The following is a 58,228-nucleotide window of genomic DNA, read 5'->3' as shown; positions in this document are numbered from 1 at the left end:
ATATATTTTTCTCTATTCGCCATTAATAAAAACTTCTTTTGAATGGTTCGACACTACAGATGTTGACGTTTATTTCAAATCTTCTACCAAAAACTTTTTGAGACAAAACTAAAAACTAGCTTTAAGTATAAACCGTATTTTTCCTCCTTATCCATGGATCGCATCACCGACCAAAGGTGACTCCCAGATCTTTTCCTACTCCACTAATAAACACCCTTCCCGTGGTGATTGTGGAGATGCAGAGGTATTCTCGGTCTCTAGAAGCAACAATCATTACACCCTAACATTCCTTCCCCATCCCAACTGACTGTAAGGACTTGGCCGGCGCCGTTATTGATCAATAATATTAGATCTGTTAAAATTGCACTCCGAGAGTAAGCGGAAACTCCCATCCTTTATTCATTTGGATCTCAGTGCAATTATTACCAGTTCCGATCAATCACGGAGTAGCAACCATTGACATGTACAGTCAGTCTATGCTATGCTATGCTATGCTATCGTTTTTATATTCTGGATATATGTAATAGGATAAGAATATTCAATAAGACAACAAAGTCAGTTGAATTAAATACAAGTACAAAAAATAAAGAGACAATTTTGAACCGTATCTTCTGGGTAAGCTATTTGAATATTTTGATTAAAACCTCCCGAAAATAAGTTAGCAAGTTAGCTGGAGTTCCAAAATATATTATTGAAGGAACTCCTATGAAACTCAGTAAAAAATCGTTCAGTAATTTTGATGATCATTCTAGGTTTGCAGTTTTGAGTTCTGTCCATTCCAATAAAACATCGGGAGTTGATCCTCAAGGTGGCTAACAATCCGCTGAAAACATTTATATTTTTTGTTGAATATTTATATCCAGAAATACCAAAAAAACATATGATATGAATTGAATTATGTTCAGTTCGTTATAAACATGAAGTACATCGATTTATAATTTCCAGAATTTTTCTTTCTTCCTCCTGACTTTCGAAATTTGAAATTATAAATGAAATACCAACATGTGGTAACGCTTTATACATATGTTGATGAACAGATATCTGAAATAAAGTCGTGTCCTGGACGCACAACATGACATATTTCAGATTAGGGTGCCGGTGCCATTAGTGGACTACCTAAGCTATAAAAATCATAACAAAATAACGAAAAGCCTTAGCAGAGATCTTTTGGCGTCAACAGAGAGATTTCAACCTCTACTATATGGGAAAAATAAAAGAGTGATAAAACTAATTTTTTAACATAAAATCGCTTGAGCCACTATTGGTACACGTGTTCCAGTAGTTGCGCTAGTGCTCCAGTAGTAGACGTTTGGGAATTATACAAGGAATTTTAAACAAAAAGGCAAATTTTTACACAGGTTTAACATTTTTCCCTTCTAACAGCAACTAATATCTTTCGAATGAAGCATTAAGAACATCTCTGGGACTTTTCTTCATTTTTATACATCCATTTAAAAAACTGCTTCCATCCGTTGATCCACTACTGGAACACGACGGCAACTATTGGTGCAAGGGAGCAAATTTTTTGCGTAAACTTAATTATTTATATGACTTTTTGATGAAATAAAAAGCTGAAATTTGGCAAATCGACTAAACTAGAGGCGATCTATCCACCAAAAATAGCACATGTCGTTTTTATCAAAAAATGTACGTTTTATTCCATAGTCCAATCTACTGGTACATAACAACCATTGGTACCGGCACCCTACATTACAGAATACCACTTTTAAGGTTTCACATATTATGATTGGCATTGCAGAATTTGTTCTAACCTCACTGGATTCTGAGCAGAATCGTGGAAGGATTTACCACAGTACGAAATAAAACAGTGAAGTGAAATCTTGTAGACACTTACTTACTAATACTTGATGGGCCACAATTCTTCTCCACTGGGCTCGGTCCTGGGCCAATCGCTTCAGGTTGCCCTGAACGTTAAGTGCCCTTAAGTCCTCCTCAACTGCAAAAAGCCATCGTGTGTGCGGCCTCGACCGGGTTCTCTGTTGAATATTATCTTTACTTGTCGATCTTCCGGCATACGGGCAAAGTGACCAGCCCAACGCAGCCTGCCGTGTTTTTTGCGCTTGACAATATCCACATCTTTATACACTTGGTACAACTCGTGATTCATGTGACACCGCCAGATGCCATTTTCTAATTTACCGCCGAGTATTGTTCGTAGCACTTTAAGTTCAAACACCCCGAAAGCTCTCCGGTCGACTTCCTTCAATGTCCATGATTAATGGCCACATAGGACAATCGGGAGGATAAGTGTCTTGTATAACGCGAGTTTTGTTTTCGTTTGCAGGCTATGGGACTTCAGCTGGTTGCGGAGCCCGTAGAAAGCCCGATTCGCAGCTGCAATACGTGTTTTCCCCTCGCGGGTATTATCATCATCGCACGTCACTAGTGCTCCATGATACACAAATTATTCAACCACTTCAAACTTTCCACCATCTAGCACCATTTCGCTACTACTAACACGTCCGGACCCACGTTGACCACCAGCTATCATGTACTTCGTTTTTGTGGTATTGATCGTGAGTCCAATCCTCGTTGTCTCCCTCTTGAAAGGCACGAACGCCTCTTGCACTGCCCGACGGTCAATCCCGATGAGATGGTATCGTTTCTCTGTACACCGGTCCTCCTGATAGCACCTTGGAGCGCTATGTAAAACAACAAGTTAAAAAGAGCGTCACCCTGTTTCAATCCATGTAAGGTTATGAACGATGACCAAATCTCGCCCACCACCCGCACACATGATTTAGATCCATCAAGCATTGCACAAATCAGTCTAATCAGCTTCGCCGGAAAGCCATGTTCTGACATAATTTGCCACATGTCTTCACTGAATCGTACGCTGCTTTGAAATCTGCAAACATATGATGAGCCTGCAAGCTGTATTTCATGCGGTCTCAATCTGTTGACGGAATTCCAGACATGATTTTGTAGGCTGAATTAAGGAGAGTTATCCTTCGGTAATAGGCGCCCTCTAGTCGATGCCCTTTCTTGTACAAAGAGCAAATGAGACTCTATACTGTTACTAAAACAACTATTTGGCAGTTGTTGAGTATACAAACGTCATATGTTTCCAATGTATGGTAACTTTTAAAAATGAAAATGAATAAACAAATCAAAATGTTCATTCGAAAACCCCAAAATGTTCATTCGAATACCCCTTTATTTTTGTCATTCGAATAGCTTTAACTAATTATACAATTCTGGTATCGCTGCGCAAGGATATTGCAATGAAACTGTAAAAATGGTATGTCTATTTTAATGATTAGGTAAATTTGACCGGCTATGACCGTATTGCCCCGTTTTTACATATTTCATGTAAGTTTTGTGCTTATGGAAAATTAGTTGACGCAGCAAACGTTGTTCTAGGGCTGTTCAAAATTTAAAAATGTTTGAAAACCCAGTCTTCCATATCTTTTTTACCATCCTTACCATAAATATTGCGTTCTACGAAATTTTCAGCTTTTCCGGTGGTGATTTAGAGGTGGCCCAAAGACAATGTAGATGTCTATAAGCACTTTTTGTGGATTTTTTTAAATGTTCCAAGCACGTTCTATAATAATTTGATTTTTTTTCAATGTTCCAAGCACGTAAGTACTGTAATGTGAGTACAAACTTGTCATTTCATTGTGAAAACGAATTCTCCAAGTCCTACGCACTAAGCCCATTTTATCGGAATCCGTGATTTTCACCGTAATCTCAACAGCTGAATAGTTCGGTAAAATAAAACATCGTAATTCCGTCGAAATTTTACGGATTCCGGTGATTTTTTACCGATTACTGAAAAAAAAAACGTGCTCCATTAATTCATTTTACCAACCTGTTCAGCTGTTGAGATTTTACAGGAATCCGTAAAATAATTTAAGTGTGTAATGAAAGAAGTTGCTGAAGAAACAACCCCATTTGGAGCTATTTTTTTAGGATATTTGCAGAAGTTTGCAGGGCTATAATCCCATATGGAGCTATATATTAGTAAACAAATTCATGAATATCTCTACACCCATCTGTTAGATTGAAGTGCTCTCTTTGGTTTGAACAATGAGTTTTTACCATGAAATGATAAGTTGGTATGATGGCCCATATTATCCCATATGACAAAATTGTCCCGCCTACCTGTACATTAATAGTAGTTAACGCAATAAGATGCAACTTTGAGATTACGACTAGCTTAAATCGTTTTCTTTTTAGCATTATGTTTCCACTTGATCAGAAGAGCCAGCTTGTCAGCATAGCGTTCTATAGGCATGTGCACTGCACAGTTATCAACTGGACCTTTCTTAACCTAGTGGCAATGTCCGCGGCTACAAAGCAAAACCGTGCTGAAAATGTGTATGGACCGTAATCTCTAGCAACAAAACCATGATGAAATGCAATTTCAAAAAATCATCGTTACGACATCTAAATAAAACACAACCCTCGTAATGTGGGTAAATCACCTTTTCGTGGTGCGTTACAAAATCTACCAATTTAAACCCTATTCTAATCTTGTTTGTCGGGCTAGGGTGATATGTTCTGGTAATTCAAGGATTCGGGGTACAAAATCCTTGCTACTGGCAACAGTTTCTTAAACTTTACCTAGCAGATTGTTAAAGAATCGGAGTTTCTCAGTCGCGATACTACACTCGAAGGCAGCATAACAATCATGAGTATTAACCCTCTAATACCCAACCCCGCCTTTAGACGGGGTTATGAAAACATAAGACCTCGTGAGCGGTTATTGGGCCACTAGGAATTTGTGTGTGTTCCAATAACCGCTCATGCGAAAAAATGAACAAAATTTTAAAGAAATGTTGATTTTAGTATACAGCCTTCTTTATTGCATTAGTAAATATGGTTTGACCACAAAAAAATCAGGATATATAACGAAATTTGAAATTATGCATTTTTCTAGTAAGTTCGTCACGAAATCTGTTTACCGTGAGCGGAAATAGGAACACTTACATGCAGTAACAAATGGAATTAAATATTTTTTTTATAAAAGTTTTTCAAATTCTTTTTAATTTTCCGCTGATTACCTATACTTGGAGCTACACTGTGACATAAAAATAGTAGGGGAACTGTGGGTAAAATGAACAGGGGGGGTAAAATGAACAGGTTTGTGTTTTACGGTAATTATCAAGGATGGAAAAAAAATCGTCTCTAGCGACAAACAACACGGTATTCGAACGGTCTAAGAGGGCCGTTGCTCTTGCAGCAGCATGATTTGAAAACCTCACCACGCGCGCATTGTGCCGACATAAGGAGCATCCGATGCAATGTTTGTCGTGGGACAAAGAGTTTATCGGATGTTGTTACAAGTAGCGATCAACTTGAATCATGGCGCATTCGCGCTATTATTTTTCGTTAAAACCATGCCCGAATGATTTTGGAATCAGAAACAATATATCCGAAGGGAAATCCATGGATAATAATGGAACAATCCTCAGAATAATAAAACTATGGCTCGCGAATACTTAATCGCTAGCCCACACGCAGAACGATGCATTATTCGCGGAGCGTAGTTTGTTGTGATATCTTAACGACAAAAGGTTAATCGTTGTTGCTATGATCGCACGATAAAGAACAATCGCGATGCATCGTGGATTTTGTCATGATCACTAGATTTCCATCCTTGGTAATTATGCTATAAATCTATGCAAAACATAGCACCATCCTTAATCTTCAGACGAAGGAACTATTTCGACAACTCAAGTGCGATCTTAAACTGTCAAAATTTGGAAAAGTAAACAAAAACAAAGTACGCCTCTCTGTTTTCTCATATGATGTAAATTTTCACTCGTGGAATTTAAGGTTTTTATGACTAGAATCATGAAAAATCTATTAAACTGCGTAGCACATCTTATCTTTAAAGTATTTATGATAGGTAGACGGAAATTGAAAGTATTTTTATCTTCTAAATTCTTAGAACAAATGATAGGAATATGTTGTTTCTTTGGGGGTAAAATGAACCACTCGAGATGGGGGTAATATGAACACCATGGCAGGACGAATACTACCGGATTTTATTTCAGATGTCAAGAGTTTTCCGGAGGAAATATAAAGACAGACATGAACAGCCATCCAAATGGTCACGGCTAAACATTCCATCGATGCCGGAATGTCTGTGAGATATGCATTAATCATGTACCAGAGGCCGAGAATCATGCCGCAATCCGTTCAATTTGAGTGGTGTTCATTTTACCCCCACTACATGTTCATTTTACCCCCAGCATGTGTTCATATTACCCCCATTGTATGTTCATTTTACCCCCAAGTATATGTTCATATTACCCCCGTTACATGTTCATTTTACCCACATGTTTGAAACATTGACTCTATGGAAAGAAATTTTCGAAATTATAATAATGTTGATAAAATTCTATTTCCCTCACAGTATTTCAACTTAATACATTGCATAAACATCCTTCTTCAATTCTGAGCAATTGAAAAAGAATCTGATAGCTTCATAAGCAAGAAAACATGAAAATTGCTTAGGGTGTTCATTTTACCCCCAGTTCCCCTATTGATCGACACAATAGTTATTTTATAATAAACATTTGGACACATAATTTTCCTTAAATAAGTGGAATCTGGTGCAGTGATGGTACTTAAATCGAAAATAAAAATTTGGGTATTAGAGGGTTAACTCAATAAAGGTTGTTGAGTACTGGTAATTCAAGGACTCACGTGAATGCTGGTTACTGTAAACGACTTCTCTAGCTTGATTCAGTTTTTTTACTAGTACAAAGCCCCTTTTTTCTAGTATTTTTCTGGGACTAAACTAAAAGCGAAACAAGGATGGGACTAGAGTTCCGTTGCATGGTCATGAAATCAATTATGAAGGGATCATCGACTCATGGAAATATCGAGTTATAGATCACAAACGTTTTGGAAAGCTGTTTGAGGGGACTATCATAGAACCAACAATAAAACGAACTGAAACAAACAAATCCTTAATTTCACGCAGAATAATTTCAATATGTTGAAACTAAGAATCCATTGATTAGAATCAATAAAACGTGTATGTATCAAATCAATCCATTCGCATATTAGTTTCTAACCCAGCATATTTTAAAACCAACAAAATTTCTAGTTGAATAAAAATATGATGCTCGATTTTCGTTTCAACAAAATACAATTTTTATTTCTACAAATGTGATTTGTAGAATTGACAATATTTTCTATTTACGGTCGCCATCATGATTTTGTGAGAAAAAGTGACGCGAACGAAATTAATACTGCTGAAAGTGAATCCGGCAAAAAATAGTCAGATTTTATTGGATTGCTGCAAATTTTATATTTTCCAGACACTGTAATATTTTAATTTGAGGTAAGTTAATACTTTCTTTCGACATTTCATTTATTTATCACACATTACATTTTCAGCCAATATAGGGTGCAGAGCTACTAGGCACTTCCATGATTCATTTTGGCATCGGGGTTTATTCTCGGCCGAATTGTCTGAAACTCTGCAAAAAGAAGCAATTCAATAGAACGCATATTGTGCCCAAATATGAGCTCAGTAGCTTTCAAAAAACCCACTGCCGAAGTGAATCAAAAGTGCCAAGAATAGGATCCGGCTCCCTATATAACGGAGAAATGGAAAATATATTTAAAGCGGCTGATAGAAAACTATCGCACAAGCAGAAGGTAATTATCAAAAATACATATTAACAAATGAATCAATTTGCATATTTGTTCCAGGATGTGCCATCCGGGTGATTCAGCCACAACAACAGCTGATGATATTCGATGTGAACTATAGAACCAAGGAACTACCCACGGATGTAATTTCTTCAACCGTAACACAAAATTCTACAACATCACAAATAGACAAATGAAGTGATTTGATAAACATGGTTAATAATCACATAAGAAGCTAATTTTGTAATAAACAAGAAAACATTAATAAAAAAGGCCTTTTGCATCATTGGTTAAGGGCAATTAAATTAAAAAAAATGGTTTATTGAATCAACAATTATTATTTTTTGTTTCTATATGACTCATTCAGTTACTTCAATAAAACGTTTTTATAGATCCAACAAACCGATATTATTGTTTCAAAAAATATATTTTTTGTATTTGACAGTTAGCTGCTTGGATGCATTTTTAGAAACAACAATATTTATTGTAGGAATAAATGAGCATATTTATTGAAACAATAAAAAATACTGGTAAGCCGTGAGTCTACAATAAAATTTGTTGAATCTATACAGAATTCTTTTGCATTTACAATATATTTCTCTGCGTGTTAAAATGAAGTTTTCTTGTCGTTGTTGCAACAATAAATCTGATTTAAATTGCTGTCAGAAAATTCAAAAATATTTCTGCTTTGTTTCAATGAAGATCATTGCTGCTTCAACGCAATTTGTTAAGTTACAACAAATTGAAAGTGTTTATCAAAAATAACAAAAATAATTATTGTTTTGAATAAGGTACCGCGGGGTAAGTGGGTAGATGGGGTAAGTGAAAACAATTGATATATTTTACTGAATATATGAATTAACGATTTAAATTCATGCGTAAACCTTTGAGGCCATTGAGAACATTACGATAGGTAAGAAATTTCTGAGATTTTTCAGCCATTACTGCATACTAGAGCGAAAAATTGTTAACCTGTAAACTGTTACTCCGTAACAAGTTGGCGGCGTACAATCTTATTTTAATATTTTCAGTGGAAAAAAGTTGCGGAAAATAATTTCCTGTACCACTTCTTAGTTGTCCTCTGTGACAGTTTCAAACTGCAATAAAAAAGTTTGAGAATTAATTCGACGTAGACTTAAAAATAACTAAATTTAAACACCGTAAATTTTCTTATCAGGTGAGGCAAGTGAAAAGTTTATCATTGAAGATTGAATTTGTGTTTTCTCTTTAAGTAGCCATAAGTAAACATGGTTCGCAATTATCATAGAAAAACATAACGTGCTGATAGTTCAAGAAACACTATACTCAAGCGTTAAAAGCTATTAGAAATCATGGAACTTCTCTAAAAGATGTTGCCAAACATTACAATATTAATATGTCTACTTCGGGCAGCCAATTAAAAGGAAGACGTTGACTGAAAAATTGCAATATTAGAGAACACACGGAAACGTCGTGGAATGTCTATGTAAAGCTAGTTCAAAACATAAAAATGGGGTATAGGTCTATCCACACAAAAAAGATTCTAAATACGTTATTGAAGGATTCCGTTCGATTTCTTCCGAAGAGTTATCCGACTTTCTCAAAAACAAATAACGATCGGTGGAAATTCTACAGAGCAGAAATGCAATTGCTGTCCTATAATGTAAGAACTAACATTGAAAAGTTGCAGTTATAATGTTGTCGAATCATTTCACCTAACATAACTGAAGAGAAGAAAATTCAAATGAAAAGAATAACATATTCTTTGTTGACATTTCATTTATATTATTGTTCATTGGGAAGCCTTAAAGTTAAAGCTAATAGAAATCGTGAATATAACTGTTTGTTTTTGAATTTATTGTTCAAAACGGTAAACTTTTCACTTGCCGCACTTTTGGGGCAAGTGAAAAGTAAGAAGACATTTTTCAAAAACTTTTTCTGTATTTTTTCTTCAATTTTTCATAAAAATCAATTTCAGCATGCTGCTTATATTTGGTGGGAGTCAAGCTAAAAAATATACACGACCTCATTTGTTTCAATTTAAAGTCTCTAGAATTTGAAGAATCTCAACTATGGGAATTCCATTACCCACTTGCCCCACGGTACCTTAGCTGTTAATTCTCTGCGTGTATGGAAAAATAAAAGTATAACACTGCCCATAACTGCATATACATATATGGCATTCGTCATTTTTGACAATTACGAGTTAATAAAGTGGAGAGTCATCAAATGATAAACACTTCCGATCAACTTACTGAAATCTGTGATTGTTTTAGAACATTCGAAAAAAAACTGGATCTCTAATCACATTGGTAATTGTAACCGCATAACAGTCACATTTAGATTATACATGAGCCTCCTAATGTAGTAGCAATGAATTTTTTTTTCTAATTTTTCAACCAATATGCGATATGAACTGTACAAAATTTCAGCCTCAAATAAGCACTTTTTAGTTCTTAATTTTTAGAAACTTTAGTTTCATCCCATACTGTAATAAAATGCACACTTAACCCGTATAGGCCTGAGTGAAAAATTCTAAAACCCTCACCGCTCAGCGAATTCTTAATGGATTCAAATGATTTTTTGTCAGTTCACTGGCGCACATATCTAATTTCTAGAAGTGGCCAGAGGAACTCGGTAATATTCCTGTGGCCGGAGTTATTCCGGTGGATTACTGGGTCAAGTCGGGTAAAAAAGGGCTATTTGTTGGGACATGCTAAGTTAGCTTTATTTATTTGCAATGACAATAATTTTAATTTGCATAAATCATTCAGATCTGAAAATGAAGTGACACCATTTAAAATATACCGGATGTGGCCATTCGGACGTAATGCCCGGAAGAACCGGCTATAGACTTGTTGGATACTAAACCGTTTCAGTTCCCGAAAAGTAGAAATCAAACATAATTTTGCACTAAAATGCATTCCCACAAGCTTGGCACAGATGTTCAGATACAAATTGGACACTTTATCATAAATTCGAGGCGTCCCAGAACGCGAAAATGATCATTTGTAGGAATAATCAAATGCAAAACTCATGGTTATCCAATTCAATCGTTTCTCAAAAGGTTTACACTGATGCAATTTTCTTAAAATTCCGTCATGTAGTGGCCACATTATAGCCAATTCCGGAAATTATGTGTGACTGCCAAATACGAATTATGTTTAAGTTTATATTTTTTGTAGATCAATAGAAGTAAAATGAGTTCTGTGCTGTGGTGCTGAGTAAATATTGCATGCAAAAATGGACTACAAACTTCTAAGCATTTGTATGAGAAGATAAAATTCAAGCTTTGAGCGCTATTTTCTCAATACCGTAATCCGGTGACAAATTGATCACTGGGCGAATTTGATCAGATCGGTACCAAAAAACATTTCCTCCCAAGGATGCTGAAAGTGTCGTTGGCACCACAGACATGGCATGTTTTCTAGTTTATACATGTCAAATGATGGTTTTGAACTACCGTGAAGGCCCCATACTCTGCGCACTTAAGGATTTTTAAATTTCAAACAGCTGTAATTAATTGAAAACAAAACACAATCCTCTGAAATTTTGGGAGCAAATACTTATTGATTTCATGTATAAGGAAAAAATATAAAAGCTTCACTAAGTAATGATTTTTATTGCAAATTTTTAATTTTTCTCAAGGGTGTCCGTGTTCCTAACTCTGCGCACTCATTTTTGCAATGCTCCTTATTCTGCGCATTCAGGTTCCTAACTCTGCGCACTCGATACATTATTTATAACAGTTGAATTGTTTTGCTAAAAGCATTACTAGCATTCAAACTCTGAATTAATCTTAATTTTCTTGCTTTATACGGCTTTACGTCCCCAGTGGAGCGTGGAATGTCTCTAACATAGAAGTTTATTAAGTGAAGTGAATTTTATCTTTAATTCAATCCATGATAATTACTGTTACTGAATGCCATTAAGTGGAACTCTCAAAATAATCGAAATCATCATATGATTTCCAAAACATGTAATTAACTTAGTTTTCTAAAATCCAAAGCAACATACAAAAAGGGTACAAACTACATCTTTTTTGCATTCTTTCTTGGCGTGTAAAGGAAAATTAGCTTTGACTGTTTATGAATTTTCACTAGAAAATATAAAAACCAAATTTTCTTTTATTCGGTTTGGGTCCGAGTTTGAATAAAATTAATAAGAACCTGGTTCTGATTTGTTATATGTGAAACCCGAACATTCCTACTAAATACGAAGAATAGTTTAAGCGAAAGGGTATATCCATGCTTAATGTATTGTTCATCACTCAATCGACAAGTATCGCCGCCCTGTATAAGCATGACGTTATTAATGAACGATTCATATTTCAGATCAATAACAGTACATTATTGGCGTTTCTATATAGCAAATACGATTAAACCTCGATGTTCCATTACTCGATATTGACTCATGAAACTATACAAAAAATCAAAATTATTCTATTGCATGGTTAGGGAGCATTCAAAAATTACGTCCATCGTTCAGGGAAGGAGGAGTCTACGAAAATGTGACAATGCATCCATTAGGTACTGTTAAAATCGCGACAGGGGATTGAAGGGACGGAGTGTAGAAATCCTTAAAATATGTTGGACGTCATTTTTTAATCTTCCCTTACTATGATGATCCCCTTAAACAATTTACCAAAACATTTCCATTCCATATCTCGATGGTGTCGACAAGTCGATGGTTCCCTTCAATATCGACCTCTGGAGGGTTGATTGTATGTTGAAAATAACGTTTTATAACTGCTGCGCATAGTAAGGGACATAGTTGAAAAATGGTTCCTTACTATGCGCACCTAAGAAGAATAAGAAAATGAAGAGAAAATAAGGTGCACTTTACCAGTGATGATTGCTCGATAAATAAACTAGTGCCTACATACTAAAAATCTGAAATATATTCTCTTTAACTTGATTCAAATGACTTAAGTGATGAGGTACTCCCTTAGCATATTTTTAAAGCTATTTTATTTTTTATTAAAGTAATAAACGAAAATTTGTCAAGAAAATTCTTCACGTACTTTTTTATTACTATTGTATCAATATATGGATAACAAATTTTAAACAAAAATTTAAATGATTTACCAGATTTTGGTGGATTTTGGTAAAAGTGCGCAGAGTTAGGAGCTGCGCAGAGTTAGGGGCCCTCACGGTATGTATTTCATTTGTAGTGGGTTAGGGTCAGTTTTGCATAGACATATTTACACTTTTTGAAGTTGTAAGAAACATGTTAACATTTAGTGTTTAAAATGTTGTGTAAGCATAAGTATGAACGACTGAACTCATCTTTGATATTATACAGCATAGCAAGTGTAGCTTTCAAGCCATAAAACCGTTTATACTCAAATAATGTGCTTGTGTCAAGGGAAATTTTGTACATTTAGGCGTATTAGGCAGATTTACAAAGTTAAATTTTGCAATACAATGAGCAAATACTCGAGTTGTAAGATTTTTGACATCATTTTTCAGATCCAGGAGATCCAAATTCAGTAGATAGGATTATAATTTATTCTTAAACCTGCGTTGTTATATGGTGATCAATTTCGTCCAGTGTGTCATTTAATTTTTTTTAATTTTAAAACTAGTTTTATGACATGTTAAATATTATTTAATGAAAAATCGATTACAACCTGATAAACTGATGAATGGAGTACTGATTTTGTCGAAAATTATGTGACAATATTTGAATTCCTATGGATATCACTACAAAAACATGGAAAATAGAGATTATTTTGCCCCCAGATTACGGTCTCTACTTTTTCCATATGGGACAGTTATGCTTTTATGGGTAGCATAGTAAAAGTAGATTTGCATGACTAACGATAGTCCCTTGAGCAGCGATTACATTAAATTTCGTTTTTTAAACATAACTGAATGATCCCTTCAATATCGTGTTGTATGGAGTTAGCTTGATTTTAAATAAATCTGTTTAACATACTTTTTATCATGCAGTTACGGATGCACGATTCCTTATGTTTGAATAGCCCATTTAGAACCCCTGATGCATCTTGTGTTCCGTTTAGGATCTCAGAGACATCTGGTAGCATTGCAGGCAACTGTTCGTTCGTTCCGATCTGACACCTTGACAACGAACGGTGTCTGCTCAGGCTGTCATCTGGCACTGCCTGCGTAAAAACTCAGCGATTGGGTGCTCAGTCTAGTTAGTTGTACGGTGGAACACTTAATTTTATTTTTTTTGCACAAATTGTGCCCTCTCGGCGAAAAAAGTCTATATCTCCCGGTTGCAGACCACTTCCGTCAGATTGTGAAGGTAGTGCTAGACCGGAAGCGAGTTGTTAATCCGGCGATCGAACGGTGTTCAGTGTCTAGTGTTTAGTTTTTTTTTCGGTACGCAAGGCGAGAGGAAAAAGTTCCACATCAAAATCTCTTCCACCAAGAAGATTCCTTCTCGAGAGGGGTTCATGTGTATGTGTGCACGTTGGTGAGGTGCTTTATGAGGAGATGTACGAGCGATATTATTCATGCTTGTAATGTGATTGTGCTTCGCCATCAAAACAGCAGGAAATAAACATTGTTCGTGGCCAAAAAGTGTATCGGCTGGTTACTCTGTTGAGTAAGAGTGGTAAGTGTGTATTGAGGTCTCAAACGAGAGGCTGTTGGGTAAAACCTCTGATTCTTCTTCATTGTAGATGTAGAGAGCTATGGCCAGCGCAGGGAACGAGAAGAATGATGCTTTCTGGGCACCGGAGCATGTCGTACATCCACCGCAGAATCAGCAGCAGTTTATTGCCCAGGATGGCACTATTCCAACTGCTTCCAATAGTTACTTCCACCCGAACGCACCCGGAGATCCTCATGGAATGAATTATGGTCATTCTCAACCGGGTGATAACTTTACCGTCTTGTCGGATGGTTTCGGCAACTACATCAAAGTCTACCACCAACCAACGGAAGATGTGCATTTAAACAACCCTGCTGGGAAGTATGAGTATGAACTGTTTTCGAGCAACAACAGCTACATGCGACCTGCTCCAGGGTTCGGGTTCTTGTTCCCTCAACAGCAGCAACAGCAACCGTCTGTTCCGAAAGCTACCAATGCTTCCCATATGCAGCAGAATGCACAACCTGAGGCACCCGGAACCAATACCAGTATGTTGATAAATCAATTGGTCGGAAACTGGGCTCCCACCATCTCTGGAACTTACTCTCCTTTTGGAGGTGGTGGCCCATCGTTGCTTGCTGAAGGGCTTCCACGATCTTCTGAAGATTTTGTTCCACAGCAACAACAGCAACATCAACCCGTTCAACAGCTTCCTCAGCAACAGCAACATCATGTTCATCCGCAGCAACTACAGAGTCAAATACAAGAACCGCAACCTTCTCCGGTTCATCAAACTGTTACCAACTCCTCAGCGAGCTCTTCTCAGCCACAACCTCAACAACAGCATCAGCAGCAGCAAGTTTCTTCGGCAAATGTATCTGCCAAGGCCAGTTACAACAATCAACTAAACGATGATAACAGCGCGAAACTGAACCAGAACGTAAAAAAGCAGCGCATTGTGGCCGAAGTCAAACCAATGCGAATGTCCTATTCGGATGTGCTGAGCAAGAATGTCGTTCCATCTACTGCAACTCACTCGTCGCCCTCATCTCCGGGATCTTCAACTCTGAACGGTAGCACTGCCAATAACGGTAACATTTCTTCGAGCAAAATGAATACATCCAATAATGCAACTCATTCCGGTGGGAATGGCTATTCATCCGGTGGTAAATCTGGTAAAGGAGACAAAATGCAAAATAAGAAGACTCCTATGCAACACGTAGGATCGACGATGTCGGATGATAAATCCAACAGAAAGGTTGATCGCAATTCTGCTTCCGGAATCCAGAAAAAGGCAACCTATTCAAATGGTTCAAACTCAACAGCCAGCTATCAATACGTGGAAAACTCGACTGTTTTTAAGGCTACGGTGGGACAAAGTGGTACTGAAAAGACTGCTAGGAAAATTGAAAAACCCTCTGCGAAGACTGTGAAGGGCCGGCCCAACGAGACGCTTGGATCGAACTCTACCGGGCGCAAGAATCGTTCACGCAATTTCAACGACGAGTACATGGTACAAGACGTTCACGGTGGCGCATCGAGCAAGGAAAGCACTCGAGAGGACACTGAGGATTTGGATGACGAGGACGATGATGAGGAAGATGAAGATGATGAAGATTTTGAGGAGTACGAAGACGATACCCCACAACAGCAATCCTTTATGTATAATGTGAAAAAGAACAACAATCCTAACGATACTCATATCGAGAAGATCTCCGGCTCACGGTCGTCTTATAAACGTGGAGGACGAGGATCCACAGCTGCACGTGGTAAGCTGGAAAAATCGTATCAACCATCTGCTGGGAAGCGCGGACAAAAACCACGGAAGAACCAGAAATATGTGATGATTCAGAAAATTTTGAACACATGGTTGGAATTTATGGTCTTCGCCGTCACATGGCTATGGTCTTTGGTTAGCGATGTGGTTTACCTGAGCTTCAGATTATGTTGGGACTACTTGGTTGCCGTATATCAGTACTGCGAACAGCATTTCATTTGCATCAAACAGGAATTTCAACAAAATCGCCCGGGAGCGTGGTTCAAAGGCGTATGGAAATCTTTCGATAATCGCTTTGCCAAGGATTCCAAGTGGGCTTTCTGGCGTGGCAAGAAGAAGTCGGTGCCCATCGAAGAGCAAATGTCTTCCGGTAAGAACTACTACAAAGATGGTCGGCTGCCGTCGACTGCGGACGAGGCAATGTCATCGCTTTTGAACTGCAAAGGCAAGGATGCCTACAGTATTCTTGGTGTAAGCCCGGACTGCTCCCAGGAGCAAATTCGGAAGCATTACAAGAAGATCGCTGTACTGGTGCACCCGGACAAGAACAAACAACCTGGGGCGGAGGAAGCATTTAAGGTGTTGCAGCGATCGTTCGAGCTGATAGGAGAATCGGAAAATCGCAAATCCTATGATCAAAGTCTGGCGGAAGCACTGAACGCTGAGAAAGCATGGTCGGAAATCAACGATTTGCTGACGCAGCTGCACACGAAAATCTCAGAAGCCGCAAATACAATAAGGTAAGAAAGATGTACTTTTCTGGACTGGTAGAAGGTCTCTTTTTAGAGACTTGGTCTCTATTTCGATGAAAGTCTCTATTTTCCATGAAAGGTCTCAAGCTGATAATTTGAACGACCATAAACTTTCAAAAACGTTCTCTTGATTGATAATGCTAATGTCCTTAGTAGCATGATTTTCAATTGGTTTCTTAAGTTCCTATTTTCAAGTCTCTCAGTCGATACCAGCCCTGACTTTAAAAAATATATACTAAAATAAAAAAAATGGTTCGTTTAGATGTAGCAGTTGCTGCCTCAGACATCCGCGAAAGCCGACAGGTCGACCCCATTATGCCGCCAGGGAGTGTAATTCGTGCAAGATTCGACATTCCGCTAGGGAGGTAAGTACAATTTATTAATCATGAAGTTCTAGCTCCGTAACAAAACATGTTAACTGTCTTAAGGGTGATATTTGGGCCGAGACGAGCTTCTTCGGATTGCGCTGGAAGTATCTAGCAATGATGGAGGGTAACGTGTACGACATTACCGAGTGGGCCAACTGTCAGAAGGGAGCCTTGTCGCACCTACAACCCAACTCGCACATTGTCCAGTATCGGATAGTGCTTGGAGGAAACTCACAACAGCAGCAGCAACAGGGTAGCCAGCAGCAAAGCGATAAGGACCCGGCACGCTCCCGGAAGGATGCTCCGACAAGGTAGGTCGCCTTTTATCGACCTAATGATGTCGATTACAGAACAGTTTCATTTTTAGTGAACCCAACCTGGACGACTTCCTGAATAACATCTATGGTGGTCAAAACCAGCAGCAGCAGCAACAGGCACAGGGTGGAAGCCGACGGCGACACCGGCGCAATTAGAATCCTTCATTCTCGCACCTCTCCGCTCCGATTAGAAGTAACATCTAATGCGTAGTTTGCATCGTAGTAGAGATTATCAACCAGTGTTTAATAGTTTTTAATTTTGCATAGAATATATTTCCTTCCTCTGCAATAGGGCAGGCCTATCCTGAAACCGAATCACTCGCTAAATTTAAGAAATCAATAGAAGCCAGTACAAAGCAGTTTATTGGATCCCCTTATTGATAAGACGAAGATTATATTTGTCTTTCAGTCACGCATTACAGAAAAATCTAAACAAAGAATCAATCCGATTAATAGGAAGAGAAATATATTTATGCAACTTAGCAAGTATAACTACTAGCCGTGTAGTAGAGTAGACGTTGAGATATTTATCATACAACTCTTTGCCTAATAAAGCAATCGAAAAGAAAGCCGTTTGCTCGATTCTATATCGTCTTTGAGAGAACAGAATATCGCTGTATCGTTCTATTCTAGAATTGCTGAAATATAATGTGATGAATGGAAATCTTATGTTGTTGCTTTGATGTGAAACCCAATTCAATCATCGACAGTGCACTACTGGACTCATTAACGCTTACTGATGTATCTTTACAGAAAAAATGACGGTAGTTTTGCGCGTTCTATTTTCTCGTGAAAGAAACCTGATAATTGCCGACGAAAGACTTCTCGAGCAGTCTCAGTCTATGCCATTTCTTGCAGATTGTTCGTAAAAGGCCATCCAGAAATATTGGAATCAACCGGTTGGCATTTCTTTGTCATCCCATACCTCCCAAAAGCACTCGATGGATCGCATGATAAAGCTCACTATCGTGTTTGAGAAGCTCGACCGGGATCTCGTCCTTCCTAGCAGCCTTACAGTCATTCAGCTCGTTCAAGCCTTTTTAGCCTCGATCGTCATCATCTGTGTTCACCCTGTTTCTTACTTACATTTCCATTTTCACCGTTCAACAACTCCTGAAAGTTTTCCTTCCACCTGACGTCCTTCCTCTTCTTTTTCATCATGGCATCACGTCCCCCTGCGAAAAAAAAAATGATTTTCGGCTTAGTTTTTATAAGCACTTCCATAGTTATTGACTAAGAGTTGTGTTTGATCCTTTGACCTTGACGCTTGCTCCTTCGGGAGCCGGTTATGAGGGCAGGATCAAACATGTCGCGCGTCGGTCGAGTGAAAGTGAAAAAGTGCCGCATTCGATTTGTTTTTTTTTTGATCTTTTGACGTTGACGCTTGCTCCTGGGCAGTGCGTCAAGAAAGCCCGAGCAGTCGTCAGTTGTTTCCCTCTAAGGTCGCGCGCCTATTTTCTCTAAGTGCTTTTATATAGCCACGCAAACGAGTGAAGCTGAAAGTGGATTGTTGCTGCTCAAGGATGACGGATCAATTGGTGAGCTTGTTTCATGCTAATATTTCTAATCTATAAAATATGTATGACTGCACCTTTAATCGTTACAACGGTGAGACGTAAATATGATTTTTCAACAAACTTTGAAAGGTTCGTCACTGTGAGTGTCGACATAAACTCTGATTCATAAATTATTCATGTCTATTTTTTTTTTCAAAACTCTTTTTTTTTACCTTTATTTTTGCAATTAAAAAAAACTTTGAATGGTTCGACACTACAAGTGTAGACTTGCGAAGGGTTCACTTTATTCAACAAACTTTGAAAGGTTCGTCACCTCAAGTGTCGGCATAATTTTTCTCTACATAGATATTGTTCATATCAAATGAAAATATTATATTTAAATATAAGCATGTTTATATCTCACAAATAATTATTTATCATGGTCTAATCGCTTATCAAAGTAAATCCTTTGACCCAACGACCCTCTCCACTAACAAACATCCCTCCCAGTAACTTTTGTGGTGATGCAGAGGCAAAGACGGTCTCCAAATAGCAAAGGTTACACACTAACATTCCTTCCCCCAATCCCACCTGATTGCAAGGACGTGGCCGGCGCCGTTATTGACCATATATAAATGGAGGCACTGAATTATGCACACTGAAGAAGATTATGGCCAATCCCAGCCGAAATCTAGTTGATTCTTAGTGCATTTTCACTGACTTCGGTCAATCACGGAATAGCAACCATTGATATGTGTAGTCAGTCTAAGCTAAGCTAAGCAAAGCTAGGCAAAGCACTTCCATAGTTATTGACTAATATGCCATTTTAGAATGCACAAATTATCTTCATTTCATTTTATTGGTTTGTTTTATCATATAAACATAATTTCCATAGCTTTGAATTGCAAAGAGTAATGGGGATAGTTAGAGTCCTTATTCTAATTTCACAGTCCACGCGCCAGTTGTTCTAGCAAAGGATTTGTTGAAATTGAACATCGCAGCCAGAACTTGGGAAGTGCAGTCCAGACGTAAATTATATCCATTTTCGCTAGCATATGCACGTTTTCAGTGGAGTAGAACGGGTCCAAGTTCAGCATCATTTTCAATATACGATTTTGCTTCACCTGAAGATTCTTCCTGTGAGTAGCGGCGCAGTAAAACGAGGCGGGAAAGCCATACTTTATGGAAGAAAGAAACAACATCTTGTAAAGAGGCATTATAGATTTCTTATCCAGCTGTGAGCGCCTCTTGGTCGGTGGGTAAAGCATTCTGGTCAGTTTGTCGCATTTACTCAGTGTGTTCTTGACATAGGATGCGTAGTTAGCCTACAATCAAAAGTTAAACCCAGATATCCCACGTCAGATCATGTAATTTGTTGTCTCCATACGGAAATTTCATTCAGAGGAAGTTTTTCGGGGATCGTTTTCTGGTTAAGAAAATTGTCTGCGATTTGTTCCGAGTTTGTCTTGATCTTTCCATCTACGCTGATAAGTTTCAATACGTTTTGTGCTACTTGGAATTTGTTCACGATAGTTTGCAGTAAGTTGGCAACTTCAATTCGCACATTGATTAGTCCTCGTGTTTCGTTCGGGTTATTTCGCTCCAGTCCACTTTTTTCGGAAGTTTGCATTCAGTCGAGTGATGTTTCTCACCACACTTAACACACACATGAGGGAGATTACAATTTCTCATTCCGTGACCAACGATGACACTGAACAACATCTGTGGGTCTTCTTTCATAGTAGCGGCCTTTCACTACGGTGATGACAACTGCTTTTACTTTTTGCGGATCAGCTAGTTTAACACTTTCTTTCATAAAGTGGAGTAGATACAACGCACTTTCTTCTTGACCAATAACTTTAAGAGAAAGAAGCTTTACTTCAGTGGCTGCTACTCCGAGATTGGCAAGTTCTGTTTCCAACTCAGTGATGTGCTATGATGATAGCCCTGATAGAACAATTTTCACCGGTTGCTCGTATGCAAGGTTGTACGTGTGGAACTCGACGTTGGATTTGTTCAACACATCGACCGAGCTGTGGAAACTTTCTTCGCTCATGCAAAGTAGTTGTACTCAATTGGCGTTCGCAATGCTCGCTGATTTTACGCCAAGAATGGACACTAGACTGATGCAAATTTTGAAGTTTTTGCTCCCCTATGCTTAAACGATGTCAATTATGATGAAAATGATTCTCCCAAAATTTGAAGTGATTCGGAAGAAATTTGGTTGTGCACACGCTATTTGAAGTTTATATGGAAATTACTATGGAAAAGGCAAACTTTTTGTGTTCAGGCCTCTAAAGGCCCAAACGCAATGATAGCGGAACGGCAACGGAAAGCGGGACCGGTTCGCCAGAATGAATCAAACCATCTCGACTGACCCATCAACGAATGAAAGTGGACCAACACCAAGTCCACAAGCATATTATAGTTCATGCTGGCGAACCGGTTCCGCTTTCCGTTGCCGTTCCGCAATCATTGCGTTTGGGCCTTAACTGCTCATCATATTAATTCAAGGAAAAGTGAGCACACTCATCTCATGTGAAAATTTCCCAGCTACAACTTTGCCGAAGACCACATTTCGATGGGACGTAAGCATAATTTGTTATTATTGATTACAAAGTCTATATTACACTGATAAAAATCCACACGCTCGATCTGTGTGTTTAAAATTATGGATCGATTCATGAACGTCCATATCGATTTGCTATGATTTTCTTGCAAATTTCGTGTGTGTTACACATTAAATTCCTTTGTTTTGCTTCATGGATTGATTCATCAACCGACAACAGGGATTCCATATTTTTTTCACATAAGTTCCCGAAGCTTTCTCTTCAGATTCGTATGTGTCAACCTATGGACGCATAGATCATCACTCCAATACGGATTCAGTGTGTTTTGCTTATGGTTATCTTGTGTCATAATCATCATGTTCAAGTTGGTCGATTCATTGATATGCGCAATGAGATTGTTATGATGAAATCCATGAACTATGCTATCGATTTCCATGTTCAAACCTTCTAAATTGTTTGTGTTGATGGGTTGATCCATGGGATGCATAGTGAACTGAATTGCGGTTGGACCTCGTGTCGAACGGCAGTCATCATCATGCTTCCAAAGAGAAGAAGCAAATTTTGAAGCTGAAAGTGTTAGATGAAAATTTGTGAATTCGATTTTTCTTTTATTAGTGAAGTTGACCGATATACGAGAATTCTACCTTTCTATAAGAAAACATTGATTATAATGTATAGTTTAGTAGAAAAATCGGATTCCACTAACAGATTTTCCTGGCTTTCAGTTTCGAAAAAATGGAATATGCTTATCCCTGGCTAACCAAATTATGGATTTGCGGCGCCCCGCTTGTTGCTAGCTTACGGATTTGCAAAAAAAAATCATGAGAGCTTGCGACAAGCAGTGGAGCCTCGGATCCATATTTTGGGGAGCAAAAGTTCTTCTACCGAATTTCTTCTTTCAGTCCCATGACATTTATGTTCTATCACACATGACTATCTAAAGCTACTACATGTCGAATTCAATAAGCAAATCAGTTGGTTTTCATGATTTAATATTTGGAAATTCATGTTTGTTTCACATGACAACCTAATGTTGATACACATGTTATTATACCGTGAAATCAATGATGAAATCCATATGGCTACCATACTCAAATCATGTGGTTTTCCTCATTGCGCAAATCTATAAGTAAAACACACGACCTTGACGTGTAGATTTTTCTCAGTGTATGCTGAGATGATCATTCAATTACTTTCAGAGCAACACTGCTTTTTTGCTGTAGAACATAGTAGCCTAGATTACTTTGATCTATTCTTCCCGCCAGGAGCACCACTGTTGCCTGCCGAGCAGTTGGTTAAGCATGCAAAATGCAAACCCTGTTTATGATTAAGAGTAGCAATTTATCCTTAAGTCCTATCAAATTGTGGTCTTCAGCAAAGTTGTAGCTGAAAGGATTTCATATGAGCAGAGGTTGTTCACATTTCCATAAAATATTATGTCGAAGAGATAGAAGCCTGAACACAAAAAGTTTGCGTTTGCCATAGTAATCTCCATATTAACTTCAAATGGCGTGTGCACAGTCAAATTTCTTCCGAATCACTTCAAACTTTGGGAGAATGCTATTTAATATAATTAGAATCGTTTAAGCGTAGGGGAGCTAAAATTTCAAAATTTGCATCACTCTAATGGACACCGTTATTGCCAGATCAGATCGCGTGCAAACGGCATTATAGAGTAAACCTCTAAACAGGCAACCAATTTTGAAATTTCTTTCCAGGTGATTCCGTACTCGCTCGTACACTCTGTCGGCCTTGGTGACGATCAGCAAGTCATCCACGTAAAGTAGGACGAACGATGATCCATCGGTCTTCGTGAAAAAGGCAGTTGTCGGCTTCCGTGGCTTCATATCCCAAATCCTTCAAAACGTCGGTGATAGAAAAACTCCTCAAATGACATATCTGGTTTGGATTTTTGGATTCGTATTCGGGCGGTAGACACATGTTAATGGTCTCCGAAAGCTTGTCATTTAAATATGCCGTCTGGATATCGACATGCTTCACCTGCATTTCTGGCGCTCTGAACCGTCAAAAGTGCCCACAACGTGGTGTGTTTGGCAACCGGCGCATAGACCTCGTCGTAGTCGGTTCCATGTTTTTGGCTGCATCTCTGGGCAACTAATCGGGCCTTGATCTTGCTACATTCCCGTGCTCGTCGAACTTCTTCTGGAACACCCACCGGCAGCCTCCAGTGACCTCCAGTAATCTCGTGGGCATTACTTCGTCGGTAATGCTACCTCCGCCCATTACTTCGTCGGTAATGCTACCTGTTCTTGAACTCATCACCGTTGTCGGAGCGAAAGATCTGGCCTGCCGTACGTGGTCTTTACCTCCATCACAAAATGTTTCAACTGAAAAGGTTTGACTAGTATACTTAAAAAATAAATAAATCACTTATATAGACCGAAATATGTTTCTTTATAGTTTGTAAGAAAAACACCGATAATTGATCTCGTCTCCGTCTACTATAACGGCTCAAGCTCGAATGAGCATTCTTTTATTTTAAGAAGAGGACTATGTCCTTTGTATATGATAACATCGAATACACCGCTGATCCAATGGATAGGGTGGTCACTACAATTCTCCCCTCTTAAGTAAAAACTTAACATCATACAAAATTACTTGAAAGCAAAATTCATTGCAAAACTTCTTTTTCAATAATTCAATATTCTTCAGAATCCATAACTTCGACATCGAACAAATGACGATAACTAGCTCCAGCGAGTCACGCCTAGCTATGATGTGCATCCTTCGATCGCGTGATGATAGGGCTTCTTTCGCGTGCTCGAATCTTCTTCCTCCTGGATTGAACGTTTTCATCTTGACTTTCCGAGAAGCTTTCGAAGTCGTCTTCATCGTCCAGCGAAATCCGCCTACGTTTGTTCGTTCCAGTGAGGTTTTGCATTGGACACGGGATCACCGATTTGCTTCTACTAGACTTGTACGCAACCTTAAGCTGATGTCTGTGCGCATTCGTGGTATGCTTCCCAACTAGGATCTGAAAAACATTCAAAGACACTCTCTTAATAAAGGTGGCTTCCAACCATCTAGGAAATTTGTTGACATTTTTATAGTATAACTTATCCCCTGCCACAAGCTTATCTAAGCTATCTTGAGGTACATTTTGAGGTACCTCGCCCTTAACTAACTCTCGGCTAGAAGACTGCTTACTCTCCGTATGCTTTTCCAAATAATGTCTATATGATGCTTTTGGATTAATCAAATCCAACAACATTTTCGGTTTAAAAGAGAGCATTTTCTCGGAAGGAAATAAATTTTCTTCTCCAGAGCAACTATTTCTATAATTAATGAGAAATAAACTTAGCTTATCATCAACATCTAGCGGCTTCAATTTGCCATCTAGCATAAACTTTTTGAAGACCTCCTTAACAACCCTTACCATCCTTTCAGCTTGACCGTTACTAGCCGGATGGTATGGGGGACTCTTAAGTACCTTAATACCATGGTTTTCTAGGAAATTTATGAATTCAAAAGAGTTAAATGATGGTCCACCATCGGTGACCACAACGTCTGGAAGCCCGAAACGAGCAAATACAGAAGCAAATTTCTTATTGACAATTCTAGCCGTAGTCCCCGATCGCATCCATTCAACCTCCAACCATTTTGTATAGCTGTCAACGATTAATAGAAAATTATTTCCTTCGAAATAAAAGAAATCGGCGTGTAAACGGCTAAACGGTCGTGTGGTAGGTATCCAAGTAGTGGTAGTGTCAGGCTTTTTTATTATTTCCATTTTAATGCAAGATTCACATGATTTAACAAAATCTTCAATATCTGAAGACAAACCAAGCCAATAAACGGTTCTCCTAGCTAATGTTTTCATTTTAACAATTCCTTGGTGGTTTACATGCAGTAGTTTCAAAATTGCATCCCTTAATACATAAGGGATTACTACCTTGTCCTCCACCATTAGTATACCATCTATCAACTCCAGTTTTGACCTCTGTGCAAAAAAATCCTTGAATTGATCTGCAATTTTGTTTGGCCATCCAAAAGTCATGAATCTTACTATTTCAGCCAAAAACTTATCCGATTGGGTTTCTCTCGAAACTAAGGAAAAATCTATAGGCAATTCATTGAAATAATTCAAATTATGTATCTGTACCTCATCTATACTACTTGGTATCCTTTGATCTAAAGGGAAGCGGCTACAAAAATCAGCATTTCCCAATTTAGAACCAGGGCGATATTCAATTCCAAAGTCATAAATGGAGAGTTCCATTATGTAACGCTGCAACCTTGTGACGAATATTGAATTTCGCCCTTCTCTACCAAAAATACCTATTAGGGGTTTATGATCCGTAAACACCTTAAATTTTTGACCAAAGAGAAATTTGTGAAATTTTTTTATTACACATACTAAGGCCAAAGCCTCTAGGTGCAATATCGGGTATTTTTGTTGAGCAACGTTCAGGGAAAATGAGGTAAAGCAAATAGGTCTTTCAGTTTCCCCCTCCAATTGAGCTAAAACACCTCCCAGACCATAATTGCAAGCATCTGTAATCACTATTAAAGGCTTTTTTGGATCATAGTAGGCCAATAAATTGGCATTCAGTAGACTATTTTTACTTTCTTTAAAAGCGTCATCGCAATTTTTGGTCCATTTAAAAATTACGTCCTTTCTCAAAAGATTATATAAACATTTCAGCTTCACAGCAACATTAGGCACAAATTTGTTGTAGTAATTAAATAATCCCAAATAAGCTTTTAGTTCGGTCACGTTTTCAGGAGTCTTTGCTTTCTCAATTGTTGAGATTTTGTCTGGAGCAGGCAATAAACCATTGTTTGTAATTAAGTGTCCTAAATATTGTAAGGAGGATACAAAAAATTTACACTTCTTGAAATTTACATGTATGTTTGCACTGGAGAGTCTAGCTAGGACTTTCTCCAATTTGTCTAAACATTCCTTAAATGTCTTGCCTGCTATAAGCACGTCATCTAAATAGCAACATACACCATCTAGTCCTTTGAGACCCTGGTCCATAATTTTTTGAAATACAGCAGCACTAGAACTAGCACCTTGAGGTAATCGGTTGTAGGTGTATAAACCCTTAACCGTATTAATAACTACATATTTTCTCGAACGTTGAGAGAGTTTTAATTGAGTATATGCACCGGCCAAATCAAGCGAGCAAAAAACTTTACAGCCTGCCAAAGAAGCAAAAATATCCTCAGCGAGTGGTAGAGGATAAGTGTTTGGTATCAAGATTTTATTTAAGGATACTTTGCAGTCGATTACTATTCTTATTTCTCCATCTTTTTTAACCACGGCTATGACTGGTGACGCCCATTCACTCGCTTGTATAGGTGTAATCACCTCCTGTTGTTCAAGCATATCCAAGTGAAGCAAAAATTTGTCTTTTATCTTGAACGGCACCTGATAGGCTTTTTTAAAAATCGGCTGTGAAGATTTGAAGGTGAGATCCGCTTCGTATCCTGCAATAGGTTCAGTAAAATCTTTATCAAACACTTTAGCATATTTTTGCTTTATCTTACTTAACGTTTGATCAGATGTTTCTGCAATATTTATACTTTTCACAGGTTGCAATTGCATGAAACCATCCTTCCAGTTTGGGTAGAATACTTTCAACCAATCCCTACCCAAAAGAGGAGTGAAATCCTTGGCAGTTTTCAATACGATTAAATTCCTGTCAGTGCGCATGCCATTCAATTCTACAATAACATAAATCTGTCCTAACACTGCAATACTGGAACCGTTAACAACAACTAATTTCCTGTTGCATGTAGAGACTTGAATATGGTGGAAAAAACGTTTATATAAAATTTCGCTAATAACAGCCACTGCTGATCCTGTATCAATTTCCATTGAAATCTGGCAGTCCTGTATTAAAACATTTACTATGCATGGTTCACTGACCTTGTTAACACTAGAAATCATCATGCAACTGATTTCCGATTCATCGCTAGAATCATTAACGCGAATAGGGTCCTAAAGCTCTGTCCCAATTTTAGTGCCAAACGCTTAAGTTTAGGTTAAAAACATATGTTCACTCAATTTTCTAATGTTTGTCGATGGTTTAAGTCCAAAAAACATTTTTTTAAATTTTGTCACACCCCTTGGTTTAAATTCAAATTTTGGGTGTATTTTGTTTTCCGTGTCCCTTCCGAAATGTCAGAAAGGAACAACCCCGGTGTCAAAAAGTTGAACCCCTGTGGTATTTTTGTCGACTAAGCGAACGTCAAACATGATCTCAAGTGTCAAGGTTCATTTATGGATCCAATTTTTAAATTAAAGTTTTAATCTGATATATCCGTTATTTGAGCAGGAAAAAATGCTAAAGTAGTTGCAGTAACATGCTCTTTCGTATTATTAAAAGAAAACAAGATTTCATTAAACATTTTAGGACCCTATTCTATCGAACTTATCAGTAATAGTAGGTTCTACGATCTCCTGTTTATCGTCAACGAAATTTACGGTCTTGCCACGCGCGTTCCCTTGCAAAAGGTAACAATTTCTACGAATGTGTCCCTTTTTCTTGCAGTAATTGCAAACTGCACTACCGTGAATTTGTTTTGGACGATTATCTTTATAATATCTATTCCATACAACGTCCCTATTTCTGTTACGCTCAAAACTTCTATTGCGATCATTGCTTCTACTACGGTCGCGGCTCCAACTACGATATCGCGGTCGTTCATTGTCCCTTCTGCGCTCATAGTCGTTATTTCTTCTGCCCAAACGTTCTCTCACTGTTAACACTTTACTTGATTCACCAAAATCTTCTATATGGCCTGCTCTACTTTCAGCCTTCTCACTAGTTATTATCGTTTTTTCAACAGTTTCAAGATTCACGTCATCATCCATAAGAAGCTTTTTTCTCAGATCTTTATCTCGAAGTCCAATTATTAGTCTATCGCGAATTGCTTCATCCTTAAACTCTCTAAAATTGCAGTTCTCAGCTAACAACTTTACTGCCAAAACGAAATTTTCTGCTGTTTCATTTGGTTTTTGTATACGATTGTAAAACTCATATCTATTCATCAAAGCTGGTTCCACCTTGTCGAAACGAGCCTTCAATTTCTTGATCATTTCGTCGTACGGAATATCACAAACATCTTTTTTAGGAAAAATAAGTTTTATCTCTTCAAAGACTTCGTCCCCACTAACGGAAATGAACCAAGATTGCTTCGTCTCAGCATTAACTTTATTTAATTTGCACATCACCTCAAATCGTTCCACATAATGTGTGAAGGATTTGTGCCTCTGGTACTGGTCAATCGACCCAATCATACCAGGTGTAGCCATTACAAATCCGAAACTGTATGAACAAAATTAGATAGCAAAAAGAAATCAATCACGTTACTCACGGTCACTGTAGATTTGTCTCACCGTAATCCTGTGGTGCTAGCACACGTGTGAAATTGGTTTCAGTTGAGGTTCAACGATAGCATGCAATCGTCTACCTTGCCTTGGTGTTCCTTCGTACCAGTTCGTTCTCAGGACAAGGATGTGACCCTCAGTAAAACTTGGCGAGAAAGTGATACGATGAGAAGTGAGTAATCACTCCGATGCCTTCACTGAAAGTGGATCACAGCACTCACTAGATCGTCTCGCGCTCTCAAGGATGGAAGATAAGCGCAACAACAACAGCAACAGCAGATATAGGCGGCAGGGCAGCAACAGCAACACAACAGCACGGGAATCTACAAAGCACTCACTCTCCCTTGACGACGGCTCTCAGCGTCGGTGATTCACTTTCAATTAGATAATTGAACAATACCAGGAGAAAATTAGCAACATATGAGCGCCAAACCAATAGCTGTGAACAAAAAATAGAGAACAAGATGGCGTTAAAACCACGCTGATTAAAGTAATGCCGATGCCTATATTTCACAATATTAATATATTTATTAATAATTGAAAACTAATAGATTTTTGACCCAACAGGTGCTCTAATTGTTTCTATCGTCAAAACAATTAACAAACAAAACCTGTCTGCCCTGCTTCAAGTTTCTCGAAGTGCTAATTTCGAGAAAACTGCATGTACTTACGCTTGCTCACTCTGGCTTTTCCGTTTGAGCTAATTCACCCGCAACTTGCTGTACACTTTAATCACCACTTTTCCTCGTCGCCACTGAAAAGGTTTGACTAGTATACTTAAAAAATAAATAAATCACTTATATAGACCGAAATATGTTTCTTTATAGTTTGTAAGAAAAACACCGATAATTGATCTCGTCTCCGTCTACTATAACGGCTCAAGCTCGAATGAGCATTCTTTTATTTTAAGAAGAGGACTATGTCCTTTGTATATGATAACATCGAATACACCGCTGATCCAATGGATAGGGTGGTCACTACATCAACATCTCTTTAATATCTGATTTCGCCCGCATGAATAACACGATCGTGTAACGGGAACAATCGTCGGTGACTGTGAGGTAGTACCGACATCCACATGGAGCAGATCCAACGATTGTTTCGATCGATTCTTGCTTTGCTTCGGAAACGGGAGTCTTGGAAACTTCGCATCTTCTTGACAGAACTCGCATGTGGACCGAATACCACAATCTTCAAGCGTCCCGCCGATCGCTAGCTTATTCCTGAATAGCTCTTGGACGCCGTCGTTATCCCGGTGGCCGAGCTTCCTGTGCCACACAAGCTGACAGCTTCGCGAGTGCATCTTCTCGTCGACCTTCATAACGTTGTGGGCGTAATTAAACGATGAGGCCAGAGTTACATTTTCGATCCCATGCTTCACAAGCCGTTTTCGTCTGCTTGATTACACCATGCTGGTTGCTCTCCATCAAGAGACCGATTGTCGTTCTAGCACGTTGGTCTCCAGAATCCCAAGCTGCTTCCACAGCAGCAGCATTCCCCGGGGCGTTTTCCGCTGCAGCTACTTCGTCCGGTCAGGGCTTGGTGACAAATTTCCAGAGGTCTTCCCGGATAAGCAGCAATTCGGTGCTGACCTTCCAGCTGCTATGATTCGATCCATTGGCTTTGGGACATGAATTTTCTTCATTTCGGCTTCAGCTTCAGAAAATTTTTCACTTTGTTGATCGCTTACTACACACTTAGAAAATATCACCGACTCCGGTATTTTTTTTACCGAAATAAAAACCGCTGAGCGCTCGGTAATGCTTCCGGTAAAGCTAAGAATTACCGGACAATCCGTAATTTTAATCGATTCGCAGCTGTCAAAAAATTACAATATGCTCGTGAATTTTTACCGAGCGAATTGTTAAATGAATTATTGAACGCATTGTTCGGAACAACAGGCAGTCGGAATAGAAAAGGATGATCGAAAAAATAAAAACAATTACTTTCATATTGATATCAAATGTGATTGATTGATTTATTTCGCGTTTTCATTTTTGATGATGATGATATAGGCTGCCATCTATTGTAGCAAGGTATCCACCGGTAGCAATGGCCTATTCTAACAAAACAATTTGTTCAAGATTGTATGACTATTCGTATTCAATCATACTCCTGTCTGAAGGGCCAAAAACGAATGGCGGACCCGTAAGCAGAGACACTTACGCGAATCCCGCAAGGAAAAAGAATCTCCTTCCAAAAGTAAGTTCACACGAACACGTACAATCAAGCCCTTGCTTGTCAGAAGGACCCAATAGATGGAAAGAAGAGCCCGCCCTTTTTCCACGAAATGTTAGCGATAGGAAGTTGACAGTTTCACTCTTCCTATCCATCTCGCTTCAATCGGGTGCCCTGATGGTCCCACCCAACCCAAAATGCATATAACATTGGAAATATAATCAAATAACACAAGTCATCATGGAAAGATCTCACCGGTTTTTTTTATCGTTGTTGTATTTTGAAGCTGGTCGTCGCAACGATGTCGTCGAACTATTTCACCGTTAGCTATAAAGTATCATTTATTCGAAACTGTTCAAAAACCGAGAAAAAAACAAACTTCCACTCCTCCGATAAAGCGATACGAAAATCAAATCCACTTGTTGGGCTTCTCAAACTGCACTGCTCGAAAACCGAAAAAAAAACTTCCATTCCGACGAACCGAAAGCCAAAAAAAAACACTTCTGCTATGCGAAAACTGTACCCGCTTGCTGGGCTTCTCCAAATGAAGATCAAACGGTAGAGTTGCCAAAATCGAACGGGCACCGTATTAAATTTGCAACACTCCAATTGAACACCACTGTACATGCCCAGTTTTCTAATCGTACCGTCATCTTGCTCATACCCGCTTCTCTTTCCCGCTTCCGAAAGATCACTTTAATCAGTTGGTGTGGGTAAGACTCGCAAACGAAAATTCTCCACACGTTCACCTCTCTCACCACACCACATCCACCCGTCCTACCTTTCACTACCACTACTACTGAGACCGCGTTCATTCATACACTAATCGCTTCCCCCGCGCATGCTGCCGCCAATCATTTTTTTTTCACAGCTATTCCACTTTTTTTAAATTCTAAATTATTAACTTTTAATCCATTTTCCAACTCAAATTTAACTTGCACTCGCGACTTTGCTCTTTTCTACGTTCGGATATGTATTTTTCGTCGATTTTACTTTGATATTTCCACATTTTTTTCACTATTTGAGTACCACGTTAAAAATGCACAACTTTCCCTCAGCCAGTGCTGCCACTCTTCCATTATTTCGCGTTTTCATTTTTAATCAAAAACTGACATCTTTGCAGCTGTTTACCACTTATGAACAAAACCGCCACTGATTCCGTTATGGGTGTTTATACTTGATATGCGACGATGCCATCCGGAAACATAATTTTGCTGTTGTATACTAAAACGAAAACATTGATGTTAAAAATTAGCTTTTTAATGGAAACTGTCAGGTCATACTTACGGAAAAGTAGTACCGGGCGCTCATCCTGCCGTAGTAGTTTTTTTTTTTTTTTTTTTTTCCAAAAACAGTGTTTATAAACAGAGTTTTAGACGGTATCGTATGCGATACCGTCGTGTTGATTAGCACTTCTAAACAAATATGGCTGACTCAGAAATTTCTAGTTACCATTCGTTCGGTAAAGTATTGAATCAATATGAACTGAAGTACGGTAAAAACTTACAGTCTACGGTGAATCTGAACGATTTACAGTTTTTCGGTAAATAAAACGACGATTTTGGTAAAAGTTGTTATATATTGTTTTGATTTTTTAGCTTATTCAAGGGTGTTCGTAAACATGCGCCTACTTCAACAGTAAATGTGATTATTTTTATTGTTTTCAGAGGTTTTCAGTGTTCTGAATGTGCGTAGATTTAAATAGAATAAAGCAAAAAATATTTTTAGAGTGTATTCAATTGTCAACAATCTGCACTGGACCTGGACCTTTATCGCCTTTAACTTGCCACAAGGGTTTCAAAATTATCACAGACTGACGACGTCGAGGACACAACTTGGAAAGCTGCAACAAACAAAACAGTTCCACTGAAATTATTAATATAGTCCAGAAATAGTCCAAAAATAAGTGTTTATTAAACACCAGAATGGCAGAAGAGGCGATATTTGAGTACTTGCATTCCGAAATCGTGAACTACACCCTGACAAAGGACTCCAATAAGGTGAGTTCAGATATCTTGCACCGCTATACGTTTGAAACTGATCTATCCAAAACAATTACGCAGGAAAATGATCTCTCGGCGCTAGAATACATCGGTTACTCGACGGGGTATCGAATCATCGAACGGCTAACCCGCGAGTGGCCCCGTTTCAAGGATGAGCTGGACACCATGAAGTTCATCTGCACAGATTTCTGGAGTTCGATTTACAAGAAACAGATCGACAACCTTCGGACGAACCACCAGGGTGTGTACGTCCTGCAGGACAATGCGTTCCGATTCCTGACCAGACTGTCGTCCAGTTCACAGTATCTGGAGCACGCCCCCAAGGTGAGATTGGGAAAGGAGATTTGAGAGGACCGAAAACGGGCTAACAGATTCTTTATTCTAGTTTGTCGCATTTACGTGCGGATTGGTGCGTGGAAGCTTGGCCAATCTGGGCATTACAAGTACGGTGACCGCTGAGGTGCAGACCATGCCTTCGTGTAAATTTCACATTCAAGTTAATAGAGGATAGTTGCATTGTTATTATCATTTAACATAAAATTTAATTTGGAAATAAATATGGAACGCTTGTAGCAAAACAAAAACCTAAAATGTCAGAGTTTGATATTTTATAATGAGAAACGTCAAGCACGTGTCATTACCGTCATCACAGTCTGTCTGATGGGTAGTTTGTAAATAGATTCCGCAACGCTCACTGTAGCGTTTCTCGCTCGTAAAATCATTTACCAAAATCCAATGTCCTCAGCGTGGAAGAAATATGTGCTCTGGTTTGCCCAGGAACACGTCGATTTCCGGCAGGCAGTAAGTATACTCTGCATCGTATAACATCCAGTAAAATAACTTCATGATACTTTCCCAGGAAATCGCATCGCTGCTTCGATTATGGAACCTCAAAATGAACACGAGTCCCGATCACAAACCGGAAAATCCGTTTTGGATAGTTGAGCTCAACGGCGATGAAGCAGCCCGAAAGTTGGCGTCCCGTTCGATGTCACTCCGGTGCATTTTTGAGCTGTGGACTCATTCCAATCAGCTCAGTACCTTTCATGAACAGCTTAAAGGCTACATCCAAAGCAATCGTACCGCGCTGAGTCCGCTGTTTAGTAAGGATCGTAGTTTTAAGGTGACTGTTGAAACGTACAACAAGCATTTCACGCAGCCGGAGAAGGTGGCCAAGATTGAAACGCTCCAGTATCTGCCCGTGGAAGGTCCGGTCAATCTGAAGTCGCCTGATGTGCATTTCTGGTACATCGAGTTCTGGGGCCTGGATCCGATGGATATACCGGAACAACCGTCGGACGTGCTGTTCGGCAAGTGGGTGGTGGATGGACGGAGAGAAATGATAAACGAGATCTCGCTGAAGAAGCGGAAGTTCATAGGGAACACCTCGATGGATCCACAGTTGTCGCTGCTGATGGCCAATCAGGGATTGGCCAAGAAAGGCGATGTGGTGTACGATCCGTTTGTGGGGTCCGGGTCGTTACTGGTGGCGGCGGCCAAGTTTGGTGCGTACGTTCTGGGGACGGACATCGACTACATGACGGTACACGGAAAATCGAAGCCGACAAGGGTGAACCAAAAAGTGCGCGATGCGGACGAAAGCATCTATGCCAATTTGAAGCAGTACGGATGCGAAGGTCAATTTTTGGATGTTCTGGTTTCGGATTTCTCGCGGAGTATTTGGAAGAGTGACTTCCTGTTCGATAGCATCATCACGGATCGTAAGTATTAGTGAGGAATCTATTAACATTTCGCTGGTCCATAATGATCGAATTAAACAAAAATCTTAAGTTACATTCACCAAATTTGTTCATTAAATCCAAAATTTGGACTCACAGAGGCTACTGTGAAAGTTTGAGCGCATGCATGCAGTACTACCTTGCAGGGCTGGTAGCGACTGAAAACAGGAACTTTAGAGACCTTTTGCTTGTGAAAAAAAACAACGAGGAACTGAGAAACAAAAGAAAAAGATAAGAGTAACTCTTAATGTCACGAGTGATTCTATAAAAAGAAATAAAAATATGCACATCTGGTTGAATCTGTTTGATTTTTTTTCGAATTCGACCAGATATGCATATTTTTAATTCTTTCTCGTGACATTACTACAAGCATTACCGTTCGTATGTACTTTTCATGACTTTCTCTATGAATTTCATCAGAAAATAATACAGGTTTCTATTTGCCTAAAAATTCAAATATTATACCGAAGATTTCTTCGAAAGCTCATTTAGTGTTTACTTTCCAAGGAATACCAATCATAAAAGGTGGCTCCGGTACCGGGAGATCTCCCCCTATATTGAAAATGTTCCCAAAAGTTTTAGTATTGCAATAATTTAGAGAAGAATCTCTTAATGTTAAACTGGTCGTTTAGAAAAGTTCAACGAAAAAAAAAACTAAGTTTGTTTTAAATAACTTAAGAATTCAACCTTTTTCCAAAGATAACCATAAACAATATCTTAGGGATTCCAAGAGGAATTCCTTCAAAGATTCTTCCAGAATTTTTCCGAAAAATCCTAAATTCCTCGGAATTTGATCCAGTATTCCTTCCATTGATTTCTCTAGGATATTGTTGAGATCATCTTCAAAATTTAATCAGTAACATCTCCAGAGCTGCCTTCCCCGGGATTTTTTTCACAAATTCTTTGAAACAATTCCAAAGGAAGTCTTAATAGTCTCTTCAGAGAAATGTCATGGAAACTATTAGAGTTATTTTCAAGGAATTATTATTCCCTAAACAATTTTTTATGTTAATTGAAACAAATATCAATCGAATCTCTGAATAATATACCAAATAATCTTCTGAAGCAACCCCTTGAAAAACATCAAACGTATCCCCAAAGAAATTGTTGGATGATTTTTCGGAAAATTGCTGTGGATAAATAAGCTTCTGAAGATTCCATGAGGATTTTTTTTAGAAATTCTATGAGAAATGTTTCTTAGATGATCTTGCACATCTAAGATCTAATGCTGGAGTAAATCTTAGAAAAAAAAATTGTAGCCGAACTTTATGATGAATCCCAGGTTGAACTTATTGAGGAATTCCTGGAAGAATACTTAACAGACTTCTTTGAATAACTCCTACAGGAATTTTCGGAGAAATTCCCAGATGAAATCGTGTGTGAATTCTGTAGGAATCCAAATGAAAAGGCAGATTTCTTCAAAAATTTCGGAGTAAACTTTTGGGGATTATCTGTCCAGAAAGTATGTAGAACATTTTTGGAAGATCCAGCGTAAAAACTGGAGAAATCGGTTGAAGGATTAGCGCAATGTGAAGGAAATCCTAAGATAATCTCTGGAAAAATTTGAAAAAAATTACTGGACATTGAATGGTTGGAGTGGTGAAGGATTTCCTAGATTAAATTCTGTAGAAATTCCTCTAAGTATCCTTTTGAACATCGCTGAAAGAATTTCCAACTATATTTTTGATTATAGGGTGCACTGTAGTTAATGAAATTCTTGCGTTAGCGATTTGAAGATTTTCCTATTAATAAAGAAAAGACGGCAACGAGCCAAATTTCAGTTTCCCTAGGCATAACTGTTTTGTTTCTTAACGAAAACACTTCTGATTAGTTGTAGGTTGTAGTAAGTTCTTTAAAAGTGAAAAACAATTGCGATATGTCGTCTTTATAATCAAAAAAGTAACTATTCATCAAACAACTACAACCACTCGTTGAAAATATTGTTCAATTAACATACAGGACTTTCTTGATTTGACGCCTTATTTTTCCTTATAATAATACTCCAATTAGTATATCAAACTCAAAATGTTCTTCAATTGGTTAAAATTAGAGATGTACAAAACGGCACTTTTTAGTGAGCGGATCCGATCCGAATCACTCACTTTAGTGAATCGGATCTTTTGAACGGTTCAGTGGCCCAGCGACTCGTAATGAAAGAGCAAACTGAACCAAGCGAACGGATCCAACGGTTCATTCCGTGTCGCACGATTCGCGTGCCATGTTTTGTACGATCTTTTGCTTCCTCATTTTTTGTACATTCTTCTTCAAGAATTCACGACTCGAACCGATACGAAATCGGTATTCGGCCGATTTCCCCTACCCGAACCAAACGAGAGTTGCAAAACTATGTGCTTTGTCATTTAGGTGAGCACATTCTCTCTTTATGTTTCGTTTGCCTGTAATGCAAGTAGGCGGGGCAAATTTGTCTATGCTGAGAGCACGGAGCAGCAGCAAACCATGCTTGCATGTGTGGCGTGGCGCGCAAATCAAGACACGTGTCAAGCGTTATAATAATGCCGAAATACACACGAAAAATAATATGAGAAAAGAGTTCGTTCAGTTCGTTCTTTTCACGGGTCACGTTTTATTGGATCCGTTGTGTGACTGCTGATTGAATGAAACAAATCTCGCCGAAAATCAGACACGGATCACTCGTTCAATTGAAATTGAGTGATTCGGTTCTTTTGAGCGGCTTCGATGAATTTAGCCGATCTCTAGTTAATACACACATAACTTTCAATACACAAATAACAAAGTCTGACTAATAAGTAATGTCGACATTTCGTTGGAAAATACTTAACTAGTATTGAGTGTTGCAAGTCGTGTACAAGGCCATTTAAAGCTTAATTTTAGCTTTTTTATGACGACATATGTAATTTGATTCAATCTTTTGTCATCTCATTCTGTAGGCGGCCGGCCATTTTAAGTTCAAAAATAAAATTATGTTTTGATGATGTTAAGGCCGCACGGGACGTCATCATAATCACCCTATTCATTTCAAGAAGCAAATCCCAAGAACCACTCCATATATCGATGCGAAAACGTATCACTATGATTCTATATATGTAGTGCACAACCCGATAAATTTTCAGCTTCATCGGTTCACTAAAACTCGAGATTTGCTTCCACAAAGTTTTGATGATTATTGTTAGAGTGAGACGAAAGATAGGGAAAATAACACGGTCTCCCGTGTCCCCTTAAGATCATGATTATGGTTGATTGAAGTTGAAAAGTGTTGCAAATTATAATTCACCCCGTTTGAAGATAGTCAAAAATGTGGCTGTGTTAGTTTTCTCCATATATTTGGTCGATTTTCTCCATAAAAACCTCAATCTCGTCTAGCAACTACTTAGAGTTGACGAAATTCACTCAAGCTTTCACAGTAGCTTCTAGGGGTCTAAAAGAACAATTGCATATCTTGTGTTTGGGATGCTTTCAGCGCCATATGGCATCCGGGAGGCTACCGAACGGATAGAATTCAAAACTCAGAAGAGGTCGACTTGTTTGAATGAGGGCAGCGTGCACTACCCCTCCACATCGCCCTACCAGTTCGACCAGCTGTATCGAGACTTGATGAACTTCTCTGCGCGGTATCTCAAGCTAAGAGGACGATTGGTTTGCTGGTTTCCGATTTTGAGGTAAATATCTTTGATTGATCAGAAATTTACAGTAACTATCATTGAATTGCCTCTATTCCAGGAAGGACTTCACACCGGACATGCTGCCTCGACACAAGTGCCTTCAGCTCGTTGCCAATTCCGTACAGCCCTTGACGGTGTACAGTGCCCGCCGGTTACTAACTTACGAGAAGATTTCCGACCGCGAAGAGGACATGGATTCCTACGAGCTGTCCCAGTTGATGATCGATAACTTCCGACAACGTTACATGAAAACGGTACTGCAGAACAGTGGAACCCGAAAGGAACGACGGTTAGCTCTGCGAAATGTTGGCCGTGAAGAAGCCATGAAACGGGGAAAGAAATTGGATGTTACCGATGGCAAATGGAAGTATCCGAAGGCTCAAGAAAGTGGTGATACAACTGCGGATAAATGAAGATGATCGAAATTCGATTGACCACTGAACGTTCGTTTTTTACTCGATTCGAAAGCTTAAATTTAAGGGACTTGTATGGGGCGTGGGAGAACAATTATAAGATTTTTTGATACTTACATACGAGCGACGGTAATTTTCTGTCTTGGGACTCTGTAAATTGAAAGAGATGTTAGAGAAACGTGTCTACATCAAACGATATGAAACGAACCTAATGTGAATCACCCGTCTGCGATCGCTGGGATGTATCAAGTCCAACTTCTGACTCCACTCATACTCCTTCCAATCTTCTTTGCGCTTTTTTCGATCGAAGTACGATATGATGCAGCTGACCGGAATCCAAAAGAGCGCTGTTAACATTACAACGGCCACTGTAAAGCAAAAGTGTGAAAATAGTTGTTCATACCTTTTCGCAGAGGTGGTAGCAAGTCTCTTTTAAAATATCTGGTCACTATTTCAAGGCAAGAATCTAAAAAGTATTTTTTTTATGGAAGGTCTATTAAGTTGCTATTTTAACCAACCAAGTCGCTTTTTACCTTATTCTGTATGCAGAGAATTCTTCTGGAATACTTTCAGAGACTCCACCAATTTTCCCAAAAATTCTTCCAGGGATTTTTCAAGGGAAGTTCAAAAGAATTTCCCCAGAATTTGCATCGGAAAATCTTTAGAATCTAATAATTTCTGGAATCTCCTGACCTAGAATTTCGGTGAAGAATTCGTTAATTTAGGTACTCTAATTGAAATTTCAAAATCACGCAGAAGTTTCTCTATAAATTTCGGGAAAAATATTTGGAGAGGTCCCTAAGAAAATCGCTAAAGAATTGTTTGGAAATATCCTTATCATAGGAAAAGCAATGACATAATCACTACGTGAATTCCTGTAGGGAATGTTGCTGATGTCTGATATATCTCATTCGTGCACATGAATTCTTGGGTAGAATCTTCTGAGGGATCTTAATAATCTTTTTCCGGGCATGGTCTCTAAATTTCCAGACACTTAGTCGCTACCAACCTTGCTTTTCAAAGCAACCAACTCCAGATACTCACTGACTATGTTATCCCGCAGGAACCGCAACACCTTGTTGATGTTGATCTCCTCGATGATGTCCCAGAAGCGTTCCACAACGTCCTGGATCGTCTTCTCGCACATACCCTTGTTGCAGAAGCCCTGGATGCAGGGCGTTCCATCCGGCAGCACATCCGGTGGTTCCACCGGGAAGCACGTTTCATTAATGCTTTGCCGACAGCATCGCTTGCAAGCATCGGCCATCGTATCACACATGCAGCTCTGTAGTCCCTGGGTTTCGCAGTACGGCACACACTTTCCATTGCGACATTGTCCCCTCTCCTGGCACATGGTACCATCACCCATCGGAGGACTCTTCGGACAGTCGGCGTGATTTCCGGTGCATCTGGCTTCCTGTTCGCACGTGGCGTACTGAGCTTCGCGACACTTTACTCCAGACATCATATACTGGCAATTCTGGCAGCATGGAGAGTTCTTATCGCTACAAACTGCTCCTTGGCTTCGTCTAAGCTTGCAGTTCTTGTCGCAGCACCCGTCATTGTCCTCCGTACCCAGCAAGCCCGCATCGCACTGCTCATCCCCTTCCACGCGCAAATTTCCACAAAACGATTCCTCGGGTTCGGAGAAGCACCGTCCGGATTTTGCCTGCAGTACCTTCCGAATCGACCGTAAAGAGCAGGGCGAGAATTTTTTATTGTTCACGTCGTACCCGCTGACCGAGTAGGTGTACATCAGGAAACTGCCACCTTGGGATGCACTTGGCGAGCATTCGGGAATGTCCGGATCATGCTCCGAGCCCCAGTTGTGCCCGAATTCGTGAGCGGTGACGAGATCTGCTTCGCGCGTGATGACTCGTTGTCCGTAGTGGTTCCGGGAACTGCTCAGACCCGAGTTCAGATAGAGTGTGTATCCGTTTTTGAAGTATTCTGGAAAAGACGGTGGGGTTAGATAGAATCTTCAATGATTACAAGTTTAAAAATGGCAATAATGTTGAGGTCAAGAGGCACCTGGAGTACATATACCGCCGACGGAATTCCGTCGGGGTGATCCAACGTAAGCTAGACCTAGAATACCGCCTTCGAACTTAAGATCCGTGAACAGGTGGGCAAGGCAAAAATCTTTGTGACTGTATTCACGAGAAAAGACCTTAAGAACGATTTTATTCCACATCGTAATCCAAAGCAGCATTAAAATGGATTAGAAACACACATATATCAACGTCAAGCATCGTAAAAAAATCGTCATAGATTTTTCTAAAGGCTTAGGGATGGTACACAAATTATGTCACGCTAACTTTCAACTTTTTCTGCCAACCCCCCCCCCCCCTTGTCACGTTTTTTGTATGAGTCCTCAGAAATTTTTGTAAGGTTTGTCACGCTTGGCTTGACCCCCTCCCCCCCATCGCAGCGTGACGTAATTTGTGCATGACCCCTTACTTTACAATGATCGATTTCTCTCCATCGTTTCTCGTTTCTCTCTTTGCAAAATCAAAAAAAAAAAAATCAGATCAAAATGGTTTCACATTTTGTTTTTCATAACATATTGATAGCAGTTTTTGATACATAACTATTTTCTGGATTCAAAATTAACTTCAAAATTTGATATCATTTCAAAAATTTGTTACTGTTTACATAAAATTACAGCTACAGTAAAATTTCCATATTTCGATGTTCTATGATTCGATATCGACTTACGGAGCCATCTTCTTCTTCTTTGCATTAACTCACTGGGACAGAGCCTGCTTTTCAGCGTAGTGTTCTTAAGAACACTTCCACAGTTATTAACTAAGAGCTTTCTTTGCCAAAGTTGCGATTTTCGCATTCGTATATCGTATGGCAAGTATGGTGATACTCTTTGCCCAGGGAAGTCAAGGAAATTTCCATTGCGAAAAGATCCTGGACCGACCGGGAATCGAACCCAGACACCTTTAGCATGGCTTTGCTTTGTAGCCGCGGACTCTTACCACTCGGCTAAGGAAGACCCCGGAGCCATACTTAAACTAAATAAATGTCTTCCAAAATTAGATATTTCCTAGTCGATACTCTTTTGCACACCAACTCATGGAAATTTTACTGTATAAACGCACTATTTGGTATTACTTTTTGAATATACTTTTTACTATTAGCCCAAGAGCAGTTCCTCGAATGGACACCACAAGTAACATTACATTTAAGGTGAAACAGTTTGGAATCAAACTTCTAGGATTGCATTAAAACTCAATCATGGTTTTGCGACAAACGATTTGTTCTGTGCAGAGAAATCCAACTTGTACAGGCCATCTTTCTCTCATGCCTTTGTCAGTGAACGTAATACCAAGCGTGTGCTAGAATAAGGGCGTAAGTCGCATGATCGATTTCTCTTCATCGATCCTCTCTTCTGTGAATAAAGGTGACAAGATGCGGGTTTGTTAGCATTTTTTTCACTTCAGTACGCTAGGCAACGATGCGATCTTGCGTCCTGAGGTGAAAAAATGTTGACAAACTTGCGTCTTGTCGCCTTTATTCACAGAAGAGAGGATCGATGAAGAGAAATCGATGATGCGACTTACGCCCTTATTCTAGCACACGCTTGATGATATCCTTTCTTGCAAACTTCGCTCACGGACAGCAGGTTGATCGCATGTTCTGGAACACATAGCACGTTAGAAACCTCAATATCGGTGTACGTACCTTCCACGTGGGCTTGCAGCTTCACGCTTTCAACAGCCGCCACGGGAATCTCTTGAGCATTGGCCACGTAAATGGATTCGGATGTCTTCTTGAGAGCCACGAGAGCCGCTTGGGATCTGCACATATACCGTCCCGCTCCAGAGTCCAGGATCCAGTATTTCGTCTGATGCACCGGCTTGTGCAACGCTAGTAACGCCGCCTTCTTATGAAGAACAGAACTTCCGACTGCCTTGGGTTTTTGCTGACATTCCGATGCGAAATGCCCTAGCTTCTTGCACTTGAAACATCGACCGCTGGACTTGTCCTTCTTGCCGGTGTTCTTCTTCTTGTTGCGTACCAGCATCGCTCCGCTCGAATCACCGCATCATGTATCTTGATCACGGGTCACATCTTGGATTATTTTCGATTTAACCACGTCCGTCGTCAGATTGACTCCTGAAGCGTCAAGCCCAGGGTTGGCAACCATCGGTTTCGTCACTGACCGATGGCGAAAAATTGAAAAAAAAAATCAGATCGTCATTTTCTTTGTCTTCAATGACTGAAAAGGAGATCAAGACGAAACAAAGCCGCAAAAAGTCCACAAGTAATATTTTTCGTCATTCTTCCCGTCACCCCTCCGCACTGAACCAACATGCTTGTAATCGTCACCGAGCGCACAATTACAGACAAAGAGAGTCTGAGCTACGAAGTACTAGTCAACAAGGTGTCTTGTGTTAGCAATTGGGCAACTGATAGTCTGTCGAATCCGGCGAGTAATAACAACTCTGGTCGAGCCGCATGATCATGGGTTCATATCGCCTTGGCAACCCCATTAGCAAAATCAGCGAAAGCCACCTGTTGTCTAACTTGAATCCAATTTTTTCAAGCTTGTGGCTAGTGGACATTATCTCACCACGTACTCCTCCTTCGACGAACAATCTCCAAGCTCCAACCGAGTCAACTTGCGAAGCAAATTCATTTTCCTAATTCTTTCGCACTCTTGGAATGCTGTCTTCATGCTTGATCATGCTTCTTTCGCTATTTTCGCCCCCTGCACCAAGCTGTAGTTGTAGGGTTCAATGCTGAGGCAAATCGTCACGAGGGCTTGCTCCGAAAGCTCCACATCCATCTGGGTGTTCGCCACGTTCTTTCGCGGATCATCACCATACGCATGGCAAACGCCCACGAAACGTAATTATCTCGTCCCTTCAATTTCGGAACCGAGTGGAATAACCTAGCGGACCTACCACCACCCGAAAATCTCGGAACGCCATGCGCTTGTACGCCTCCGGGATGAATGTCTCCACTTTCGCCGATTTAATTTTCGAAATAGCTTCCACCTGCTGCATCACCACCGTTTCCGTTCCCAGCTAGATTTCCTTTTCTGCCGTTGGAACGCTTTACTCCGCCCATTTTCTCTTGATTTTCAACTTAAAGCTAAGTATGCTGTTTTGCTCAAGAAAAGTAAAGAAATTCCTTGACTGAAAGGGTCAAGAAATTTCCTACAGAGAGCCCCCTTTGAAGTGACATTTCTTCTCAACTGCGTACTGCGATCAGAAAAAAGTGATTTTCTTGACCATTTCTTGGAAGAAATTTTCCACGCATCGAGATAGGCGATTCCTTTTCTTGTCAGTAGCAAACCGGCCTTAAGTCATGATGTGATAAAATCTTTGCAAACATCTTTTGTTTTGGCTTGTTGGTCGGCCGTTTCTATGGATACTTCTACTAGCGGCCCATAACCTGATAGCAGCGAAAACTTGACTGGCTTATATTTGGCAAGAGCCAATCTAAAAAAAATACACGGTCTTATTTATGTCCATATCCAGCTTTTTACGAGCGCTAATAGCTGCCGCAAACAGGCTCGTATTCTGGTAGGGATTGGTCGATTTGACGTTTGGCGTGGGTCCGCTCAATCCTGCTTTTTAAAAAGCGCTAATGGCTGCCGCAAATAGGCTCACTTTCTGGAATGGATAAGCCGATTTGACGTTTGGCTTGAGTCGTTTAATATTGAACGGACTCAAGCCAAATGTCATATCCACTGATCCCTACCAGAAAGCGATCTATTGACTTCAGGTTCGGGAATTGAAGAGAAAACGTCTGTAATGTTCTAGGTTTTATTTAAGACTAATGAAAAATTTTACAATTTTAGATAAGGGTTGCTTCGATGATGTTGATTGCATTCATTCAGCGTTGTTAAGCAGCCTGGCTTCATGAACACTCCCCCTCAACGCTGATCTTGTAGTCCGCACATGGCTCGCATCTTTGCCAGTCTGGTTCCTCCAAGGGGTTTTGTCAGCAGATCAGCAACCATGTCTTCAGTCGGACATTAAACGAAACGGATCTCGCCGGATGCTTTGATGTCCCTTACGAAATGGTATTTGGTAGCGATGTGTTTCGTTCTGTTGCTGAACTAAACGATATCCAACATCTTCAGAGCACTTTGGTTGTCCTCAAACAATACTGGATCTTGCTGATGCTCACCGAAATCGCCAAGGAGACGTTTAACCCACAGTATTTCTTGCGTCGCTTCTGTTAAGGCCACGAATTCCCCTTCTGCAGTGGACAATGACACGCAAGACTGTTTTCTGCACGCCCAGCTAATCGTACCACCGTTGAACTGAATCACCAAACCGCTGTTCGATTTCCGGTCCTGCTGGCATTCTGCCCAGTCAGCATCAGAGAAGCCAATCAAGCCGGTTCGCCTTTTGTTGTTGCTGAGGCGCAGCCAATACTCACATGTGCCTTTCAGGTACCGGGCAATTCGCTTGAGCTCCAGCCAGTCATTTTGAGATGGATTACTTGTTTTGCGGCTCAGGATTGACACCGCCGCCGAAATATCCGGTCTGGAGTTGACCGAAACGTACAAAAGTTGACCCAACAGTTTTTTGGTACTCAATATTGTTCGCTAGAGGAGTACCAGCTTCTTGCTTCAAGTATCCTGGATCCAATGGAATCTTGGAATCCTTGGCATCTTCCAAGCCGCAGGAACGTACGATCTCACCGATATATTGCTTTTGATTGATGAAGAAATCGCCATCCTCGTTACGCTTCACCTTGATACCCAAGTACCATTGGATGTCACCAAGAGATTCGACGTTGAATTTCTTCCGCAAAACTCCAACACAGCGATCAATCATCTTCTCATTTTCGTACGCCACAGTCAAGTCGTCGACGTATACCAGCACATAACACCACCGCTTATCTTCCAGCTTCCTATATAGGCAGGGATCCGAATCGCACCGTTTGAAGCCCATCCGCTCCAATTCGGAGTGCAGTGTACTGTTCCACGATCTGGCCGCTTGTTTTAGGAAATACAAGCTTTTTCTCAGCTTATATACCTTCCGTTCTTCCCCTTGCACGACGAATCCTGGAGGTTGACAAAGGAATATTTCTTCATCGAGATTGCCGTACAAGAACGCAGTTTTGACGTCGAATTGTCGTACTTTCATACCTTGTTTCGCCGCCACAGCCAGTAGAGTCCGGAATGTTGTTTGGCAAACAACTGGAGCAAACACCTGGTCATAATCTATACCATACTGCTGGCTGTATCCCTGTGCGACGAGTCTTGCTTTGAAGCGGGCCACTTCTCCATCTGCGTTGCGCTTGATTTTATACACCCATTTCGAGCCAACTGCATTTCGACCGGCTGGCAGGTCCACCAACTGCCATGTTTCGTTCGATTCGATGGACTGCATCTCCTCAACCATCGCTTCATGCCATCTTCTACGTTCTGGACTGTTCATTGCTTGGGCAAAGTTCTTCGGTTCTTCATGGACACCCGACACTTCGGCGGACCAGGAATTCACGACCAGCCGCTGCGGAGGCACACCTTTTGTCGTTCGCTTGGATCGCCGCAGTAAAACTTCATCAGGAAATCCTTCGAACTCGCTCTCCGATGTACTGGTACTGCCATCATCTTCCAGTTCAGCTTCAGGATACTGGAACTCTTCTGTGCTTGCATCATTATTATTATTATTATTTATCTTTATTAGAGAGATTTTCAGCCAGAGGCTGGTTCATCTCTGTATGAGTAGAGGGCATTTATTAACCCCCCTGGGCAGTAATACGGTAATCCCTTTCGTGGTCCCCGTGGTTGCCAGGTCGTATTTCTAGTTTATATTGTGGATATTGCCGTTTATCCAATTCGTAGTCCGGGTTCGATGCGTTGTCTTGGTCCAGAATGGTTTGGATGGTCATATACTGCGGTAAAGGTCGATGTCTTTCAAATATTTCATCAAACGTTTGATGTTTTCGATGTCGTTATTAAGTGCACAGCGTATACTATTTGATATACCATGTGCAGTGCGTGCTGCCTGATGTTGAGGGCAGATGATGATAAAATGTTCAACGGAGTATGTCACGTTGCAGACAGGACAAATCTTGCGAAAGGCCCCTGTAGTGTCCATGTTGTGGGACGCTTTGGTGTGTCCAGTTCGTAGTCTTGATAAAATTCTTTGCTCGCGGTGGATGACGGGGTCGTCCCACCGCATAGTGTCGTTTTTTATTTTCCTCAGAAACAGATCTCGTGCGTTAAGCCAGTCATTCGTCCATGCGTTATTTAGAGTTATGGTAACCCCATGTTTAAGATCCTGTCCTGGTACTTCATTTGTGAAATATACTGCGTTTCTACCAGAAGTTTCCAAGCGGTCGGCCTCTTCGTTGCCGCGGATTCCACTGTGACCGCACAGATAAAAATCTGATCCCCACACCATGATTTACAAATCATGAAATTCATAAATTGGTTAGCTCATAATATCAGGATCACAAATCATGGTTCCTGGAGTCATAATCATGATTCCTCATAAGCGTAACATCCAGTGTGAAAACAGTAAGCAGCGCACTTTGCATCATCTCATCTGTATCGATCACTCTTAATTCAAGACGACGAAGCGGTCGAGTGGTAGAGTACGCGGCTCACAATCAGAAGGTTCTTGGCTCGAGTCTCGATGTATGCTTTTTTAACTTTTTTTTTTATTTTGTCGATCATAAACGGATGCGCGACTCAGCATTTTTGGCATTTGAATCATGATTCCGAGCAATCAGCTACAAAAACCTAACGCGTGTGTTGCGTTACGGCAATCTGACTCATGATATCATGAGTCCAAATCATGGTGTATTTTCATAAGACGAAAACCCGCTGGAATCATGATATCATGAGTCATAATCTTGTTTTCGGATTCTGATTTCTACCCGTGCGGGGATCCAAGTGAACACGGTGTCGGGGTGCGATTGTAGCTGGATGGCTTGAATCCATGGGTGGCGTGATACATCGGAGGCTAAAGCTAAAACAACGCTGGCGGAGTCAGTTAAGACAAGTATTGGCTTCGACGACGGAGTGGTAGAAGCGACTAACACTGCTGCAGCCTCTGCAGAGAAGACTGAGCAGAAATTTGGCAGCCGGTGAGAGCGGTTGATGTCTGGGCCGGTAACACCCATTCCAACCTGGTTCAGAGCCTTGGACCAGGTTTTTATTTTTTTAGATATATCAATTCAAATATATTGTTTTAAAAAATGTATCTAACTTTCGTAAAACTTTGCTTTTAATCGAGAGGGGCAAAGTATGGAAAACGCACTATTAGAATTCCTAGGAAAATGGGAGATAAAAATCTGCTCTGTATAACTAAAATCAGATCATTGTTCCGCAAACCAACTATGTTTTCAATCGCCACAAATCATCTACTAAGAACGCCTTTAAAATTATGCGTTAGACATGGTTCATGGCTGGTTCCTGAAGAAATTCTTGATCTACTGCAACTCTCGCAGAAACTATAATTCACTCAATACATTTGATTGCTTGGTTGCAAAGAATAATTACATAACATAAACAATCATCTTCATAGCAATCCATCAAATTTTTGTCAAGATATTCTTTAAGAAATAAACAAAAATCTGCCCAAGGGCCATTTCATTTATTCATCCATTGAAAAGTTTTCATTAAAAATCTCATAAGCAATACGGTCTAAGTTTCGCTGTAAATCTGCAAAAATCCATACAAAATCTGATAAGGGACCTTACAAGGGCTTTATCATAGATCACGGATTAGTCAAGTTAGTAATCCAAACAAGATTTCTTCAAGAATTTGAATCAGTTGCTCCAAGTATCTGTCAAAAAGCAATTATAAATGAATGTGTTGTGAAAAATCCACCAAAACTTTTAAAAAATCCTAAATTTCATTTAGCACTCCTAAAATGATATCATCAAAAATGTGCCGTGAATCTTAATACAAATACATTACTGCCCATAACTGCATAACAGTCACATTCGACATTTTTGACAAATTGGAGTTAATACCATGGAGAGTCATCAAATGATAAATACTTTCGATCAACTTACTGAAATCTGTGAGATTGTTCTAGAAAATTCGAGAAAAATACCAAGTTGTTTTGTCACATTGGTAATTATAACCGCATAACAGTCACATTGAGATTATAAATGAGTCTCGTTATGTAATAGCAATGAAATTTGTATCAGAATTATTTTCTGACTATTCACCTAGTATGCGATATGAGTTGTACAAAACATCAGCCTCAAATAAGCACTTTTGAGTTCCTGGTAATTTTTTGAAATTTTAGTTTCCTCCCATACTGCCATGAAAAGCACTCTTGGTATTCAATTTACTCAATGCCTACTTTTGTCGAATGTTACAAATATGCAGTTATGGGCAGATTAGGTATCTTATCAAAAACCTTGCCAGGAATCTCCAAAGTACTAAACACTTTTCAATGATTTCAATGATTTTTTCTAAAAAATTCTTTCAATGTGCTTGATATCTACAGCCAGAAATTTGAACAGCATTTCATATGAAAACGATGGCAAATGTGAAAAATAGGCCGAAGATCTCTCCTTGGAATTAACGATTTTTTTTGGGCTAAAGTTATACTAGAATCCATTGACTGTCTCTCGAGCAACACAGTCGTGCATCTCTTGACAACATATTGTAGTGATTTTCCCGGTGTGTTGTACAATTGCCCGGGTACTTCCCGTATTTTTCCCGGCTGTTTGTTATTCCCGGGTTTCTCCCGCTTTTCCCGGATTTCCCGGATGGATGGACACCCTGCTGATCGGAAAGGACGAGCTAGGAAGTGCTGGAGGAACTCGGAAGTCAAGAGGAGCTTGGTCGACGGTACGGTTGACCAAGAGGGTGTAGCTGACCAGGAAAAGTTCGGTAGCTAGGAGGAACTCGGTACCAGAAGGAGTTCAGAGAACAGATGGAGCTCGGTGGCAGATGTGCGATTTGAAGGTTGTGTGATGAGGTTGGAGTGTTGGAGAGCAGGAGGAATTGGACATCACACACCCTGTAGTGGAGATGTCTATGGGTAAGAATTGTAGAGGTAACGCTTAGCGAATAATATTGTAAATATGTATACCCAGACATGAAATAAAAGAGAGGAGCTGGCTGGTAGCGATATCAGTCAGTAGCCTGCGCTGTGGAACAGAAGCCTTGCATGATTCACTTTGGCATGGGGTTTTATTCTCGGCCGAATTGTATGAAACTTTGCAATAAGATGCGCTTTAGTACGACGCATCTTCTTCTTCTTTCTGGCGTTACGTCCCAACTGGGACAAAGCCTGCTTCTCAGCTTAGTGTTCTTATGAGCACTTCCACAGTTATTAACTGAGAGCTTTCTATGCCAATTGACAATTTTTGCATTTGTATATCGTGTGGCAGGTACGATGATACTCTATGCCCTGGGAGTCGAGAAAGTTTCCAACCCGAAAAATCCTCGACTGGTGGGATTCGAAACCACGACCCTCAGTTTGGTCTTGCTGAATAGCTGCGTGTTTACCGCTACGGCTATCTGGGCCCCTTTACGACGCATATTGTAACTAAATAACAGCTCTGTAGCTTTCAAAAAACCCCACTGCCGAAATGAATCCAAAATGCCAAGAATAGGATCCGGCTCCTATTTTCACATATTCTAAAAAATCGATTTTGTTCTGATTTCTGCTTAATTATCCAAAACTTCAGATAGATGAAAAGTATTGCGAAGCTTTTTTATGTGTCATATACCGTAAAGTGCCGTAATTCAGCGCAGTTAAGGAATAAAACGATTCAAATTGTTAATTAAAAATATTAGTATTGCATCAACAAAAAAGCTTTATGGGTGGATCGCTAGCAAATCTATTCAAGATTATGGGAAAAATATAAACTAGACTGTATTTATAATTTACAATTGTGATTTTTTTTAAATAGTTCACTCGTTGAAATTGCCTAATTCCGCGCATTTTTTAAACGCTTTTCCATATTCCGCACACTCATGAAACAATCAAATTAACATTAATTTTGATAAGGGGCTGCATCCTTTAGTAACGTAACACTTAAAATTGAAAATTTTCAACCCCCTCCCCTTCCGTAACACTTTTTGTATGAGAAAACGTAGAGTTTTGTATGAACCGTAACTTTTTAGTCTACGTTCAGTTTTTTATTAACTTTTTGTCTATCACATGAAATAAAGATAACCAAAACCGTGGCATTGGTACGTGTGAATATCGTCTAGGGGAAAGTGGGGCAATTTGGCCATCTTAAAAAAAGTCGTAATAATTGAAATTTTTAGATCAATACACTAGATACGCACGATTTCCGTCGTCTTAAAAAAACACGAATGAATTATTCGTCGATTCTTCTGTCGATGGGGTGATATGAGCACCCTATTTTATGTTGTGAAATTATCCCATAGAATCTAACAATTTAATTATTTTATTCACTGAACTGGAAAGTTTAGAAATGAAATACTCTTTCGAAATCTACTGAGCTCATATTTGGCTTAAATATGCTTCTTATTGCATAGTTTTAGACAACTCGGTCGAGAAAAAAACCCCATCTTCTTCTTCTTGGCATTAACGTCCTCACTGGGACAGAGCCTGCTTCTCATCTTAGTGTTCTTATGACCACTTCCACAGTTATTAACTGAAGCTTTCTTTGTCAAAGTTGCCATTTTTGCATTCGTATATATCGTGTGGCAGGCACGATGATACCTCATGCCCAGGGAAGTCAAGGAAATTTCCACTACAAAAAAGATCCTGGACCGACCGGGAATCGAATCCAGACACCTTCAGCATGGCTTTGCTTTGTAGCAAACTGCACTGTTCATACAATACAAGTACCAGTTCGCATTATTGCTTGGAATCAAAGGGTTTTAAGCAAATCAATTAATGGTATCCACTAATGCCACGGGTAACTGAAACTTATTTTTTAAGCAAAAAGAAACCTCAGAAGAACCTAAGGGTCATCCATAAATTACGTCACACAAAATATGGCCATTTTCAATCTTTCTCCCCCGTATTATAATACTTTTTGTATGGAGGCTTCGTAAATTATGTAGAGATCGTAAAGTTTCCGTGAATCATTTCCCGAGAGTGTGTCGTAATTTGTGGGGTCTTCTACAAATTACGACCTGTTGAACATGTGAACGATATGTTGTTTTTACAATAATTCTATATGGATTGTATAATATAAATAAGAATCATAAACAAGTATACATTGCCAATGTTATGTGTGGTTCATTATGCTAAGTAAATTTTGTGCGCACAGATGTACACACTTAATTCAGAATGCCGAATCTCTGCTAATTTCAACCGAGATCCGCACAGCCGAGCTCGTGAAAAAAATCTAAGTGTGTATAGACTATTTTGTTGGGGCTGTGCATATACCACGTGGTATTTTTCCCTGTAAGGGACCGTCCATAAATGACGTAGCATTTTAGGGGTGAGGGGGGAGTCTACGATTTTGCTACGAACCATGTATTAAGTATGGGAAAATAAGCTACGAAGGGGGAAGGGGTGTCAAAAATTGGTCAAAAGATGCTACGTCATTTATGGACGCTGCCTAAGTGGGCTTTCCCGATATTCCGCTTGTACATGAAACGTATGTATGCATAAAGTTACTTTTCAGAGAAATAGACAGATGTGAAGACGGATATAGCATGTTTTACTTGTCTGTTGTTATGCGAAGAACAGTGCGCGAAATTAGGGCATTATGAAAAAAGACGTGGCCTAATTCCGCGCAATACTTTTTTGAATAAAACTCAATAGGGAAAGTGTACCATAGTGGTTCCCTATTTGGCCATATGTGAAATTTTAATAATTTTCATATTTTGAATCTTTTTTAATGTTTTAACATCAAGATCTATCTTAAATCTAACTACTACAACACACAAAAATTTTCAAAATTTGAAGACATGAAAGTAATTACATATGGCGAAATAGGGAACCATTATGTCCATAACTGGTACATCTACCCTAATTATGCTAATATTTGATAAGGTTTCATAGAAGCACCATGAAACATATCTGTAGCAAGTAGTTCCATGGAATATTGCATAAAAAATAAAACATTTTTAATAAAGAAATCGCGTTTGTTGTTGTCCTACAGTCTTAGCGCGGACGCTAAGAAAATTAGAAAAATAACGTCCACTCCGACGGGCCTTCACTAATTATTTTTTTATGCCGTGAAAAAATGCCTTATTTACTTTTATTTGTGATTCAAACTTATTCTTAATCAAAGTAGCCTCGAATACTATTAAAAGTTGCTGAAATATTAATGTGTATTTCCATATATAAATAATTTTGTATGGAATGCGCGGAATTAGGCACTGCGCTGAATTAGGGCACTTTACGGTACTTTGTAAAAAAATAAAATGTAAAATCATCCTAGGAGCAGGTTTTTCCAGCACACAAAAAAAGTTTTGGTCCTGGAAAGCTCGATTTAGTACAAATCGTTTAAACGTGTGAGAATAACAAATCGAATTTATTAACGAAAGAGAGAATCGATTAAGAGGAATCGATGAAGTTAGTTAAGCCGTTATAGAGCAACCGTGTTGAATTGTACACCATCTCTAACACAGACATCAGAGATTACTTTAGAGGAAATCACACTTACCTCCAACAGATTTCGCACGTCCCACTTTTCACGAACCATATTGTAGTGCGCTTCGCCTCCCCGAACCCTCGTAGGCTCCGAATGGACCACTATCTTCTTGATCACGAAGCCCATCCCTTTGAATCCTTCCTGGTCCTGGCGATCCTGCCAAATGGTGTCGTTGTAAATTTTGTGCACACGATCGATGAGACTTATCTGGAATGGTTCAAAAATAATCGTTAAATGGTCAAATGAGTTCAACTAGGTATAACAAACCAAGTAATTGATGGTCGTTTTGGTGTTGCTGCCTCCCATCTCCTGGAAGAATCGGTAGTCCGCCACCAGAAGCAAAGGACATCTGGTCTTCGTGGGCGTGTATTCATACTGGTCGGCCTGTCGTTTTGTACGTGTCTTCTTCACCCGCTCCGCATCGCCCTCGGCTTCTGCCGTCCAAACCGAGGGCATATCAAACCCCAGTTGATCCTCTTCATCCCCACTTCCTTCCAGCTCAGCTCCTTCCTTAATGTAGCCGCAAGTCTTCGGCACACCTCCCATTTCTCCACCAATCGCATCCACATCTTCCCAGCTGAATTTGATGTCCGACTGCTTGTAGGCAATCATGTGCTTATCCGACAGGTGGCCCAGATGTCTCCACGATGGCTCGATGTGATACGTTTCGCCCGGAAGCACCACCGAAGCCGTCAGAATGCCATTTTCCAGGTGGGCATTCACGTGCGAATCGGACTCCCCGAAAACTCGTCCCTTGAAAAAGTTGTCATGATCCAGATGAACGATCGATTCCGTTCCGCTTCCATCGACGGAATAGGCGCGAAAGTTGCTGTGCAGGACTTCTTTGTGCGGGTGCAGAATTAGTCGGAAGTTCCGTCCCAGCACCTTGAACTCGACCTCCTTGATTGTATTGAACGGATGGCTGCTATGCTTGGCGCCCCGTTTCGTGATCCGATGCGTAAGATCGTCCGCATGAAGCGTTTCGTAGTGTTTTAGATTCTTGTGGAGTTGAGCTGCAAGTGTGTTATCGATCGATAATGGATCTATTTTGCATACCCTCAGGGGGTAGAAATCTTTACTCACCATTTGTCGCTTGAATCAAGCAAAACAACGACAAAATTATACTTATCGACGTGAATCGCACACTGGTCAAGCGTTTGCACCACTTTTGATTCATTTTCCTACGGGTTTTCAGGCAAAATTTCCTAATTTTCACTCACAAACAGAAGATTTTTCACTCGTTCGCCATGTTTGTTTTTCCAAAATTTGCGCCTTCGCACGAATATTCGTGGAAACGTCAGATGCGGAAACAAAACAAACGTGCCGCTTGAATTCGTTCGTGCAGCTGCCAACAAACCCGGCGTGTCAGCTGTTCGAGCTGTCAAAAACAGCTGACGACCAGCTGATCGCGGTTTGACGCCTGTTGCGCTATTTAGAGGGCGGTTCTTAATTACGTAACTTTCGAGAGGAGACGCGTGATTCAAAATCGTTCAGGAATGGAACAACCGGGAACAACCGCGTTTGATGTAAGACCGCTGTGTTTCTCCCATAAGAATGAAGTAAAAAGGGAGCAAAATCGCGATTGTTACTTTCATTCAGTAAAATCCGCAAAGCAGGAGTTTGAATATCTCGCATAACCTGTGATCTCGCCCTAAAAGCCATTGGTAACCGAGTGTGTAGCTCAGGGCTGCCAGATGTACAGATTTCTCTGTATTACACAGATATTTTTATTCTGACACAGATTCAATTTGTATGAACAGATTTTCTTTCAGCAATTTTTGTATGGACACAGATTTTTTTGTATGGGACACAGATTTTTTAACCTCGTGGATACAGATTTTCTATCAAATCATCTGGCAGCTGTGGTGTAACTTCTTTTTTTTTTCTTTCTTTTTTTTTCTTCTTTTTTAAGGCACTCTGTGCTCGTGGCCACTATAGTATACTGTGCCGGAATCAGTTGATCTATAGCTTCTTCTTTATCGATACAGATCTATTTTCAACTTATCTTACATCTTACTTTCACTCTCTCCTACTCTTTTACTCTCACACCGAGCAGGTAGGAGAGAGCTCTGCTGTTAATGAGGCTAGCTGCCTGCGAAGAGGGTCAGTTTGTCTCAGTCACCATCTGATACTGACGGAGGATGGATGTGCTCTCCAAAGCACGGTCCTCCGAGAGGCGTCTTCTGGTGGCTGGACGGGTTTTTTTGTGGAGGGGCTGGGAATCGAACCCATGGCCTTCCGCTTATGAAGCGAAAGCGTAACCTCAAGGCTACAGACCCCCCTTAGGTGTACACAGCAAAAAATAATGTAATTTGCATCGACGTAATTCACCCGATGTAACAGCAAAAATCAGATGCATAATAACATCTTTTTGATGTCATATTACATCGCCCTGAAATTACACGAAAACAAGATTACCATATCCCCATTACATGATACTTGTGTAATATTCACATAAAAAATGTAGAAATATTACACAGAAACCGCTGCAACCAAGTCATTCCGACCAACGTTGTTATATTACACAGATTGAATTGCTATTTTGTATCAATAACTGGTGCGATAATAAGTCTCGCAACACTGCCCATGTCGTTTGTATCAACGAAGTCGCTGTGCAGTCCGCGTGTTTTACTCTCATTTTTCCGATTTTTCCGGCGCCATTAATGGAATGAAATTCCGTCGCGAAAATAACTAGGAAAGTGAGCGTTTTGATAGTTTAGTGGTGCGATTTGTCTGCAAGACGGCCGCTGAGGTGTCCACAGGTGATTTTTCTTCTACTCCTCCGAATGCGGCCAAGAAAAATGCAGCAGAAGACACATCAACGGAATTGCTCGTACGTACGCGCCCCAACGGATGCTGTCATCTTCCTGGGGAATCAGGAATCCAGCCGAAATTTGTATTATGCCCATTCCGAGGCCTCAAGAACATGTTGCCGTATGGTTCCGGCGAACAGAATCCGCTACAACACGAGCTGTTCCAAAAGTTCTAGCACACCAGTCGGACAAAGACCCGCTGTTCAGCGCTCAGGCTGCCGAAGGAAACCGAACCGAGAATCAGGAACCACCGAAGGTATACGGATTTGATTCTACATGGGTTGTCGCGAGACGCCAGCTGCTTCGGTGTGTTGGGTAAGTGACGATTCTATAACATTCCCCCGAATTCCAACCCCCGGATACTCAGAAAACTATATGATGGTTGGTTGCGCCTGAGTTCAGAGACCGGATGCTTAAAAAAAAGGGAGACCACCATCCATCCGGGATAATCGCGAAAACCCGAGGAATGGCCGGGAAATTGTAGGACACCAGGAAAAAGTACTATGTGCAAAACTAGAAAAACTGGCATAAATCGTTGGTTTCCTGTTAGTGTTACTTGAAAGTTCCTTGTAAATCCGGATTCCTGGCGGTAGGCATAAGGCAGAGCTAAGGGGTGGTCCACTAATTACGTAAGATAATTTTGGCGGGTTTTCGAACCCCCCTCTCTCTCATGGTAAGATTTTTTGTACAAAATTTCAAAATGCTTTGTATGGCGCGTAAGATATACCAGGGGCTTGTTCATAAATTTCATAACGCTGAAGGGGGTGGGTGGGTATCCTAAAATTGTTACAGCTCATACAAAATGTGAAGAGTATCAATACAAAAAGCGTTACAAGGGGGTGGGTGGGTGTCAAAAATGGCCATTTTCGGCGTTATGAAATTTGTGAATAAGCCCACCAAACCTCCCTCCCACCAAAACTCCTTACGTAATTAATGGACGGCCCCTAACAGATTTTATAAAAATGTCTTGGGAGATCTAAGTGGATATATGATGATACTTTTGCTTGAAAAAGCTTTGTTTGCAATAAAAACGCAACATTAAAATGATCCACGACAAAGCCCATATGTGATCCCTGACAAGATTTTGTAAGAATTTCGTCATATTTATAGCAAATTCTTCTAGCCATTCGCTAAGATCTTTAACGGGTGAATAAATGGCAATGTCCCTCAGGCATTCTTAGGCAGATTGTTGATCTTGGTAAAATCTTCGAATACTTAGGAAGATACTTATTTGGATTTAGGTCAAATATTTTGGCAAGCGAGTGTTCATATTTTCTTTGGTGAGATATCTTTTAAATCTTTGATTCCAAGGAGTGCTTGACCAGATCAAGAATTTCTTCAAGCACCATGTCTATCGTATTCTTAGAAGACATGGGTTATCTTTATCACAGTTTTTCTTGTTATGGAACTATACTATCAGTTCTTCGTGTATCTGAAGAAATAAAATATACCCCTTTGTGTGGTCTTTAGCCTTAGCGGTTATAGATCGACTTATGGAACGATACTAAAATAGAAATTCCATGGTTACTATGATAGTCCCGAGGGTGTCTACTACCTGGAAAAACCTGGAATTATCAGGGAATTTTATTCAAACTAGAATTCTGATGGAATTTCGATCACTATCAGGGAAATTATGTTAAGGCAGTAATTCATGGTTCACGTTCAATTCTCGTCAAGACCCAGAGCAACCATTATTTGCAAGAAAATTCGCTTCAGTCGAACAAAAATTCGCCACTGTGCCGCTATTTGAGCTGTTCAGTGAGAATCCTTTCAAGTATGAACTTTTATCGACATACCAAAACATGATTGATGTTTCTAATATCTCTTTATTGAATATGTAAGGATTGACATATCTAGGGCTGGTAGCAGGTTTCTTTTTAGAGATCACTTTTTTTCAGGTCTTAAAAAAGTCTCTATTTTTGATGAATGGTCTATGAATTCTCTAGTTTAGCCAAAATGGTCTCCAAAGTAACTTTCTTCCATATCTTGCTTGCAGATAATTATGATGCAAATGTCTTCTCGCATTTCTCGAGAACAGCTTCAGAAATTATCCTAGTGGTTTCTCCAGAGGTTTCATCTGGA

At 39.8% G+C, this 58,228-nt stretch overlaps 4 protein-coding genes and 1 long non-coding RNA gene across 5 annotated transcripts; 3 read left to right on the top strand and 2 right to left on the bottom strand.

Annotated features, from left to right (window-relative positions):
* Nucleotides 1-13,723: 13,723 nt before the first annotated feature.
* LOC5563720 lies at nucleotides 13,724-18,059 on the top strand. Its single transcript, XM_021837528.1, has 5 exons — nucleotides 13,724-14,202; nucleotides 14,270-16,698; nucleotides 16,973-17,075; nucleotides 17,139-17,389; nucleotides 17,446-18,059. The coding sequence occupies exons 2-5, from the start codon at nucleotides 14,282-14,284 to the stop codon at nucleotides 17,549-17,551; spliced, it is 2,877 nt and encodes a 958-aa protein (XP_021693220.1). The 5' UTR covers nucleotides 13,724-14,202; nucleotides 14,270-14,281; the 3' UTR covers nucleotides 17,552-18,059.
* A 14,040-nt stretch (nucleotides 18,060-32,099) lies between these two features.
* Nucleotides 32,100-32,696, bottom strand: LOC110674075. Its single transcript, XR_002498621.1, has 2 exons — nucleotides 32,287-32,696; nucleotides 32,100-32,223 (listed from the first exon to the last, which is right to left on the bottom strand). It is a non-coding gene; the product is annotated as an uncharacterized LOC110674075 (long non-coding RNA).
* A 100-nt stretch (nucleotides 32,697-32,796) lies between these two features.
* Nucleotides 32,797-33,593, top strand: LOC5563708 (trafficking protein particle complex subunit 6B). Its single transcript, XM_001647946.2, has 3 exons — nucleotides 32,797-32,999; nucleotides 33,063-33,326; nucleotides 33,388-33,593. The coding sequence occupies exons 1-3, from the start codon at nucleotides 32,925-32,927 to the stop codon at nucleotides 33,511-33,513; spliced, it is 465 nt and encodes a 154-aa protein (XP_001647996.1). The 5' UTR covers nucleotides 32,797-32,924; the 3' UTR covers nucleotides 33,514-33,593.
* Nucleotides 33,594-33,641: 48 nt separating this feature from the next.
* Nucleotides 33,642-38,824, top strand: LOC5563705 (tRNA (guanine(10)-N2)-methyltransferase homolog). Its single transcript, XM_001647945.2, has 4 exons — nucleotides 33,642-33,803; nucleotides 33,862-34,723; nucleotides 38,181-38,379; nucleotides 38,441-38,824. Exons 1-4 carry the CDS (start codon nucleotides 33,738-33,740, stop codon nucleotides 38,793-38,795), a joined length of 1,482 nt encoding a protein of 493 aa, XP_001647995.2. The 5' UTR covers nucleotides 33,642-33,737; the 3' UTR covers nucleotides 38,796-38,824.
* LOC5563722 (ADAM 17-like protease) lies at nucleotides 38,808-54,619 on the bottom strand. Its single transcript, XM_021837526.1, has 7 exons — nucleotides 54,417-54,619; nucleotides 53,601-54,346; nucleotides 53,346-53,540; nucleotides 40,827-40,965; nucleotides 39,840-40,745; nucleotides 39,004-39,163; nucleotides 38,808-38,945 (listed from the first exon to the last, which is right to left on the bottom strand). The coding sequence occupies exons 1-7, from the start codon at nucleotides 54,508-54,510 to the stop codon at nucleotides 38,909-38,911; spliced, it is 2,277 nt and encodes a 758-aa protein (XP_021693218.1). The 5' UTR covers nucleotides 54,511-54,619; the 3' UTR covers nucleotides 38,808-38,908.
* Nucleotides 54,620-58,228: the final 3,609 nt, after the last annotated feature.

The sequence above is a fragment of the Aedes aegypti genome, chromosome 1 (assembly GCF_002204515.2).
Source record: "Aedes aegypti strain LVP_AGWG chromosome 1, AaegL5.0 Primary Assembly, whole genome shotgun sequence".
NCBI classification, from domain to species: Eukaryota; Metazoa; Arthropoda; class Insecta; order Diptera; family Culicidae; genus Aedes; species Aedes aegypti.
Note: the sequence above shows the minus strand (reverse complement) of the source record. Positions and strands in the feature narration are given on the sequence as shown.

What these genes read in the sequence shown, in the direction of transcription:
- LOC5563720 (XM_021837528.1), top strand. Translation starts at nt 14,282, where the DNA reads ATGGCCAGCGCAGGGAACGAGAAGAATGATGCTTTCTGGGCACCGGAG. An exon ending in GAAGCCGCAAATACAATAAG is followed by an intron (nt 16,699 to 16,972) that starts GTAAGAAAGATG and finishes TGGTTCGTTTAG; the next exon opens with ATGTAGCAGTTGCTGCCTCA. An exon ending in CGGAAGGATGCTCCGACAAG is followed by an intron (nt 17,390 to 17,445) that starts GTAGGTCGCCTT and finishes TTTCATTTTTAG; the next exon opens with TGAACCCAACCTGGACGACT.
- LOC5563708 (XM_001647946.2), top strand. Translation starts at nt 32,925, where the DNA reads ATGGCAGAAGAGGCGATATTTGAGTACTTGCATTCCGAAATCGTGAAC. An exon ending in TGACAAAGGACTCCAATAAG is followed by an intron (nt 33,000 to 33,062) that starts GTGAGTTCAGAT and finishes ACAATTACGCAG; the next exon opens with GAAAATGATCTCTCGGCGCT. An exon ending in ATCTGGAGCACGCCCCCAAG is followed by an intron (nt 33,327 to 33,387) that starts GTGAGATTGGGA and finishes TCTTTATTCTAG; the next exon opens with TTTGTCGCATTTACGTGCGG.
- LOC5563705 (XM_001647945.2), top strand. Translation starts at nt 33,738, where the DNA reads ATGTCCTCAGCGTGGAAGAAATATGTGCTCTGGTTTGCCCAGGAACAC. An exon ending in ACGTCGATTTCCGGCAGGCA is followed by an intron (nt 33,804 to 33,861) that starts GTAAGTATACTC and finishes ATACTTTCCCAG; the next exon opens with GAAATCGCATCGCTGCTTCG. An exon ending in TGCTGGTTTCCGATTTTGAG is followed by an intron (nt 38,380 to 38,440) that starts GTAAATATCTTT and finishes CCTCTATTCCAG; the next exon opens with GAAGGACTTCACACCGGACA.
- LOC5563722 (XM_021837526.1), bottom strand. Translation starts at nt 54,510, where the DNA reads ATGAATCAAAAGTGGTGCAAACGCTTGACCAGTGTGCGATTCACGTCG. An exon ending in AAACGACCATCAATTACTTG is followed by an intron (nt 53,541 to 53,600) that starts GTTTGTTATACC and finishes GAACCATTCCAG; the next exon opens with ATAAGTCTCATCGATCGTGT. An exon ending in ACGTGCGAAATCTGTTGGAG is followed by an intron (nt 40,966 to 53,345) that starts GTAAGTGTGATT and finishes ATCGTTCTTAAG; the next exon opens with GTCTTTTCTCGTGAATACAG.